The following is a 72,089-nucleotide window of genomic DNA, read 5'->3' as shown; positions in this document are numbered from 1 at the left end:
CGGTAGGAAGAAAGGGAGGCAACTGAGGCCCGATAGCCAAATCCATTATAGGGCATCGATGAAAGGTCACATAACTACCTTTATGCCCACAAGCTAAAAAAGCTGAAGGAGGGCAAGACCAAGTACAACAAGCCGAATGTCAAGGAGGTGGAGAAGAGGATCTTGGAGGTCTTTGTAGCTGAGAAGAGCAGGTCATTCAAACCTCGCATAGAGAGAGACGTACTAACTGAGGTGTTGGGAAACCCTAAGCATCACGGCCACATCCATGGGGTTCCCTTGAGGCAGAGCTAGAAGGATGTGGAGGCCTGGCAATCCAATGCTAACTCTCACTACATGAGGTAGAGGTACAAGGAAGGGCTCGGCCAGAAAGGGCATGATGAGGCAGTCAAGGACATGATCATGGCAAAGATACAAGACGCTTTCATGAGCATCAACCCCAAGATGCTAGAGCTGAGGACGCAGATGTTTCGCTAGGCTAGCATGCTGCCACCACAGGGTCAAGCCACCATACAAGGGCAGATGGTGCCGGAGATCGAACAACTCCCCAGGTACCCAGTCGACAACATCATTGAACCAATGAGCTGCATGCTCCAGATGCCCTTCGATAGGGTGTAGAGGAAGAAGGATGTGACCACGGAGTGGCACTACCACTCGATAGCGGCGCCATGTATGACAGCAAGCCGATCCCGTCTGACTATGCCCGAGTCGACGTGACATGGACCAACAAAGATTTCAATGAGGATGAAATCGACATTCTCACTAAAGAGGGGTATAGGTTCATTGGCGCTACTATCAGCATGCACGTGCTATGGAACAAGAGCGACATTGTCTTGGACATACCAACGCCGGTGTCATAGCCCTCACACCCGTTGTCGTCTCCCCTGGGTGAACCAGGTGACAACGATAATGACGATGGCAGCGATGACAATGACAATGCTGGCTGCCAAGGCAGTAGTCCTCCAAGCAGTCCACCTCCTGGCAATAGCAATCCATAGGGGCAGCATCGGGCGATGTGACACCACCGCTTACAAGTGGTTCGAAGTAGGGCTCAAGTGGGTTCCTTTGTCCTCGATCAGTAGCAGCGTGATGGCAAGTTTGTGACATTTTATCTTCCAAATTTATATGGCAGCTCAAGTGGGTTTGTTACTATGAGTTTAAGTACCTTTGTGTAGGAAACAACTAAACAAGTCTCATCATTTTTGGAGCTCGTTTGGATGTTCAAATTGAATTTCAAAAATAGACCCTCGCACTGTTTTGTCCCTGTTTGGACAATGTCTGAACCCTAAATTTCAGTTTCGGGTACTCCACTTTGGATCCTTGTATCTCTCTAACCAGGCCGAATCAGACTTGGACACTTTAAGAAAAGTTGGAGATCTCGCGTAGCTCTACAACTTTGGTTACTACAGCTTTTGCCAAAACTAAACGGATTAGGAGTTGGAAGAGGGAGAAGAATGCCGTTTCAGTCGGCCTGAAACCAAAATTCAGAGTTCCGTTTTCGAGTATCCTCCTTTGAGGATCCATATCTCCAAATCTAGGCCGAGTTAGCTCTTGATCCTTAAATCAATGTTGTTCACCTCACAAAGATCTACAACTTTGCCTCTTGCGCCATGATCACAGGACAACCGGATCGGGAGATAGAGGATGGGAAAGTTGGCAGTTTCAGTTGTATTTTCACGGTAGTATTAGCTTGATAGTGTTTGAAATGCCATGCATTCATGGCTGACCGCGTGCAGGAGAAACACGCCATGTGGCCCTCGCACTCGCTCGTATGCTCGCCACTGCACCCTGCTCGCCTATTTGGAGAACCGAGCACCCTCCCTTTCTCCCCACTCGCTCTCGCTCTTCGACTGCGGCCGCATCGTGATTGCCATGGCTGAGCAGAGCTGCGCCCATCACCACCGCTCCCTGCCCTGTCCTCCACCCACCCGGCCATTACAGCACCGTTGTCGTAACCTGCTCCGCCACCATCTCCTTGCTCTCGCGCGCCTCCCAGCCGGGCCAAACCAGGCCGGGAGCCTAAGGCCGCCGCTGCTGCTATGCTCGCGCACATGGCCGGGATGCCATGGGCCATCTTTGGCCAAGCCAAGGCCACCCATGAGTGCGCATCGGTCCCCTGATGCTCCTCGCCGCTGTAGGCCCTAGCTGGCCAAAGCCGGCCGACCCTGAGCCCGTCCTCGTCGACTGTTGGTCCGCTGATGCCATGGTTGTGCCACCTAGGGCCACCTCGGGCCAAGCTAAGCTATCCCATAGATGCACGTGGACTCCCTGGTGCTCCCCTGCTCTTTCCACAACGCTGACGATGACCTCACCGGTCAGAAATCGCCTGGCCGACGATCCTCCTCCGCCTCCTCTGTTCTGACCCACGTGAGGGACCTCGTGCAACAATTGGAACAAGTGCATGAGGTTATCTGCAAAGTCTGTGACTCATGTGAATAGTGACTCGAAGGACTGTTTCGCTAGAATCTATTTTCGTGGAAGTTCGGGGTCCTCGGTGCAAATCTATTTTTCTTTTATGGCCAAAACTTTGGAAAATCATAATAAACTGTAGAAAAATCATAAAATAGCAAATGAGGACTTTTTGGAATCCTTGAGAATAGATCTATGTAGTAGAGTCATAATATGATATGTGTTAGTAGAAAGTTTCTGCTGTTTTTATTTATTCTTGCAGAGTGCTTTTAAAAATCCTTTTAAGTTGTTGGATGCATATCTTGAGTTATAGAAGTAAAAAAATGGTAATTCTAGTTGTGTTAATCTTGTGATGATATGATATAGATAATAAAAATATTAAACATGATAGTTGTGTACTATTTTTATAATGTTTTGATTTAATCTTGTTGAATAGGCAATTTTAGCTTGTTTTGCTTGTTATTCTCATATCTAAAGTTGTGGTGCTCCAATTGCTCTAAAAATTTTATGGTAGGCTACTGATGCTATGTGTGTTCTATGGTAAACATTTCATAGTCATTGGATGTAGTATGATTGAGTTATTGATTTAACTGGTTTAATGCTTGATAAATGGTTTTAAATGGCTTATAAATAATTTATATGTGCAAAAATGTGAAATGTGGTTCCTTTGCCCTTGCATGGTGATAATGTGGCCTGAGAAACCCTAATATGGCTATATGTTTATAGAAAATAGAGATCTTTAGATTTATCTTGTTCTCACATGTTTATTAATAATTAAGATTTGTCTTTTTTGTAGCAATTAAATTGTAAACCCTGAGCATGTAAGATTTGTACAGTAATCATGTCTTGTCATCATCTATCTCACATAAAAATTTGAGATCCAAATGAGATGTTTGCAACATCACCTATAATTAATATATAGTTTTTTATATATAGAAAAGCTAATGAAAGTTTGTTAGTAGATGCTTGTGTTTATGCCATGTAATACTTCTAATAATTGGTGCTAGATAATGTGATTTCTTGGTTATAGTTAGGAGTTGCATGGAGCTGCATATATAGCAACAAAATGTTAGTTGTTAACAACATAAATGATAGATGCATATAGTTGTATCTCTGCTGTTATGGCTGCATGTATAGTTTTTGTGGTGATGATATTTTTGTGATGTAAATAATGTTTTATGTAGATATGTTGAATACAAAAGTTGTATATAATTTCCTTATCTTGCTTGTCCTAAAATTTCATGATTTTAGGCCAGCCGGTTTAGGAGTTATAGATTTTACAAGTTTGCTGTCATTTTTTTGCATGTCCTCTAGACAGATCTGAATGATTGTATTGTTTGGATCATTTAAACATGGAATCATGTATTGGTCATAATAGGAGAGTTGTAGTGATTTTCCTAAGCTTTCTAAAATGTCTAAGATCACTACTTTTGGTGGTCTAGAACTCCAGTTATAGCTATTCAAAGTGAAATGATAGATTTTTGTCCAAATCTGGATAGAGATGCCTTCTTGGTATTGTTTGACCTTGTTAGCTTTAGAATCATCTTAAAATGATAATGATAAAGTTATAGATAACTTAATAAGCTTTCCATAAAGTTAAGAATCATGTTTGTTGAATGTCTAGAACTCCAGTTATGCATTTATGAAGTTAATATCAGTTTTCTGTCCTTAGTTGTATAAGCTCTACTTCATGATGTATTTTGACCTTGTTATTTATTAGATCAGCTTTTGGTGTTAATAATAAAGTTTTAGATAACTTCATTAGATTTCCAGAAAGTCTTGAATCACACTTTTTTCATGCCTAGAAGTCTGGGTATGATTAAAACAAATGACTATGGTGTTGCTGTTCAGAATCTATGTTGTACCTAAAATTGTTTGCTTCACCTTGCTTTGCTTTGTGTGTTGCTAAGTGTGGCTCATTATTTTTATGGTGTTAAGTTAATATACCTAAAACCTTGTGAAACTTGTGTCATGCTTGGTGCTCTGTTCCTTGCTAACCTAGCATGATAGGTTGTGGGATGTTTAATTAAGTAACGTGGAGTGCTTATATATGTTCGGTGTAACCTTGTGCTTATCTTGAATACTTTTATGTGAGGCATCTCATATTACCATTCTTCACATTCATGCACTTGCATTGTTGCATCTCATCTAGGTACGCTAGATGCACCATGTGAAGGATGTGATGATGGAGTCGAACCAGAAGACGGTGTTGGTGGACCTATCCCGAAGATGGAAGGACCCCTAGAGTACATGCCTGAACAGGAGATGCTCGCCAAGTGAGTGCCGTCTAACAAACATTAACCTAGTGTTGGATCCTAGGCAAGCCCTGGAGCATTTTAAGTGTCCTATGTTTTTACAAATATCATTTGAGTCCTTTATGTTTGATGCATTAGGTTATAAGAGTTGATTGGAACCACTTGATTCATAGAACTACCTTGTCTAGAAATATACCTTGAACCCTATGTACGTCCATGAAAGAATGTATGCCTAGCAATGCTTAGACCAGTAGAAGTTGGGTGATTTCCTGTCACCTACGAGATATAGGTGGATACCAAAGCACAGTTGGCTATATTTGCTATCATGAAAATAACCATGTGTTGATAAATAAAAGGAGACCGGGCAGGATTGTGATAGAGAAGCAACAAGGCATGGAGGTCTTGGTGCCTATTTATCCCTGTCTGTGTCGGTTAAGGCCGATTCGCTGTACGTCCTCATGTCATGTTGAATGCATGCCTAGCACTTAGTTGGCCGGATAAGTCATTCCGACCGCGAAGCCGAGTAGCTCAACTCAGGCCAGGACTCGGGAAGTAAAAGTGTGCACACTGTAGGAAGTAAGGATGTGCAGGGAGCTAGTGGTGTGAGTCCAAGGGCAGGCCAGGCCTAAACTTCCTGGCAGACTAGTAGTATCCTTGAGGGTGTGGCACTGCTCAGACCCACGACTGTACCTGAGTTGTACCAAAGGTGACCTAAGACTACCTTGGCACAGGTATGTCTGGATTTGTGTTAGGAATAACTCCCCAGCTAGTTGGAATCGATTCGAGTCGTCGTCTCTCCTGGATAGTGAGAACTTGACTGAGCAGCGGCAACGTATCCTTAATTAATGGAATTTGATGAATATGGAAATGTTACACCAGATATGGTTACTAATACTTGTTAGCTTAATCACATGATTGCTCTAGTACAGGTGCTAATCTAGAGAGGAATAGCTATAATTAACTTGGTTACCGAATTATAAAATGTATAGCTCAACTAGTGGCTTTTATGTAAAATTTTGTCAAGCTAGCTCCACCTATAAAGCCTTGCATGATCCTTGGTGTCACTTTATTTCTGGTTTATGACGGATAAGTCTAGCTGAGTATATTCGAGTACTCAGGGTTTATCCCACCATATTGTAGGTGAAGTTCTCGGCCTACTGAAGATGGTGGCTAACCGTAGGTGGGCTCGGTGACTCTATATTTATTTCTCATCTATATGCTTTTATTAGAGGAAGTCACTTATGCTAGCAATGTATTTGAAACTTATATTAACGTAATCATTTGAAAGCTATGTTGTTTTCACTAATCGGTTTTGGAACTCAAACTTGTACTATTATTTGTGAATCCATTTGTAATATTATTTCCGTTGCAACTCTGTGTATGTGATGTGTATTTTCTTAATCATGCGATCTTGGTTATGATGTTGATTTACCGAGGTCCTTCATGACACTTGGCGGACTACCGGGTTTATATAAGTGAAAGTATGCGCATGTCAACGTGTTAACGGGGATAGCTGTACTTGATCTTGTATAAATTAGGCGGTTCTGTCACACTAACATCTCAAGCCCTGGTGTTGTAGGCCAAAAACACCGCCGTTGTTTTGGTCCCGGTCGGATGATTGCCCCGAAAACTACGTGCAAGGGAAATTCATGTTGACCTTGGGCGACCTCCTTGAAGAGAAGTGGGAGATAAGGAGGTTCCATCTATGGTACATGGAAGCAGCGAAAGTGGGCCTAGAAAACTTCATCATCAACATTCCGGCAGAGTAGTTCCACACGCCCACGGATGGTGAAGTCATCGTAGATTTCCACGACATGCATAGACTACTGCGGCGAAAGGACCTTGACATCGCCCAAGTCACCTTATTTGTCCTGTAAGTTACTTCTGACTTTGACACTACTGCATCATTGTAGGTACTTTAGGAACAAACTAATAATGCCATGATGACTTTTTCTTGTAGGATGCAAGCCTATGTAAGCAAGGAATTGGGCAAGGATATTATCTATCTCTCTCCGATGCTTCTTACAGAGAGAACCATCGTGGGTTACGATATACCAGACACTCATGAAAAGCTAGTGAACTTAAACTCGGAGGAGAGAAAGAAATACAGGGAAGATCTGGTAAGCGAATATAAATATCGGGCGGGAATGTACATCTTTGAGGCCATGAAGATGGTCTGGGGAAATGAGTGCATCATGGCCGCCCATCAGTTTGGGTAAGTCCAAAAGATACTTGGAACATATATATATATAGGTACTGGGATCATGACTTCTCATATTTGAATATTTCTAATCTGTATTATGTGAATGGTGCAGCCAGGGCATCATGGGCCACTAGATTGCATTTATAATCTATCCTCCGGACGGAAGGGCCTGTATATTTGACTCTTTGCGGGATACAAACAAAGCAGGGTACAAGCAATTTGAAAGCTATTTGAGATAGCAAGTGACAAAACTTATTCATTTACAGTTAACATACTTATTGAAAATGTCGTTGACACTAGTGGTTTTTTGTACAACGCTTATAAGAGGTACGTGAAAGATCCCGACTGCTATGATCGAAGATCTGATAAGTAGAAGATCAAGAATGACATGAAACGGAAACTCAAGCGTGAGTTCCCGGTAAGTACCAATACTACTACTACTCTACTACTATTGCTGCTCTTCTCCTAATACTACACCTACTACTCTACTCTACTCTAGTACTCCTACTACTACTACTCCTACTCCTACTCTACCCTACTCACTACTACTAGTTCTACTACTACTGATTGTTTATTATATATGCTCTAGTGATTGTGTATTATACATCGTGTAGTGCGCTAAACAACCCTATGGCTCACTTCTATGTGGATTCTACGTTTGCGAGTACCTGAGAATGTGCAGCAGATTCAGCAGCAGCTGGCGGCAGCTCAAGAAAGCACAAGGATGGTGGTGAAGGGAGAAGGTCGACCAAGACTTCATACAAAGAGTAGTAGACATATGTAAGTTTGTCACAGAGAGCGCGCATGAAAGGAATATGTTCTTCAACCAGAAAAGCGAGTTAGCGCAAGATCCGAAGTTCGAGACGATCAGAAACTGGACCACCAAGTTATGAATCTTGGATTACATTCTACCGGACCTCTTTTCCGATAAAAAATGATATGTATGAATGACCTTAGTTGCTGATGTATGAATAATTTGTGTTTGTGAAACAATGATGAAGACATCACTAATGTAATAACTTAATGTCGGTTCGTCGAACGAGAATGAATGCAATATACGTTTGTCATCTATTTTTTGCTTTATGTGTATTTCAATAGCGAAATTTTAAATTCAAATTTAAATTCAAATTTAAAAAAGTATTTTTTAAATCTGGAAATCATTAACCGATGTGGGCTTCTTTATTTAGCCGCCTCGATTAAAATCTTAAGCGAGGTGTGTCACAGAACTGACCAATTTATAAGAGCACAAGTACAAAAACAATCGCCGAAACGATCAAATTCTCGCACTTGAGCCCATATAAACCCGGTAGTCAACTGAAATCTCAAAGGATTTCAAACCAACTTGTATACATCCAAGATCACATTAATTCAACATAACATATCATACATTACAACATTTCACAGACGGTTTGCAAATAGATTACATCACCTCAGAGTCATCGTTATTACAAAACAGGTGTTGTAAAGTACGTGGAAGCAAATAGTTTGACTTACACACCCGAGTTCAAATACAAATACTGGTTTGCTGATCACAACCCGCAAAAGCATTTGGATAAGGGAAACAGAGATCATGCCCATGATCTAGTCTTCGTCACCCGCCGGGTGGAGACAATACTTACAGAATCCCTGATATAGAAGGTCATGTGCAACAAGAGGGAATAAACCCTGAGTACGAGAATGTACTCAGCGAGACTTACCCGTTGGAAACCAAAATAATGACACCAAGGATCATGCATAGCTTAATTTAGTGGATCTGGCTGACACTTTCTTTTTGCAGAAAAGCATGAGTAATAAAGATCAACTCTTAACCTGAACTAGCAGTGACTTTTAGCCATTAACCTGTCATCTATATTAGCACCTGTACTAAGCAATCATTTGTTTAAGATGCAAACATTAATAACCATATTAGGTATAAATCGTGGCAACATTATCATCATCATCCATTTAACCATATCGTTAAATTAATTGAATCTACATTGCCGCTGCTCAGTCAAGTTCTCACTATCTGGGAGAGAAGGCATTTCGAATCAATTCCTATCCAACTGGAGGGGTATTCCTAAACACAAACCCTGCTTCCCCCGTCAGGGTCGCAAATGAGTCACCTTTGGTACGATTCAGGAGTTGTGAGTCCGAACAGATCGACATTCTCAGAGAACCACTCTGCCAAGGTTGTTCAGGACTCTTACTCGCCTTGGACTTATGCCAATGGCTCTCCGCACATCCTTGCTACCTCCAGAATGCACGCCACTGCTCGCGTCCCCGGCCTGAGTCGAGCTACTAGGCTTCACGGTTGGAATGACTTATCTAGCCAGCTAAGTGTTAGGCTGCGTTCAACATGACATAAGGACGTACAGCATATCGGTTCTTAAACGACACATACAGAGTCACTATGTCCAACCTACACAAGACTCCGCCCGGTCTTAATTCATTATTAACATGGTTCTTTTCCACGATAGCAAATATAGCCAACCGTGATCCACCTCATCCTAAAGCTTGCAGGTGATAGGAAATCACCTGACTTCTACCGCACTAAGCATGGCTAAGCATTTAACCTATTCCTGAACTTAAATAGGATTCCAGTGCGATATCTGGACAAGGATGGATATATAATGCAACAATTGGTTCCAACCAATTCCTATACTTAATGCATCATCAACGAATAAAAGGTACTCAAGGTATTTGTAAAAACATGGGAGACTTAATATGCTCCGGGGCTTGCCTTTCAGGAAAGAGGAAGGATGGTGGTCAGGGCACTTGGGCAACTCCTCCTCGACGGCTGCTTCGTCGGTTTCCTGCACCTCGGTCTCCTCCTCCTGGTTGGCTCCCTCGAACTCCAGTAGCGTCACTCCCTCTGGCACACCTATTGCATGAATGCACAAGATAAATCTCATGGATGCACATGAACGAAGTTAGGGATGCTCGGGGAATGCACATGCTCACTGCAGTCCGCATATTCCAACTTAAGCTCTATTCAAATCACTTTAACTTACCAAGTTTATACAACCTAATGTATAATTGCTCATCTTCAGTTAAGGACCTAGCACCTACACCTAAGCATGTTCTCAAGTTAGGCTAGCCCCTAAACAATCAACAAGAACATTGCACAAAGCATACACAAGCATTTGTATTTCAGCAAGATAGGAACTATATAGCGGTACAGTAAACTAGCCATAACTGTAGATTTAGAAATTCAAATGACATGCAACAAGACAATTTGGAAAGCTTATGAAATTGTCTACAATTAATTTTCAGACCTCAAGGCATGATTCTAACCTTTACTAGGTCAAATTCTTTAATCAACAGAAATCTATCTTCACAAGATAGAGAGCAGGCAAAACTGCGATCCAACTTTAAACGACTGTAACTCCTAAACTACTTGGCCAAATGCCACCAGATTTTGACAGGAGCTATATACGTAAGTTATCTACAACTTTTGTATTCACCACATTTCCAGCAAACCAAATTATCATGGGAAACTTTGCAAAGTCCCCAGAACTGTCCCAAAAGACACGATGCAGAAAAATAATTATTAACTTATATTGCAAACACATAAATGGACAAAACCAACTTCACTCACTTATCACACATATCACAAGAACACCAGAAAGTAAGGTGTTCATCACCAAATCATTTATTTTAATACCTTTCTTAAACTACTATAGAAACGATTTTGCGCAGCATTGCACTTTTGCACTCCGTGGCGGGCTCCTATTTGTATCCGCCGCGGTAAATCCCACGATTTACCACGGTGGACATTTTTTATTTACCGTGGTGGGCACTTTTGCCCGCCATGGTAAATCAATTTTCCACAGCGGGCACCTTAAGATGCCCGCCGCGGAAAATCGATTTACCGCAGCGGGCAACGTTAAAAGCCCGCCACGAAAAAAGGCCTGGCCCATCAGGCCCAGCTCGAAGCCCATTACCGGGTTTATATAAAAGGAGAGGAGTTAGGGTTTGAGCCTCACAACACTTAGCTCCCTCACTCAATCGTCCGTGCCTCCCCTCTCTCATGGCTGGGACAGCCCCCACCCACGCAGCGGCACAGATCCACATCGGTGGCGTAGGCCCGGGCGGAGCTCTTCGCTCTCTTGCCCCCGAGGAGGCGACGCGGTGGCCCGGGCGGAGCTCCTGCACGCAACCTCTCCTCTCGTCCATATCTAGGATCGCCATGCTCCCTGACTTGTTACCTCGCGCACCCTCGGTGAGCTACGTTTGTTTCGATTTACCAGAAAATCCCGTTTGCTTCATGTTGCGCAGGCTCAGATCTGATTGCTGGATTCAGCGTCTTATAGCTTGAATCGAGCTGGGAGCGCGTGGATCTGAGCATGGGGGATACAACAAACCCGCGTGCATGAAGCCTTGGATCCGGCACTGGTTAGTCCTTGACCACAAGATTCTTGTTGTTGTGTTGGTGGTCGAGCATCACGTGCGCTGATCTGCAGTGTTGTTGCTGATCTGACGCGTTGTTTTGCTTCGGTTTCCAGATCTGGCAAAATCATGATGTTATTGGTGGTTCCGTTCGGAGCGGGTCTGTGGCGACGAGCTCCGACGGCGGCGAGCTCTGGCACGGTGGATTCGGCCCCGACGCGGGTGGATTCAGCGGCAGCGAGCTCCACCGGGGTCTCCGCAGCGCAGCATCAAGCAAGGTCGCGCGCAATGGCGCAGATCCTGCGAGGATGACCTCCCCGGTGGCAGATCTAGTATTGGGTTGTGAATGGGCTCGTCGGTGGGCTCGAGAATGGGCTCGCCGGCGGGTTCCTAGGTTTTTTTGTTTTTTTGAAACGTTTAACCGCGGCGGGCATCCTAACGTGCCCGCCGCGGGAAATCGATTAACAGCAGCGGGCAAAGCGGCCCACCGCGGGAAGGCCACGATTTATCGTGACCTTTTCACGCTGGCAGACGCGTTTGCCTGCTGTGCAAAAGCAAATTCGCCCGCCGCAGAAAACGTTTCTGTAGTAGTGTTAATTTATTTAATTATTTAAGAGGAATAATAAATATATATGCCAACTGCACCATTTAATCTACAAAAATTCTAGTAGGTTCTACATGCTCTAAGTAGGCTACTATAAAAATTTCACACCATTTGAGCAAGTATAACAGCCTACACAAAAATGATAAGACATAATGGCATAAAATGACATAATTAGGAAACCTTAGTGAAAAGTGTCAAGAAACAGATTTTATATTTTTCCTAGTATCCTTAAGGTACTAGGATACTCCCCACAAAATTTCATGGTCATTGGATTTTTAGATAATTTACAAAAATTCACACAATGATCATTCAAAGATAATAGGAAAATATATAACTCAAAAACCATACATGCAATGACTCTCAAATTTATACCAGAGCTTCTACTATGCAAGAATAGCTTACCCACAAAATTTCATAATTTTTGGAGCAAATAAACTCAAGATATAATTTAAACAAGTTTGCATGCATTTAAAAACACATTTCAAGTTCCTATTTAATTCATCCAAAATTTCCACTTCAAGTGTTCATGTCATATTTTTCCTAAATACTAGACTTCCCTATGATCCTAACAAAATTGGAATCACAACATTTGGATGTACCAATTTGGAGATACAAATTTCACAAAACAGAATTCAAAACTGGAATTATTTGAACTGGCTTCTACTAAGCAATCACTTACACATGGGACCCGCGGGTCAGACGACCCCACCGGTCAGCGAAAGGAAACAGGGGACGGCGCTTGCAACGGTGCGGCACCGGTGAAGCTCCCTGATGGCGGCTTCTCCGGTGACACCGAGGGCACCGGCGTGCTCCCCACAACAATGCGCACCTATCTATGCCCTCACCTCAACCTCTACCGAACTCGAACACTGACGGCGACGTGCATGGCGGACGGCGGAGGAATCCAGCGATGCTCCGGCAACATCCGGTCGTGTAGGGCACAACTAAGCTCGGTACGAGCTTCTAGGGCAAGCGGGGAAATGGAAGGAAGAAAGAAACGAGGATGAGAGGACTCTGGGGGTGGTTGGCCGCGGTGAGCTCCACTCTGGCGAGGTACGGCCATGGCAACGGTGTCGGAAAAATGGCCAAAGGCCCTCACCTACAGCTCGTCTGGCTCAGCTAGAAGGTCAATGAGGTAGAGGAGGACACGGCGGAGCTGTGGGTTAGCTGGAGGCATCGATTTTGCGGCGGCGAGTGAGCTAGGCGACGGCGGCTTGCTCGGCAGCAATGGCGGGCAGTGGCGTCGGGAGAGAGAGCGAGTGGGAGGCAGAGCGCGTGCGGGCGAGCAGAGAGGCAGCAGGCGTCCTCCACTTCACGCCGGTGAGCGCGCAGCACGGTCAGGACCAGCCGGGCGCGTGGCATCCATGCGGCGGCAATGTTCTGCTGCCGGTCGTGACTGTAGCGAATCTGAAACTCCGATTCAGTTACAAGTGAACCGACTGACAGACAATTTTCAGCGCTACATAACTCCTAAACTGTGATGATTCGGCTCATGGCTTAGTTGACAAAGTTGGAGTACTAAGTGAGATCGTCAACTTCACCAATTGGAGCTCGAGCTGGTTCGGCTTGGTTTGGGAGCTACAATGTGAACAAGTCGGGTATATGAAACTGAAATCCAGCCTTTATAGAAAATTTCTAAGTGTCGAATACAACCCCAAAACTGACTTATGGGACCTTTTTGAGCATCTTCTGCACATTTTCATGACTTGGCTTCTATACAAAGTTTCTTCCTTATAAAATTTGCTACAACTTTGCTTTAGGTTGCTCAGACATGCAAACACTCTAAGCTACACTTTTTAAACAGTCAAACTTAGGAGCTCTAGGGGTCCATAATCGTCAAACCACGACTTGGAAACCTAATTAGGCAAAAATGATCAACATGAACATTGTTCCTAATGACCTTCTAAGTATAACTAAGTTGCTTAAGAGGATTATTAGCCACACCACACATTGGTCACACCAAAATCAAGCATCACATGCATTGAAACAAGGAAAAACAAGTGAAATGTTACCTTTGTTTCAAAGTCATGTTTCACATGTTTTGTGATTTTGTTGCATAGTACTAACTAACCATGTTTCCCTAAAGTGAATTGCACATGTTGCACTTGAGTGTTGCACACTATTCATTTCATAAAACAAACGCACATGAAATATAACAATATGTTGCAATGTTTCGAAAACATGTTTCATGCAATATAAGCTCATGAATGGATGAATGATGCTCATGTTCATGAAATGCAAGTGCAAATGTGGAAGCCAAACACCTGGGGTGTTACAGCCCTCCCCCATTATAAAAATCTCGTCCCGAGATTTGACAAGCGTACCATTGTTGATAGAATTCCCTATAATCGTCGCTCAAATAATCTTCTCTTTCCCACGTTGCATCACGTTCACTACCCTGATTACTCCACATGACTTTGTAAAACTTGACCACCCAACTCCTAGTCAATCGCTCACGAGTGTCAATTACTCGGACCAGCTTTTCTTCAAAAGTCAAAATGGATTTTAACTCGATATCCCCCAGTGGAACTCTCTCATTAGGGACGCAAAGACATTTCTTCAATTGGGATACATGAAAGACATTGAAGATAGCACTCACCTCAAGAGGTAATTGGATCTTGTATGCTACCTTACCACTTTGTCCAATGATTTCAAATGGACCAACATATCTTGGCGCAAGCTTTCGCTTCACACCGAAGCGTTGGACACTCTTCATGGGTGAGATTTTCAGATAAACGAAGTCTCCAACTTCGAACTCAATAGGTTTTCTATGTCGATCAGCATAACTTTTCTGCCTAGCTTGAGCTGTGGCCATATGGGTTTGGATAGTACGGACTTGTTCTTCGGCTTCTTGAACAAAATCAATTCCATAATATCTCCTTTCACCGGCTTCTACCCAATTCAACGGGGTTCTACACTTTCGGCCATACAAAGCTTCAAACGGTGCCATCTTGATACTCTCTTGATAACTATTATTGTACGAGAATTCAGCTAGGGGCAATCACTTTTCCCATGAACCCTTAGCCGAGATGACACATGCTCTCAACATAGCTTCTAAGATTTGATTCACTCATTTAGTTTGTCCATTGGTTTGAGGATGATAGGCAGAACTTCTTACTAACTTAGTTCCTAATAATCCGTGTAAATGCTCCCAAAAGTGAGCAGTGAACTGTGGTCCTCTGTCAAAGACAATAGTACGAGGTATCCCATGAAGTCGGACTATCTGATTAAAATACAACTCCACATAGTCAGTTGGATAGAAATCTATGCGGACAGGAATGAAGTGTGCAGACTTGGTTAGATGGTCTACAATCACCCAAATGGAGTTAAAATTCCTCTGAGTAGTAGGGAGTCCAACTATAAAATCCATACTTATCTCCTCCCATTTCCAACCTGGAATAGAGAGTGCATGAAGTAATCCAGCTTTCATGTGCACAGCTTTGACTCGACAACAAGTGTCACACCTAGACACATACATGGCTATCTCTTTCTTCATTTTGGTCCACCAAAAGCGAGGCTTCAAATCATGATACATTTTGCTACTACCAGGATGAATAGATAATTTAGAGGAATGGGCTTCGGATATGATTTCATTTATAAGCTCTCTATCCTTCGGAACCACCAACCTATCCTTGAACCATAACACGTCATTCTCATCTACCTAAAAATGTTTGGTTTCTTGCTCTTTCATCTTGCGCTTGATGTGGAACACACCTGAATCGGTCTTCCGATAATTCGACTCTATAGAGTACAACTGATAGTGATGTTGTAAAGGACTGCAAGATGAAGGAGTTTTGACAAATGGAAGTCATTTTCAATCAAAGAGTGGTAATGAGATTTCCTGCTTAAGGCATCTGCGATGACGTTCGCCTTGCCAGGGTGATAGTGCACTTGGAGGTTATAATCCTTGATCAACTCGAGCCATCTTCTCTGACGCATATTCAACTCTGGTTGAGTGAAGATGTACTTAAGACTTTTATGATCAGTGTAGATGTTGCACACATTGCCAAGCAAATAATGTCTCTAGGCCTTCAAAGCATGAACAACTGCAGCGAGTTCCAAGTCATGCGTCGGATAGTTCACCTCATGCTTCTGAAGTTGGCGAGAGGTATAAGCGATGACTCTACCCTCTTGCATAAGAACACCTCCTAAACCTATACCTGATGCATCGCAGAACACATCGAAAGGTTTCTCGATATCCGGTTGTGCCAAAACCGGAGCCGAAGTTAGAAGAGTTTGCAGGGTGTGGAAAGCCGCATCACACTCAGAAGTCCAGAAAAACTTCATGTCTTTTTGCAGCAACCGAGTCATAGGCTTGGCTATTTTAGAGAAATTCGGGATGAAGCGACGATAATAGCTAGCCAACCCCAGAAAACTCCAAACCTCATGCACCGAGATTGGAGCCTTCCAGTCCAACACTTCTTGCACCTTGGTGGGATCCACTATAATTCCACCATCAGACAACATGTGTCCAAGAAAAGGTACCTCACGAAGCCAGAATTCACACTTGCTGAACTTTACATAAAGTTGATGTTCCCGCAATCTAGTGAGAACCACTCGCAAATGTTCAACATGATCTTCTTCATTCTCAGAATAGACCAAGATATCATCTATAAATACCACCACAAATTTGTCCAACTTGGGCATAAACACCGAATTCATCAGATACATAAAATGTGCAGGGGCATTGGTCAATCCAAAAGACATAACAAGATACTCATACAGACCATATCTTGTAGAGAATGCCGTTTTTGGAACATCCTTAGGCCGAATTTTGATTTGATGATAACCAGACCTCAAATCAATCTTGGAAAAGACTTTTGCTTTAGACAACTGATCAAATAAGATATCTATGCGTGGCAAAGGGTACTTATTCTTGATTGTAACTGCATTCAAAGGTCTATAATCTACACACATGCGTAGTGATTGATCCTTCTTCTTTACAAAGATAGCAGGGCACCCCCACGGAGATGAACTAGGACGGATAAGGCCTTTCTTTAGAAGTTCATTCAACTGGGTCTTAAGTTCGGCTAGTTCATTGGGAGGCATCCTATAAGGTCTTCTAGATATGGGTGCTGTACCAGGAAGCAACTCTATCTTGAACTCTACGTCCCGATCCGGGGGCAATCTAGGGAAATCATCGGGAAAAACATCCGGAAAATCACACACGACAGGGATATCTGCCATAGCCTTTACTTGCACCACATTAGTCGTACAAGAAAGATTGATGTCCCTGGGGAGTTGTACTAGAAAACCCTCCTGATTACAAGGATCTCTGAGCATGACTACTCTAGTCGATGTATCAATAAGCACTCCATGACTGCTCATCCAGTTCATTCCCAATATCACATCGATACCCAGCCCCAGTAAAACTACCAGATCAACCTAATAACTTCGCCCCTCTATCTCAAATTGTACATCCCCAACTACAAGCTTGGTTGGGATAGTACCACTGGTGGCCCTAATATAATAACCCTCACCCTCAACAGTGTATGTTTTCTGCATAAACTTGGATGCAAATGTGGGACTAATAAAAGAATGCGAAGCACCCGAATCAAATAGTACAACTGCGGGGTGTTGATCAACTAGGAACCTGCCGGAATATTAGCAATATTAGTGTGGTTCACCTGTCCCTGATGGCCACCTTGGTAGTTATTCTTCTTAGGGTAAGGGCACTCCTTTGCCCAGTGGCCTGTCTTATTGCAGTTCCAGCATGGCATGTTGCTTGGAGGAGCCTTGGAACTACCTTGACTGGTAGTACCCTTGGGAAGAGCAACTGTAAAGGCCTTGTGAAATCCAGTCCTGCCTGGATTCTTCTTCTGCGGTGGGCAGAATTTAGCAGCTGATGCTGGAGGGCGGAATGGAGCCCTTTGGGTGACTGGAGCCTTGGATTGCGAGGCACCCGCCTCATAGACCCTCTTACGACTTTTTGAAGCAGCATATACAGCATTGTTGTTCTCTTGCGATAAAGCATCACTCACAAACTCATTAAAATGAGCACACTTGCAATTTCCCATGGTCTTCATCAATTTGGGGCTAAGTCCCCGCTTGAAACTAGCGATCTTTTTGGCGTCAGTGTCAACAAACTCAGTAGCATACCTTGCAAGGTCATTGAAAGCCTACAGGTATTCATTCAAGCTCTTGTTCCCCTAGGTCAGCTTCATGAACTCCATATGCTTGATGGCCATTAGACCAGGAAGAATATGTACTCCAGTAACCACAACTAACTCTCCCCTAGACTGACGGTTGGATGGTCATGCTCTCACAACTCACACTTACCTTAGCGTAGAGGCAATTGATCCATACATTACCATTCAAGCGAATGGCACCCATGCAATATCACGCCGCATGGACGACGAAATAGAAACAATCAATTTCCCCCAAGTTAGTAATTATATATAAGCCACCTAGAAGTCCTTAAGTGGGCTACAAGGGATGTGATCACCAGTACACCATAAATTTTTTTGATTTTTGAACACTTATATATAACTATAAGTTGGAAAACCATTTTCACAACAAAAGCTTTTGTTTTAAATAGCCGTATGACATGTTTAGTGTTGAATCTAGGTTTGATACAAGTTGTCACAGAACCGGCCAATTTATAAGAGCACAAGTACAAAAACAATCGCTGAAACGATCAAATTCTCACACTTGAGCCCATATAAACCCGGTAGTCAACTGAAATCTCGAAGGATTTCAAACCAACTTGTATACAACCAAGATCACAGTAATTCAACATAACATATCATACGTTACAACATTTCACAGACGGTTTGCAAATAGATTACATCACCTCAGAGTCATCGTTATTACAAAACAGGTGTTGCAAAGTATGCGGAAGCAAATAGTTTGACTTACACACCCGAGTTCAAATACAAATACTGGTTTGCTGATCACAACCCGCAAAAGCGTTCGGATAAGGGAAACAGAGATCAAGCCCATGATCTAGTCTTCGTCACCCGCTAGGTGGAGACAATACTTACAAAATCCCTGATATAGAAGGTCATGTGCAACAAGAGGGAATAAACCCTGAGTACGAGAATGTACTCAGCGAGACTTACCCATCGGAAACCAAAATAATGACACCAAGGATCATGCATAGCTTAATTTAGTGGATCTGGCTGACACTTTCTTTTTGCGGAAAAGCATGAGTAATAAAGATCAACTCTTAACCTGAACTAGCAGTGACTTTTAGCCATTAACCTGTCATCTATATTAGCACCTGTACTAAGCAATCATTTGTTTAAGATGCAAACATTAATAACCATATCAGGTATAAATCGTGGCAACATTATCATCATCATCCATTTAACCATATCGTTAAATTAATTGAATCTACGTTGCCGCTACTCAGTCAAGTTCTCACTATCCGGGAGAGATGGCGATTCGAATCGATTCCTATCCAGCTGGAGGGGTATTCCTAAACATAAACCCTGCTTCCCCCGTCAGGGTCGCAAACGAGTCACCTTTGGTACGATTCAGGAGTCGCGAGTCCGAACAGATCGACATTCTCAGAGAACCACTCTGCCAAGGTTGTTCAGGACTCTAACCTGCCTTGGACTTATGCCAATGGCTCTCCGCACATCCTTACTACCTCCAGAATGCACGCCACTGCTCGCATCCCCGGCCTGAGTCGAGCTACTAGGCTTCGTGGTCGGAATGACTTATCCGGCCAGCTAAGTGTTAGGCTGCGTTCAACATGACATAAGGATGTACAGCGTATCGGTCCTTAAACGACACATACGGACTCACTATGTCCAACCTACACAAGACTCCGCCCGGTCTTAATTCATTATTAACATGGTTCTTTTCCACGATAGCAAATATAGCCAACCGTGATCCACCTCATCCTAAAGCTCGCGGGTGATAGGAAATCACCTGACTTCTACCGCACTAAGCATGGCTAAGCATTTAACCCGTTCCTGAACTTAAATAGGATTCCAGTGCGATATCTGGACAAGGATGGATATATAATGCAACAATTGGTTCCAACCAATTCCTATACTTAATGCATCATCAACGAATAAAAGGTACTCAAGGTATTTGTAAAAACATGGGAGACTTAATATGCTCCGGGGCTTGCCTTTCAGGAAAGAGGAAGGACGGTGGTCAGGGCACTCGGGCAACTCCTCCTCGGCGGCTGCTTCGTCGGTTTCCTGCACCTCGTGCTCCTCCGCCTGGTTGGCTCCCTTGAACTCTAGCAGCGTCACTCCCTCCGGCACACCTATTGCATGAATGCACAAGATAAATCTCATGGATGCACATGAACGAAGTTAGGGATGCTCGGGGAATGCACATGCTCACTGCAATCCGCATATTCCAACTTAAGCTCTATTCAAATCACTTTAACTTACCAAGTTTATACAACCTAATGTATAATTGCTCATCTTCAGTTAAGGACCTAGCACCTACACCTAAGCATGTTCTCAAGTCAGGCTAGCCCCTAAACAATCAACAAGAACATTGCACAAAGCATACACATAAGCATTTGTATTTCAGCAAGATAGAAACTATATAGCGGTACAGTAAACTGGCCGTAACTATAGATTTAGAAATCCAAATGACATGCAATAAGACAATTTGGAAAGCTTATAAAATTGTCTACAATTCATTTTCAGACCTCAAGGCTTGATTCTAACCTTTACCAGGTCAAATTATTTAATCAACAGAAATCTGTCTTCACAAGACAGAGAGCAGGCAAAACTGTGATCCAACTTTAAACGACTGTAACTCCTAAACTACTAGAACAAATGGCACCAAATTTTGACAGGAGCTAGATACATAAGTTATCTACAATTTTTGTATTCACCACATTTCCAGCAAACCAAATTATCATGGGAAACTTTGCAAAGTCCCCAGAACTGTCCCGAAAGACACGATGCAGAAAAATAATTATTAACTTATGTTGCAAACACATAAATAGACAAAACCAACTTCACTCTCTCATGACACATATCACAAGAACACCAGAAAGTAAGGTGTTCATCACCAAATCATTTCTTTTAATACCTTTCTTAATTTATTTAATTATTTAAGAGGAATAATAAATATATATGCCAACTGCACCATTTACTCAACAAAAATTATAGAAGGTACTACATGCTCTAATTAGGCTACTATAAAAATTTCACACCATTTGAGCAAGTATAACAGCCTACACAAAAATGATAAGACATAATGGCATAAAATGACATAATTAGGAAATCTTAGTGAAAAGTGTCAAGAAACAGATTGTATATTTTTCCTAGCATCCTTAAGATACTAGGATACTCCCCACAAAATTTCATGGTCATTGGATTTCTAGATAATTTACAAAAATTCACACAAGGATCATTCAAAGATAAAAGGAAAATCTATAACTCAAAAACCATACATGCAATGACTCAAATTTTTACCAGAGCTTCTACTATGCAAGAATAGCTTACCCACAAAATTTCATAATTTTTGGAGCACATAAACTCAAGATATAATTTAAACAAGTTTGCATGCATTTAAAAACATATTTTAAGTTCCTATTTAATTCATCCAAAATTTCCACTTCAAGTGTTCATGTCATATTTTTTCTAAATACTAGACTTCCCTATGATCCTAACAAAATTGGAATCACCCCATTTGGATGTACCAATTTCACAAAACAGCATTCAAAACTGGAATTATTTGAATTGGCTTCTACTAAGCAGTCACTGACACGTGGAACCCGCGGGTCAGACGACCCCACCGTGCAGCGAAAGGAAACAGGGGACGGCGCTTGCGACGGCGCGGCACCGGCGATACTCACCGACGGTGGCTTCTCCAGTGACACCGAGGGCACCGACGTGCTCCCCACAACAATGCGCACCTATCTATGCCCTCACCTCAACCTCTACCGAACTCGAACACTGACGGCGACGCGCATGGCAGACGGCGGAGGAATCCGGCGACGCTCCGGCAACGTCCGGCCGTGTAGGGCACGGCTAAGCTCGGTACGAGCTTCTAGGCCACGTGGGGAAACTGAAGGAAGAAAGAAACGAGGACGAGAGGACTCTGGTGGTGATTGGCCACGGTGAGCTCCACTCCGGCGAGGTACGGCCATGGCGACGGCGTCGGAAAAATGGCCAAAGGCCCTCACCTACGGCTCGTCTGGCTCAGCTAGAAGGTCGACAAGGTAGAGGAGGACATGGCGGAGCTGTGGGTTAGCTGGAGGCATCGATTTTGCGGCGGCGAGTGAGCTAGGCGACGGCGGCTTGCTCGGCAGCAATGGCGGGCAGTGGCGTCGGGAGAGATAGCGAGTGGGAGGCAGAGCACGTGCGGGCGAGCAGAGAGGCAGCAGGCGTCCTCCTCTTCACGCTGGCCTGCGCGCAGTGCGGTCATGACCAGCCGGGTGCGTGGCGTCCACGCGGCGGCAAGGTTCTGCTGCCGGTCGTGACTGTAGCGAATCTGAAACTCTGATTCAGTTACAAGTGAACCGACTGACAGGCGATTTTCAATGCTACATAACTCCTAAACCGTGATGATTCGGCTCATGGCTTAGTTGACAAAGTTGGAGTACTAAGTGAGATCTTCAACTTCGCCAATTGGAGCTCGAGCTGGTTCGGCTTGGTTTGGGAGCTACAACGTGAACAAGTCGGGTATATGAAACTGAAATCCAGCCTTTATACTTAGAAAATTTCTAAGTGTCGAATACAACCCCAAAACTGACTTGTGGGACCTTTTTGATCATGTTGTGCACATTTTCATGACTTGGCTTCTAAACAAAGTTTGTTCCTTATAAAATTTGCTACAACTTTGCTTTAGGTTGCTCAAACATGCAAATACTCTAAGCTACACTTTTTAAACAGTCAAACTCAGGAGCTCTAGGGGTCCATAATCGTCAAACCATGACTTGGAAACCTAATTAGACAAAAGTGATCAACATGAACATTGTTCCTAAAGACCTTCTAAGTATAACTAAGTTGCTTAAGAGGATTATTAGCCACACCACACATTGGTCACACCAAAATCAAGCATCACATGCATTGAAACAAGGAAAAACAAGTGAAATGTTACCTTTGTTTCAAAGTCATGTTTCACATGTTTCATGATTTTGTTGCATAGTACTAACTAACCATGTTTACCTAAAGTGAATTGCACATGTTGCACTTGAGTGTTGCACACTATTCATTTCATAAAACAAACACACATGAAATATAACAATATGTTGCAATGTTTCGAAAACATGTTTCATGCAATATAAGCTCATGAATGGATGAATGATGCTCATGTTCATGAATGCAAGTGCAAATGTGGAAGCCAAACACCTGGGGTGTTACAAGGTGGGCGCGTTACGACAACCGCCTCAGTTAATCGGTTAGCTTATGATGCCCGCCACGGTTAATCTATTAACCGAGGCGGTTGGCCAACTGCCTCGGTTAAGGCCACGATTAACCGTGACCTTTGCGTTGAGGCGGTTGGCTTGCCTGCCTCGGTTAAGCAAAAATGCCTGCCTCGGTAAAAATTCTTGTAGCAGTGTACACAGGGTCTTAACATGAACAAACAGTAAAAAATTTTGAACCAGGAGTGATAATATAGGATCACTGTTGCATCGATACAGTCATAGAGAGTAATTTTATCACAGCCTGGTCATATTATGTCCCACAGTGATATCCCGTCTCTTACACAAAACATTTAACTCACCGTATTTAATGAGTCACCACACTCTGCCGTCCTGTTCCTCACTCTTATCATCTTGACGGCGCATCCTCTCCCTCCTTATCATCTCTCCCTGTCCGATCTTGTCTCAGTAAATCTCAATACCGCTGCTCAAGCCAACAAAAGCTGCTTCAAGAGATGACCTTCTGACGGCCTTGGCGTTGAATAATAAGATCTTGTGTGTGTAAGAACTTTCTTTGTTTGTCTGTCTCTACCTTTTTTTTCACAGGTATGCAGGTTTCACATATATTCCAAAAATTAAGTACCAAGCAGGAAGCATATTGTCTAAAGAAATTAGGTTATTGGTTGAAAAATTATGCTAAAATCCTTCCATCTTAGTTTAATTCGATCATAGAAGTTACAGACGTCCCTGGTCATTGTAATATCAAGAGAAGTTGGTGAATATTCAAATATGATAATGACTATGCTATGATTTCACTAAACATGGCGTCCTTACTATCTCATTGCGTACCACTCTTTGAAATAATGAGGGATATTATTATTATTTTCTATTCACATGTTCAACGTTTATATTTCCTCTTTGTCACCCCAAACTCCAAAAGTGTTAAGTAAAAGCAATATCAACTACTACGATGTAGATTTGATTGAGTATTACAACATCAGTATGGGGCATATCTCGTTGTGATCTTGTTCAAAATTTTTAAAAAACTTAGTTTTAAAACCGGTGAACTTTTAAAAAATATTTTGTTACCAAAACAATATCAAATTAAAAGGGTTTCTAGTAGAAATTTTTTATATCTCATCAAGGTCTATAATTTTGATATAAAGTTTGTTTTCTTCGAGGATCATTTGACAACTATGATTTAATTCTATGTTAACTTTTTCCAATGGTGTTCATTTAATAAAATAAGTGTTTGAAAAATCGAGTTTAGCGAGGTGGTGGATTGACACAACTGCCTCATCGTATAGCTTATTGCCACGTGCAATTGCTTAAGGCGAAATGACATTTTTAGAGGCAGTCGCAAAAGCCAGATGCCTTCTACTAGAGGTGAGACATTGCCATATAATAGGGGCTGCCGGTGTGTATAGCTGAGGCGGACGGCGTTTATATATGGACTGCCTATGAACATAAAAGGAGGCAAACCCCTCATTTTCTATTGTTTCCTTCAGACAATAACATTCTCAATCAACATGCTCTGAGATTGGGTTCACTATAAGATGATGGTGTAGGAGGATCCACTTACAAATTGCGCAGAGAGAGAGAGAGAGAGAGAGAGAGAGAGAGAGAGAGAGAGAGAGAGAGATAGTTTTGCTAGCAAAGAGAGAGGGATGACAGACACAGAAGTGGTGCAATAACCACACAAGTTATTGTTGCCTTTCATAGGGCTGGGAAGTGTCAAGAATAGAATGAGCACTGCATTATCAAGTGCCATCGAATCCGTCTCTATTTTCTCTGCCGAGGAACAGGCTATTGCTATATAAGAAGTTCATTCTGGAAAGGTCAGACACCAGTACTACACCAACCACAAAAGTTCATTGAGTTTTACCCTAGCTACCCCACCGACAGGGCTACCAATGACAATGGATCTGGAAAGGTCGGACACTCCGGAGATGTATGTTTCTCATGCAGAAGCAGCTAGTGGTCAGCTGTGGTTTTCTTACCCTCAAACACTTGTGCGGCCTGCAGCTTCAACGCATTATCAGTCATGCTGGGTCAGTGACTTGCATGTCCATGCTCATCACAGATAATCTATTAGTCGTGAAATCTGGACTAGATCCACTGTACTTCCTAAAATTCGAGCTAAAACTGTATATGCTGCATAGAAAAGTGGAAAAACATTCATGCCATGCGAGGGCAACACAATATGCAAATTAGAATAAGTTTTTTGTTTTCTCATATCAAAAAGTGGGCTCTGTTTTGCTGTCAATTAACAGAGTCACAGAGTACAGCAGTGTGCACTCATGAAGGTTTTCCATAATGCTTTAGACACACTCATCCTCTCAATCGCTCACATAGTCACTTGTCACACAGCTAGTTACGTCGTGCGCGCACGCCATTATTGTTCTTCTCACGTCCTATAAACCATGGTCCCTTTATTACGTTTTTTTTTACTGAGGAATAACCTACTTTTATAGAAAGCAAGGTTCCTTTTGTTAGCCCTTGGATCACCGGCACGGGTGAGCCGACGGCTCACCAGTATTGCTGATCACACACTATGGCTAGAGGTAGAAGAAGGGAGGAAGAACAGAGAGCGCGCGCATACAGCAGAAGCACCAGTGTTGGCCGGAGCTCTGCAGAGGAGATGGCAAAACTGAACTCGCTCTCTTTACTGAGTTGCAGTGGGAAACTATATATATAACTCTATCCATCTAATCCTAGTGCACAGACATGTCTAGCTGCTATGCTGCTGCAGTGACTAAATGTGACAGCAGGGCTGACTTTAGCGCCTGCCCCTGCTGTGGCTGTAGTGCAACAGCAGGGAGCCTTTTGGCGCCTGCACTTGCCATGCATTCACGCAGGGGAGCAGCAGATTATTTAACAATTCTTTCCCTAATCCTGCTGCTAACCCTAGAACCCCCTCTATGCCGATCATCTTCTTCAGCTCCGTGAACAGAAGACGGCCGAGCTGCTTGGTGAGGACGTCAGCGAGTTGCCGACTAGTTTCGACTAACTCGATGACGATCTGTCTTCCATCGACATAGTCCCTGAGGAAGTGGAACTTGACATCGATGTGCTTGCTAAGATCGTGGAGAACCAGATTCTTCGCGAGGGCGATGGCGGGCTGGTTGTCCACCATTAGTGTTGGTAGGTGAGCTTCCACAGTAGTCAACTCGTCCAGCAGCCGGCGTAGCCACACAGCTTGGCATGCCGCTGTGGCCGCCGCCACGTACTCTGCTTTGCACGTGGACAACGCCACCACCTTCTGTTTCAGCGACAGCCATGAGATTGAAGCCGACCCGAGGAAAACGAGCACGCCAGAGGTGCTCCACCGTCCATCGATGTCTCCCGCCATGTCTGCATCGCTGAATACAGTGAGCTGCAACCCACTTCCGCCAGTCTTGGGGAAGACGATCCCAGATCCACCGTCCCATTGACGTAGTGCAGCAGCCGCTACACCGCAGCCAAGTGATCCTCTCGGGGATCCTCTATGAAGCGGCTCACATAGCCCACGACGAACGCAATGTCCGGCCTCATGTGGACTAGGTAGCGCAGACCGCCAACGATGCTCCGGTAGAGTGTTGCATCTACCTTCGCCGCGGTACTCCGCTCCTCCATCGGAGTCACGCACGGCTTGCACTCAGCCATGTCGCTCCGCTCCAACAACTTCGAGGCGTACGCGCTCTGACCGAGCGTGAGAGCCTCCTTCCCCTGTCTCACCTCGATGCCGAGGTAGTAGGAGAGCGCACCGAGGTCGCTCATTCGAAAACGAGCCATCATCTCGCGCTTGAAGCTACCGATGTCCTCCGCACGTGCGCCGGTGACGATCAAGTGGTCCACATACACGCCGACGACGAGCTCCTCCTTCCCCGTCGCTGCGTGTAGAGCGCGTGCTCGGTTGCGCACCGCGTGAACCCAAGTTCACCCAACGTGGCGTCTAGCTTGGCGTTCCATGCTCGCGGGGCCTGCCGCAGCCCGTAGAGCGCCTTGCGCAGTCGGAGCACTCTGTGCTCCGCCGCCTTGACGGTGAAACCTGGAGGTTGCCTGACGAAGACTCTCTTCGCCAGCTCACCGTTGATGAAGGCCGATTTTACGTCTAGGTGATGGACGCGCCAATCCTTCGCTGCTACCAAAGCCAGCAGCAATCGGATAGATACCACTTGTTAGCCCCTGGATCACCAGCACGGGTGAGCCGACCATTCACCAATGTTGTCGACTACACACTATGGCTAGAGGTGGAAGAAGGGAGAGAGAACAGAGCGCGCACACACACAGCAGAAGCATCAACGTTGGCCGGAGCTCTGCAGAAGAGATGGCAAAATTGAACTCTCTCTTTACTGAGTTGCAGTGAAAAACTATATATACAACTCTACTCATCTAATCCTAGTGCACAAATATGTTAGGCTGCCATGCTGACTAGATGTGACAGCAGGCCTGACTTTGGCGCCTGCCCCTGCTGTGGCTACAGTGCGGCATGTGAGCCTTTCGGCCCCTGCCCCTACCGTGCGTTCACACAGGGGAGCAGCAGATTACTTAACACCTTTATTACGTTCATGATAGATGTTTATATCAGCTTGTTGAATTCCTTTAAACATGCAATCTGCCATTTCTAATCAATAGAAATATAATCGACAATTATGTTTGAGTCATCCTTTTTGTTTCATTCCTTGTATTTAGTGAGATTCAACGGATCAAAAGCCAAAAAGTGTTCACTTAAAATATGTGAGGAAACATTTTCTATTATGTGTACTCATGTGACCTGCCATGTGGGTGCAGTAAATAATACATTGATCAACAAATAGGTGAACAAGAAGGTTTGCTGCCTAATAAAAAGCTAAAGCATGGGACATATAAATTAGAGACACCCTTATTTGATTGCAAGCATGGCTATAAAAGGGTAGCTTAAAAAGGAAAGGTGACAGCGGAACTGCGGAAGAGCAACTAGTTTGCGTGTGTGTCAGTGTACGCGATGCTTTTTCAAGGACACGGCAACTAAAAAGAAGAGGCAGCTTCTAGAAACGGGAGGCACTAGGAATTGTGAATATGAAACCATGCGGGGACCCTTCGCGTGCGACAATGGGCGAGTCGGCTGCAGTTCAATGCCAGTTGTGGAACAAATCCTTCATGTGCTTCTCTCTTCCGTATCGTTCTTCACGGCAACACACTTTTACTGATAAATGATGACATGATTGACTTTGTCGCAATAAAATGGAAACATTAGAATGCTGGAGTTCATGAAACCAATAACTAATTATCTACTCTTGTCACTGTGAGTAATTCTTCACTATATTGTCCTAGATATTTCTTGAGCCACAGAAATTTGGAAAACTCATTGAAGAAGAATTCCATATGCTAACATTTGTGATCAGATAATTTTGCGCTGTGCAGTAAAATAATATACAGGCAAAGAACAAATTGGTTGCAAAGAAATTAAAAAATAGAAATTTGTTCAAAATGATAAATTGGATTTTACTATGCTACACCTATTTTTAGAGGCTAGCCAAATTGACAATAGCTTCTAAAATATATTTATACAGACGGGTAGAATTTCCTACAGTGTCTAGAAATGCCTCCATTTCTAGTGGCAGCTGGAAACAAAGGAGCCTATAGAAATGGTATTTTTAAAGGCGGTTGGGTACCTCTAAAATTTTTTTAAGTCAATATCCATAATTATGCTTATATTTCCCATATGAAGCTGCATGGTAGTACTGAGGGCCACATTGATCTCACAACAATCAGACACATTATTGAAGCACTTTGATGGTTACAAGGACAAAGAACAATAAAAATACTTAATTTATTTGGCCATGTATACTAAAGAATACCTCAGGTCTTGTGAGTCACAGGATGGTAAAAGTTGGCTATAAATTGGCAGCCCAGCTTCAACAAATTTGTAGGTCAATATCTAAAATTATGCATATCCTTCCTTCAAAAAATGTTGCATCTACATTTCCCTCAAAAAACAGATGCCTATATATAACTAGCCAGCGCCAGCCTGAAAGGTGTGCCCAAACTCATATATCAATGGAACAACTGTGAAAAATTTTAGTCCCCCTTTCTGGAACCACAATGTTGGCAGAAATGGGAGGCATATGGAACGGAGGTGAGGCTTCAGTTGCAATCCAATCCGTTCATGTTTGGAGGGAGCACTCCACTTCTGTAGTGCAACCTTGAAGATCCATGTCTAGCAGACATTCTTGATGTTTCCATGGAGTGTCATAATGTGTCAGTACCGTGCAGTTGTTCATCATCGGTTTCTATGCTGGAATATGTATAGCTGTACATTTCTACTACAGCATACCAGTGATCAAATGCATTTCAAATCCTTACTTAGTTAAAGCTGGTTTTAAACTGACCGTTATTGCTGGTTTTGGGTAGTGAATGGATTGGTTATGTCATGTCACATATCTTCTAAACATTTCAGAATGATGACAGAAGCGGACAAGACACTGAGGATGTGTAAGTTTTCTAGAGTACTTTGATTACGATGTTCTAGACGATATGTCTGCAACATATATTATTTGTGTTTTTGAAGGTCTATTGTGAAATAAGGGATGTAAGTTACCTTTTTTGCCCATCAATATATACAATTGCTGCTTCAGAGTCACTTTGTGAAAAAGAGTGTAACACCCTAAAATTTGCATCAATTTAAAACAGGTAAATTTGATTGAATTATGTATTTTGTGAGCATTTAAATTTAGAAAAATAATAACTCTGTTAAAAATAAAATCAAATATAGGCCTATATACATGTATGTGCATACATGCTGTTGCATATTTTATTTGTGGTGCTTTGATTTGGTCAAAATTTGCAAAAGGATTTAAGGTTGAATTCAAATTGGATTTGAAATGGTGTTTAAGAAAATAGAAAAGGAGTTTATTTTCCTTTTTCCTTCTCGGCTTTCGGCCCGAGCAGCCCGGCTCCCGTTCCCACGCCCCACGGCCCAGCCCAGCGCAAGCCGCGCCGCCCGCAATTTCTCACCTCTCGCTGACGCGTCGAGCCCGCGGGTCAGCCGCACCGTCATCTCCTACCTCCCACTCGTGTCCGATCCAGACACCGAGCTCATCTCCGCCTCCGCTACGCCGTGCCTAGCATGACCCGCAAGCCAGCCCCCCTCATAAATAGCGCCCCTGCATTGTGCTGCCCTCACATAACCCTAAAGCCCCAGCCACCACCCTCGCATTGCTCCAGCCGCCGCAACCCTAAGAGTGTCGTTGTCGCTGTCCACCCCGTGGACCTACACGCCGCCACAGACCCGCCCTCGTCCGCGTAAAGCTCCTAGGTGTGTTCGCCATCATCCCCCCCCTCTCTCTCTCTCTCCTCGTGGTCTTCCCGTGTCCATTGATGGCCGGAATCATCGTATCGATAAACTCCGGCGAGGTCCGGACGAGTCCGGCAATGGTGTCGCCGCCTATCTCGCCGTCGGCGCTCTCTCTCTCCCTCCCGTCCAATCCGAGCCATCCAGATTCAATCGAACACTCCCAAATAGATCATATCGGTTCGGCCGGAATATTTGCAAAAGAGACCCCTCCTATTCCCTAATCTAACCGCAGTCCAAAGCGCGTTTACCAAATATGTCTTCTTTATTTAAAAGCATATTTTCTCTCAGTTTATATTCAAAATACGTTTTCATCTATTTACAGTTTTGCCACTAGCTTCCATAGGCCATAACTTTTACGTTTTAGCTCCGATTTGATCCATTCAAGTTGTGTTAGGTTCGTAACTGAGTAATCTACATGTTCATACAACTATTATGTATATTTTAAACTTTTAAAATTTGAGGTTAGATTGAATCTATTATTTTAATAAAGGAAATCCTGTTTAATTCATAACTTTTTTGTTTTAGCTCCGATTTTCATGATCTTTGCGTCTGTGTGTTCGTAGCAAGACGTAGATTTATTTTACAAACTTTTTATTTTGATTTTATGTTGATTGGTGCACTGTTCTAATCTATAGCCTTTGTTTGCTATGCATGATTGCTTATGGATGTTTGTATGTTGCTGTGGTTATCGAGTATAGACAGTGAGCAATTCATGGGTGATCAAGAATACTACTTTGACGAGTAGGATTAGCAGGAACACTTTGTTCAAGGCAAGTATAGCACGGGATTATCCTTATTTCCTATCAACTTTAATACGTTTAATTCATATTGCAAGTGTCACCTTCATAGGGATTTCCTAGAATTGGATTTTTACCTTGTCTCCTATGGGATATGCATTGGGTAGCTTTGTTAGTGCTCAACTAAATCATGATCTTGTAACTTGACTAATCGTATATGTAATAAACATTAAAACATGACTTTTTAGCAACTTGGAAACAGGGGGGCTGGAGTATTTAGCTACTTTCTAAATATTTCAGATTCCTCTCCCTAAGGACTTATCTGTAAGCGAACATCCGAGACTTACAATACAGCTATGAGAGCTACATAGCCCTGGCTTTAGCTTAGTATAAGGACCTTTTATAGATTGTTAGAGGTTACCTTTATGGAATAAGAATGGCTTACCGAATCGGGTATAGTGCGGTCTCTATCCCCTTGAGTATAGGATGCGCCTCAATGTGCCATCGGGAAAGGGGGCTCTACATCTGTTTGCCAAGTGAATCTAATGGCCCTAATTTGTTAGATGAACCTTTGAAAGGCTTCATAGTGAACCCGGCCTACTCACCTTAGAAGTGTTTTGGGACTAATTAACCCAGGCATATGGGTATCACGACTCACAGTGAAAGTGTACAACCTCTGCAGAGTGTAAAACTGGTATATCAGTCGTGCTCACGGTCACGAGCGGCCTTGGACCCTTATGGAATAGATGATAACTAAGAATTATCCGTTTATGTTATTCATTATTCATGTTTACATTGATAATGCATTTTACTTTGGGATTAAAACAACTTGTTGCTACTCTTATGCTAAAATTGTGACAACTAAAAGCTAAATGCTGTTAAACCCGTGTCAAGCCTTTGAGCCTCATGAACCCCATTTTACACTTGTTGATTATGACACATACTTATGCTTGTTTATTTTCATTATTTGGATAAAAATCCTGGATGGGTAACAAATGGCTATGGTAATGACAACCTTCCTGAGGATTACTAGATTTGTGGTCAACCAGTTGATGTCCTTGTGATATGGAGCTTCTGCGAGAAATTTTTCTTTATACTTCCGCTATATTTATGTGAAGACTTTGTCTTATTGTTCGTGATGTAATAAACACTTGTGATGATACTATTCATAATTTGTCGGCTTATGTGTGTGACTAATCTCTGGGCACACATAAGATTTTGCATCCTATTTTATCCTTAAAATCAGGTGTGACAGATTGGTATCAGAGTCGTGTTGACTGTAGGATGTAAGCCTAGTTAGCAATGGTCGTTTCAGCCTCTTTTGCTTCACTCATTTCATGCTTCCTATCTCACTCTTGTTATTTGTTAAACTTTATGCTTCTTTTGCCTCACTCTGTTATGAAAATATTTGTTTCTAATCTAACGGAATCTAATTCTATAGATGCCTCATGCCAATAAGATCGCTCGCATCAGCATCGGAGGCTACTACCCGCCTCGTGGCTTGTATGAGTCCATGGAGCCACATGAGGAGGAGGAACACCAAGAGCAAGAAGTTGACTCGCCAGCACCTGCACCTACACCCTTGCCATTCTAGGAAGAGCCCAAAGAAAAAGAACCCGAAGAAGTGGAGGTCATTGTATTGTCTGGTGAGGAGGAGGAGGAGGACGTCATTCAAGAAGATCAGCCTACCCCTGCCATAGGATGGACTACAAAGATCTGGTACAAGCCAGGGTGTGAATCCTCCGTTTCACATCGCCGACTTATGGGGATTCTTCAGACCTACTACGTTGATTGGGACGCAGCTGTGGAATATGTCTGCAAAGAACATACGCACCCTCTAGAGGACACTTATTAGAAGACTAGGGCATGCATCTCCATCAGGGATGAAGAGAAGGAAGCATATCAGCTAGACGCAAGCTATTCACATCATGCTCGTCATGCCACCATGGAAGATGCCATAGAAGATGCAGCCGTTGAAGCCTGCATGGGTTTCCGTGGTCGCCGTTTTGAGGATATGAAGGAGGACCAATATCGATTTCTCCCTCGCCAGCACCCTAAATTGGAGTGGGCAATGATGGACCCTTAGGGCACGGATCCAACTACTCAAGTGATGGTACATTTTGGTTGTGAGCTAGTAGGGAAGATTCGGCGATGGGAAGATCAGTTAAAGGCATAGTAGGAGACTATTAAGAGGTACCAATAAGTGATAGATGACCAAAGGGAGTGCCTCAGCCTACCAAGGATTTATGAGAAGCTTCCCCATATACCTCGCCTATAGTTGTTGGAGTTCCTTTCTATGTAATAAGACGTTAGTAGCACGGGTCAAGTTGAGTCAAGTCGAGTCAAGTAGTGTGGTGTGAACTTTCATGTGCCTAGTTGATTTATTATTATGTTTATGTGTGAGTTAGATTTTTGTAATGAGTGTTGGAACTTTGTGGGCATTTCTGCAAGTTCCATAGTTAAGAATATTAAAGTTGGAGTCAATAAATAAATAGTTGGGTTTGGTACATCTTGTTCTCTTGGATCTGTTTTTTGGAGCAGTCTACCCTTATCTCAATGCCAATCTAAATCTACTAAACCAAAAAATATGAAATTTTTATGGGAACAAATAGACTTAAGTATTTTTCTAATGCCTCTAGAATCACCCCTATATCTGATCTAGTTTGTGATATATCGCTGTTGCAAGTTGAAGTTTCTGTGCAGTCTGGAATCTGGAACAGATTCGGTTGTGTCCTGTTTTTGAGTAACTTAACGATAGAATCTGGGCATGTAGTCTGAATAAAAGTGGTAGATAATTTCTTAAGCTTTCCAACCATGTAAAGAACGTCTCTTTTGGATGTCTAGAACGCAAGATATGACTGTTTTACCAATCTGCTGATGTTGGAACTCGTCCAGAAAAATTTTAGAATGTATTCTATATCTCTATAAGTGTTTGTAACTTGGAAATCTCTAAATTTTGAATATTTGTGTTGGATGTTAGATGCCTAGAAGAGGAAGAGGCCGAGGTCATGGAGGTGTTCCCCCACATCCACCACCATCACTGCCACCTACTATTGAGCAGCTTCTGGTAGTGCAGACATAGCTTATGTAAGCTCTGGTGCAGAATCAGCAGAATCATCCAATTGGTGGGGCACCGCATGATAAGCGTGGTGAATTCTTGAAGGGCCGCCCCCCGGTGTTTTATCATGCCACTGATCCACTGGAAGTAGATGATTACCTTCGTGCAGTGGAAAAGCAACTCAACATAGCATAGTGCGATGACCAGCAGAAGGTGTTGTACGCGTCAAGACAACTCTAGGAAGAAGCTCAAGACTGGTGGGAGGCATTTGAATATGGACGTCCCACTAATGCTCCTCCTGTCACCTGGCAGGAATTTAGAGAGAATTTCATATCCTACCACATACCTAAAGGATTGATAGAGCTGAAGCAGGAGGAATTCAGAGCTCTGAAACTGGGATCTATGTCTGTGGCTGAGTATCATGACAAATTCGCTCAGTTATCACGTTATACTCCGAATGAGGTGGCTGATGATGCTGATAAGCAACGCCGCTTTCTCAAGGGCTTGTAGATGGTCTGCAACTCTAGCTTATGTCCAATATATACCCCAATTTCCAGACGCTGGTGAATCGCGCTATTGTGATTGACAATAAGCACAAAGAGATGGAGACTAAGAAGAGGCAGCTTCAGAGATAGGCCTCTAGAACCAAAACTCATCCGCGCACCAATCTTCAACAAGGCTTCCAGCAGAGGTACTAGGGACCACCCAATCAGTGGAATCGTGGTCAGTACCCTCAGCGCAATCAGTTCCAGCAGCTTCAACGGAATCAGCAGCAGAGTGGCCCGTAGAAACCACGCTAGGGAACACCCAGCAACACCCCAATGAAGACCAGTGCCCCTAGCACTCCCAACAAGTGTTTCCATTGTGGTAAAGAGGGTCACCTATCGTATAACTGCCCTGAGAAGCCAAACCAACAGACCCCACAGAGGCAGAATACTCATCAGAAGCTAGCATCCAACACAGGAAAGGTGAATCATGTGTCTATAGAGACGACGCTTGCGGAACCAGAAGTCATTCTCGGTACGTTTGATGTCAATTCCACTCCTACCACTATTCTTTTTTTTATTCTGGAGCTTTGCATTCTTTTATATCACAAGCATTTGTTAGAACGCATAGCATACCCTTATATATTAGTAAACTCACCAGGAGGTAGCATGCAAGCTTCTTATCCTTGTCTTTCGACTAGTCGATACTTAAGGGGGGTAGAGTTCAAAGTGATATAACCAGAATCAGTTGGGTTATCATCAGTTGAAGATTCGTGCAACTGACAAACCCAAGACAGCTTTTACTAGGAGGTATGGTTTGTATGAGTACACCATTATGTCCTTTGATTTGACCAATGCACCTGCATACTTTATGTACTTAATGAATAAGGTATTCATGGAGTTTTTGGATAAGTTTGTGGTAGTATTTATCGATGATATATTGGTATTCTCCAAAACAAAAGAAGAGCACGCTGAACATCTAAGGTTGGTCTTGTAGAAGCTTAGGGAACACAAGTTGTATGCAAAGTTGAGCAAGTGTGAGTTCTGGTTGAAGGAAGTTTCTTTCCTAGGCCATGTTGTCTCTAATGGTGGAATCACAATAGATCCAAGAAAGGTGAGAGATGTGTTGAATTGGAAACCACCAATCGATGTGGGAGAGATTCGAAGTTTCTTGGGATTGGCTGGATATTACAGAAGGTTCATAGAAGGGTTTTCTAAACTTGCCAAGCCTATGACAACTCTATTGGGGAAGAATGCTAAGTTTGTCTGGTCTGAAAAGTGCTAGGCTAATTTTGAAGAATTGAGGAAGAGGTTGACTATAGCCCCAGTATTGGTTTTGCCAGATTTGAGCAAGAACTTTTCTATCTATTGTGATGCATCTCATCAAGGTCTCGGATGTGTTCTTATGCAAGAAGGAAGAGTAGTGGCCTATGCATCCCGACGGTTGAGAAAGCATGAGCTAAACCATCCTACTCATGATTTGGAATTAGCAGCAGTAGTTCATGCTCTGAAAATATGGAGGCACTATCTTATCGGACATAAGAGTGATATCTATACTGATCATAAGAGTCTAAAGTACATTTTCACTCAAACAGATCTAAATTTGAGACAGCATCGATGGTTGGAGTTGATTAAGGATTATGATCTAGAGGTACACTATCATCCTAGAAAGGCGAACGTTGTTGCCGATGCCCTTAGCAGGAAGAGTAATGCCAATGAGGTGGAAGTGATGCCTATGGCAAGTGAGTTGTGTGCTGAACTTAAGCAACTAAACTTGGGTTTCATCACTAATGCAGTATAGTTGGTGATAGAGCCTACATTGGAGCTAGAGATACGTAAGGGTCAGTTACAAGATAAGAGGTTAAAGGAAATCGCGGAGAACATAGTGATTGGTAATGCACCAGGTTTCCGTATGGATGATAATGGAACTCTGTGGTTTGAGAAAATACTATGTGTGCCTGAGAATAAGGCTATACGAGATGTAATTCTTCATGAGGCGCATGAGTCTGCTTACTCTATACATCCCGGGAGTACCAAGATGTATTTGGATCTGAAAGAGAAGTATTGGTGGTATGGACTTAAGAGGGATGTGGCTGAATATGTTGTTTTTTGTGATACATGTCAGAGAGTTAAAGCTGAACATCAAAGACCTGCAGGATTATTACAACCAATGAAGATACCAGAGTGGAAGTGGGAAGAAGTTGGTATGAACTTTATTGTTGGGTTACCACACACTCAGAGAGGTTATGATTCAATATGGGTGATAGTGGATCGGTTAACTAAGGTTGCTCACTTTATACCGATCAAGACTTATTATATATGGAGAGGATAATGTGTCTACATGGAGCCCCCAAGAAAACTGTGTCTGATCAGGGTACTCAATTTACTTCTCATTTTTGGCAGCAAGTACATAGTTTGTTGGGAACAGTTGAATTTTACTACAACATATCATCCTCAGACAGATGGACAAACTGAGAGAACTAATCAGATTTTAGAGGACATGTTGAGAGTTTGTGTGTTGCAGTACGGTACAAGTTGGGATAAGAGTTTGCCTTATGCAGAGATCTCGTATAACAACAGTTATCAGAAGAGTCTCAATATAGCACCTTTCGAAGATTTGTATGGACAAAAGTGTAGAACCCCGTTGTTTTAGAATCAAATGGGAGAAACTCAAGTGTTTGGACTGGATGTTTTAAAAGACGCAGAAGAGCAAGTAAGGATGATTAGAGATAACTTGAGAGTGGGCACAGTCTCGATAGAAGAGTTATGCTGACACTCAGAGAATAGAATTGGTTTTTGAAATAGGGGATTATGTTTACCTAAAAGTGTCACAAATGAGAAGTGTGAGAAGGTTTAACATGAAAGAAAAATTAGCACAAGGTATATTGGGCCTTTTAAAATTAAAGCGAGACGTGGAGAAGTAGCTTATCAGTTGTAATCGCCTAAGAGTTTGTCAGGTGTACATGATGTGTTCCATGTGTCTCAATTAAAGAAGTGTTTGCGTGTACCAGAGGAGTAGATACCATTAGAGGAGCTTACAGTTAAGGAAGATCTTACAAATGAGGAATTTCCGTTAAACATTTTGGAGACAGCAGAAAGGGTTACGAGGAGCCGAGTTATAAGGATGTGTAAGGTTAAGTGGAATCGGTATATAGAAGATGAGGCTACTTGGGAAAGAGAAGATGATTTGAGGAAAACATACCCGCAACTTTTTGAGTAAGCATTGTCTGAATCTCGAGGACAAGATTCATTTTAAGGGGGTAGAATTGTAACACCCTAAAATTTGCAGCAATTTAAAATAGGTAAATTTGATTGAATTATGTATTTTGTGAGCATTTAAATTTAGAAAAATAATAACTTTGTTAAAAATAAAATCAAATATAGGCCTATATACATGTATGTGCATACATGCTGCTGCTTATTTTATTTGTGATGCTTTGATTTGGTCAAAATTTGCAAAAGCATTTAAGGTTGAATTCAAATTGGATTTGAAATGGTGTTTAAGACAATAGAAAAGGAGTTTTTTTCCTTTCTCCTTCTCGGCTTTTGGCCCAAGCAACCCAGCCTAGCGCAAGCCGCGCCGCCCATGATCTCTCGCCTCTCATTGACGCACCGGTCCCGTAGGTCAGCCCCGCTGTCATCTCCTACCTCCCGCTCTTGTCCAAGCCGCACACCGAGCTTGTCTCCGCCTCCGCTACGCCACGCCAGGCGTGACCCGCAAGACAGCCCCGCTCATAAATAGCGCCCCTACGTTGCGCTGCCCTCACCTAACCCTAAAGCTCCAGTCGCCGCTCTCGTATTGCTCCAGCCGCCGCAACCCTAAGAGTGTCACCATCGCTGTCCGCCCCGTTGAGCTGCACACCGCCGCAGACCCGCCCTCATCCGCGTAAAGTTCCTAGGTGAGTTCACCGTCATCCCCTCTCTCTCCTCGTGGTCTTCCTATGTCTGTTGATGGCTGTAATCGTCATATTGATGAACTTCGATGAGGTCTGGACGAGTCCAGCAACGGCACCGCCGCCTATCACGACGCTGGCGCTCTCTCTCCCTCCCGTCCAATCCGAGCCGTCCAGATTCAATCCAACGCTCCCAAATAGATCATACCGGTTCAGCCAGAATATTTACAAAAGAGACCCCCTCCTATTCCCTAATCTAACCGTAGTCCAAAGCACGTTTACCAAATACGTCTTCTTTATTTAAAAGCATATTTTCTTTCGGTTTAGATTCAAAATACGTTTTCATCTATTTACAGTTTTGCCACTAGCTTCCATAGGCCATAACTTTCACGTTTTAGCTCCGATTTGATCCGTTCAAGTTGTGTTAGGTTCGTAATTGAGTAATCTACATGTTCATACTACTGTTAGGTATATTTTCAACTTTTAAAATTTGAGGTTAGATTTAATCTATTATTTTAATAAAGGAAATCTTATTTAATTCATAACTTTTTCGTTTTAGCTCCGATTTTCGTGATCTTCGCGTCTGTGTGTTCGTAGCAAGACGTAGATTTATTTTACAAAATTTTCATTTTGATTTTATGTTGATTGGTATACTGTTCTAATCTATAGCCTTTGTTTGCTATGCATGATTGCTTCTGGATGTTTGTATGTTGTTGTGGTTATCGAGTATAGACGGTGAGCAATTCGTGGGTGATCAAGAGTACTACTTTGATGAGCAGGATTAGCAGGAACACTTTGTTCAAGGCAAGTATAGTATGGGATCATCCTTGTTTTCTATCAACTTTAATACATTTAATTCATATTGCAAGTGTCAGCTTAATAGGGATTTCCTAGAATTGGACTTTTACCTTGTCTCCTATGGGATATGTATTGGGTAGCTTTTTTAGTGCTCAACTAAATCATGATCTTGTAACTTGACTAATCGTATATGCAATAAACATTAAAACATGACTTTTTAGCAACTTGGAAACAGGGGCTAAAGTGTTTAGCTACTTTTCTAAATGCTTCATATTCCTCTCTTTAAGGACTTATCTGTAAGCGAATATCTGGGACTTACAGTATAGCTGTGAGAGCTACATGGCTCTGGCTTTAGCTCAGTATGAAGACCTTTTCTAGCTTGTTAGAGGTTACCTTTATGGCATAAGAATGGCTTGCTGAATCGGGTATAGTGCGGTCTCTATCCCCTTGAGTAGAGGCTGCGCGTCAATGTGCCATCGAGAAGGAGGGATCTACATCTATTTGCCGAGTGAATCTAATAGCCCTAACTTGTTAGATGAACCTTTGAAAGGCTTCATACTGAACCATGCCTGCTCATCTTGAAAGTGTTTTAGGAGTAATTAACCCGGGCATATGGGTATCACGACTCATAGTAAAAGTGTACAACCTTTGCAGAGTGTAAAACTGGTATATCAGCCGTGCTCACGGTCACGAGCGGCCTTGGACCCTTATGGAATAGATGATCACTAAGAATTATCTATTTATGCTATTCATTATTCATGTTTACATTGATCATGCGTTTTACTTTAGGATTAAAATGACTTGTTGCTACTCTTATGCTAAAATTGTGACAACTAAAAGCTAAATGTTGTTAAACCCGTGTCAAGCCTTTGAGCCTCATGAACCCCATGTTACACTTGTTGAGTATGACACGTACTTACGCTTGTTTATTTTTATTATTTGGATAAAAATCTCAGATGGGTAACAGATGGCTATGGTAATGCCGACTTTCCTGAGGATTACTAGACTTGTGGTCAACTAGTTGACGTCCCAGTGATATAGAGCTTCCGCGAGAGATTTTTCTTTATACTTCCGCTACATTTATGTGAAGACTCTATCTTATTATTTGTGATGTAATAAACACTTGTGATGATACTAATCATAATTTGTCGGTTTATGTGTGTGACTGATCTCTAGGCGCATATAAGATTTTGCATCATATTTTATCCTTAAAATCAGATGTGACAAAGAGTCTGGTGTTGAGTGTTTGCTCATGCACGTGTTTCATTAGTGTTGAGATGCTTTTGTTTTAAATACTCGGAGGTTTCTGTGAATGTCAGTACAGGGGGGGGGGGGAAGATATAAAGACATCTGGATTTGAATATTCCACTTCTAGGAAGCACAACAGTGAAGATGTTTGAACGACGAAATGTTTTTCCATGATAGAAGTGGGCGACATCAGGAATTATACCTATCCAAGGGTTGATGTTGCATGATCTTATTTCTAGGTTCCTACTTCGGCATGAATCGATGGTGGCACAAGCTGTATATATACTATCCACATTGCTTGAAGAGGAGGATGACTATTGATCTACCTCTGCTTCATGTATGGTATTGTGGTGGCGACTTCACTGCTGTCTCTAGCTAGAAGCTTCTTTGTTGGCATAGTGTGCATACCAAAAATTTTACTCGTGTCAATGGCTTGGTCAGGTGATTTCCATCCGTCCTTGGAATTCTCCGCTGGCAAAGATCCTCCATCTATGGTCCTGCAAGGGCTTAAGGCTAGAAGCAGAGAAGATGACATGGACGATATGTGCTGCATGTCTATTGTTTTCCGGGCTGGCTCCTTTGTGCACTTCTAGGACATTCAAGTAATATAGTTTTTAACTGTTTGAAGGTTTATACTAAGAAAAGAGGATGCAAATTTGCTTTTTATCACATCAATAATTTAGAAATTCATACTCCTATCTTAATATGACTAATCGGAGGCTCCAAAAAATTAATCTCATGTGACGTGCTAGGAAGAAAAGATCGACCTTAAAAATACTTGGGACAATCTTTATTATCTAGCCATTAACTTGATAAACTCTAAAATCATCTCCAACAGTAGTCACTGGATCTATTCTGCTTTCTTAAAAGAATGCGAACTTCTGACATTACAAAAACATAATATATATATATAATTGCATATTAATTATCAAAACGTATCTCATTATGAATGATATTTTAAGTAATCTCTTAAATCTGCAACTAGACTACCCACGTCTTCCATTATGGTCGATAATTTCATACGTTCCTCCTCAATTTATGTACAAATTACTCACGCCTTCCACTATGAAATACTCCATTCATCCATAAAAGGGTGTAATCGTGGAATTTGAGCAATTCAAGCTAGCTTAACTTTAATCTAGTGTATAGTGAATAGTATTAATATTTAAATCTACAACTAGGTTTATTATGAAAATATATTTCTTATTTTTTTAGTTTTTACTTATTTTGTATGATAAATGTTAGTACTTATTCCATTCTTAGAATTTTGACTGCAAGTTTGGTAGATTTTTGGGGGACATTGGTGCTAGGTAATGTGAGGAGGTAGCATCATCATCAAATTTTTTTAAACCCGTCACGAGCACCTCAAGTCCATGTTTTTGACCAAATTCTCCTTCTTTATGTTTTTTCGAATTTTCTGAAATTCATCTAAAATTCTTAACCTTTGGATGTGGTTTTTGTTTGAGATGGATGCTACTTGATCTTGTGAAGCGGTGTCCAATATCTCAGCTTGATTGGTCTCAATTTGATCAAGGTTGGATTTTCTTGTGACTCTCGAACTTCAGTTTTAGTTCTGTTCCTACAGGCCTTTCTCCAGTGCTTTGCCTTCAGTCTGCTAGCATAGTCACTAATCTTCAGGAGCTTCTTCCGGTGTGGGGTGTTAATGGTAGTACAGACTTTCCAGTGTTTGAAACGCTCAGCTGTGGCACTCTATTCTGCAATGTCCGGCTCTCTAATTTTCAACCACCACCAGAACTTTCCGTGCTCCTTGTTTATGTGTTCATTCAATCATAGCTGCTGCAGTATGCAGTCTTTTCACCAGCATATCTCTTCCTAATGTTGCTGTCAGATTCAAGCAATAGTGTTTAAACTATTCAAAACTTCTATTGCTAATCATATTACTTTATTCCCTATTGCTTGAACTGCTCACGGTAGAACCTTTTTGTTTTTGCTGTTTTCTTTTGAGCTGTCCACAGTTAAATTGCTTATGCGGCTATTTGACATCGTCACTCGGCCTCTGCCAGAATGCGCTGTAGTCAGAAGACCATGGACATATGCGTGATGGTGAAGTGATCCAATTTCTGGAGCAAGTGGTGTGTTCACTGCGCGCAGCTGTTTGTGCCATCAGCAGCAGCCGCGGTATGAGCTTGGTGTCCGAGCTGCTCTCTAGCTCATTGTTTCTGCTGAAGAGGCTGAAGATGTAGTGGATCAGAACGAAGGACTGGAAAGGAATGGGGTTAGGGCACACCACCATTGATATGGGTGAGAAGGTTGCCAGGTGCAGAGGCGAGGCAGAGCGTGCGGGTCGGTGGTATGGGTGAGGCGGTCCAGAGCATGCGGTGGCTGCGTGTCAGGAGCTGGGCCGCTGGATGGGCTCCCAAGCTGGGCTGGGACGGGAGCGGCAGAATAAAGACCAGAGCAGCCATCGGGGAGAGGCATCGAACAGAACTGAACCCGTCATCTTCTTCCTCTGTACTCGTCCAAGAACCTCCCCTGTTGCTGTTCTTGCTCCTCCTCTCCGATTCCTTGCTCCTCCCTGTCTAAACTCCCTCTGATTCTCCGGAAATTGTATCAAGTTACCCTTATAACAGTGATTGGTAGTCAAGGTTTGTAACACCACGGTGCTCTGATTTGTTTTCTGCTGAGTTGCAACTCCGATCATTGAAGGGCAGATAGCACTGATAGAGGAGTGATTGGAGAGGATTGATTTATAGACTGGTCCATCCAAACGAAAAAGAACAGTATCCATTCACGCAGGGAATTGTTGGCGGGCTGAAAATATCGAACCAAACAGTTCCTAGTTTATAGGGCCGATCAATTGACAGGTTAACATCATCAGCACTTGAGGTAGCGCCAAATGCAGAATCTAAGCAACTTAATTACATGAGCATTGGTTTCAAAATTCGTTGTATCCATGTCGAGTGGAGAAGCAAGTTCGATAAGCCTTCAAGACAGGCTGTAACTTGAGCGTGGAGGGTGCTTGTGATAGAGACCCAGCACTGCCAAAACTTCATGCTTGTACAATTGTGGATACATCACACATCCTTAACTCCCATTCCTAAAATTCTTCACAAACGCAGCATCGCAATTTATCTTGTACCCATCTTCAGGTGATGCTTGCCACTTATGATCCTTACTGATGGGCCAAAGATTGTAGAGGGTTCAGATTTGGGACTTAGTATATCATTAATAGATCTTGGAGCTGGTTTATTTCTTTTAGTATTGTTTTATTCCTAGTAGTCGTGCTCAGAGATAAACTTGGTCCTAGTTTCATATTATTATAGTTTAAAAATAAACAAATTATGAATTTTTTAGGTAAGATATCTTTTACTATTTTTTGAAAATAAGAATCCACCTTTGAAACCAATTAGAGGCCGAAATTTGTCTAGTTTCGAGAATCAGAGGGTGGATGTTATCCAGTTTAGTAGTGTGGATGTTATCCAGTTTAGTAGTTAAGGGTGGAAAATTGGACTAACGTGTAAAGGTTGAAAAATGTACTTTACCCTTGTATAAATATAAGTGCAGATATGTATATTTTATCATTAGTGAACTACTGTATAGGAGACCATGAGATAATTATGATCAAATCCATTGAAAACAACCCAATGTGTGAAATTACTGTTACTCGTATTAAAGAAACCAATAGAATCAAGTGAAAAGCTATGAAAGCAATGAAGTAATATGCATTGACTCATTGAGGCGAAAACTCTAGTTCAGCCTTCTGACCAGATTTTTCACTTCCAAAAAAACACTACCCACACATGCTCTCAAAAAACACTATCCACCCAAGCCTTCTATTTTGGTCTACTAAGCTGATCTGAACATTATCCTGGTAATTTATATAGCAACTTACATGGACATTATTTCGAACAATAAATACAGCATTAACAGTTGGGTTGAGGAATTGGGGGGGGGAGGGGGGGGGGGGGGGGGGGGGGGGGGGGGGGGGGGGGGGGGGGGGCGGGGTTGCGATATTTTGCTCCTTTAGAACTTTATGTGCTGACATGATTTCTATCAATTTTCTTTATTTGGAGGAACAGCGTTTTCTTCATACATGTTCAAATAAAATGCAATCTAGAAACAAACAAGGGAACTCGTTGGGGAGATGAAGGAAATGCTAGAGCCTATTGTGTTTATGCTAAGGGACATCCCTATAATAACCAAATTTACATGCACTGCACATAGGATTGATAGGCACCAGGAATAGCTGCTGGTACTTTTGGTCAAAACAATGTTTGCATCCAAACTCAAATCAACACATGCATTGAAGCACTCAAGCTCCTCTTCGTCAAAGCCAAAATTAATCTCCAGATTCGGCACCACGTGAGCGATCGAATAAACAACTTTTGACAAATAGACCATGATGCATGGTCGCTTCTCTGTGTGCATTTGGCCTGACAAGGAGAGACAAGTGTCATGATCCAGTCCTCCGCTAGAACAAAGAGTAGGAAGACTAAGGGCAGTCCCAATGGTGCATTAATGATGGTTTCTATCCTCATTAAATGACTTGCCACGTAGGTAAAATGCTGACATGGCAACGTAATTAATGAAGAAAGAGAGCAAAAATCATAGAAATTGTTTCTTCATGAAGAAACCAGGTCTACTCTTGACCCAATGCACCAAGAAACCATGAAATCGCCATTGGGGAGAAACCACCAGTTTCTAGGGAGCTCGTGACGCACTCCCATTGGAGGAAAAGATAGAGTTGGGAGAGAGAAAGAGAAAATAGTTATTACTCATAGAAACCATGGGTTGGAAAGCAGTACTTTTTTGGTGCGATATCCTATGTTATAGAAACTACTAGTTTCTTTCATTGGGACTGCCCTAATGTCATTCAACAAGGCTGAAAACCTGATCTGGAAGTAGACGTTGAACATTAACCTGTTGCAAGTTGTGAAGGTGAAGGAAATGGTAGTCAACAGGACAAGCAGAACACGAGACCTCCATGGGCCAACAAGCCCAACCCAACATATTTAGAACCGGACCGGAAGAAATATATAGCAAATAGGCCCATATATTACACTCCAACCTGATCTGATATTGTCATTTATTTGCAGTGGCGGGCACCAGCAGTAAACAATATAATGGATTATTGGCAACATCAGACGCGTACAAGAAACATCTGTTGTTCTACGAAAGCATCATGGAAAAGCATCCGTAACTGAAACCTTGTCGTTCTGCGATGTGTGTATGCCACAAGCTGTACTCTTTGCCAGCAGGTAGTATATATTATGAGGGTTTAACGAGTTGTGGACATGGATTTGGTGCTTATTATTTCCCTACATTCACCTTGTGCACTTTCCTTCTCACCAAGAGTCCAAGATAGACAGTAATCAAGCAACTAATCAAATTCAGGAGAGCTTCCTTGCTGCTGTTTGTTACTAAAGCCTGCATGGAGAGAAAATTCAAAACAATGTCTACAAAAATTCTGAAAATATCAAGAAAAATCAGGCGCTCAGATCAGTGTCAGAAGCACAAAACCATGAAAATCACAACAATAAGTCCATCTCCACTATAAGAAATTGTTAAGTAATTAATTGACAACATTATATTCTAAAGTATAAAAAATTTTAGTTCCATATATATGTTTAAGTACTGAACTTAACAAGCATGTTGCATGTATATTTGAAAACATGTTTAAGAGCCATATATGTTCAAGTGAACTTAACAAGTTCAAGTGTCAGATATGTTCAAGTCAACAATTTCAGTGTCAAGTGGATTTAACAAGTTTTGTATTCATGTGTGCATGTGACTATAAAAAGACATAAACAGTTAAACATGCATATGCTATATCTATTGAAGTGAAAACAAGTATACAATGTGGCACTGAGCCAGAAACACTGACGCATCTATGCAAGGATTGCTCTATTACGAAGGAAGTTTGGGAGCTAACAAAACAATGGTTTGGCTTGACTGCTCTGAACACTTTAAACACTTCGGGGTCCTTGCATAATTACTAGCGCAAATGCCGATCCAAGGTGGACGGAGAACAATGAAAAAGTTTTGATGGTATCATGGTCTACTTCTAGCGAAACATTTGGAAAGAACTTTCCAACAAAAGACCTTATAATCAAGACAAGTGGTGTCGATGTGCAAGGATGACATACAACAATTCCAAAAGGCCACAAGTCAAAATGCCATGGTTCACTAATCTCCTATCCTTGTGTCCAGGCAGCAACTGCTTGCTACTCCAGAGCTGGAGTCTGTTTTTTTTTTTCATTTTCATAGCATATATCTTGGTTGTTCTGGGTGGTCGCCCTTGAACTGGTTGTTTTCCTGTGTTCTTAGCGGTGCAGTAGGACGTAGTGGCTGTACTCGATCAGTCCCAGGGTGACCCATTTTTGTACTCTCATTTCTTTTTTATCCGTCTAATATATTGATCCGCAAAGTCTTGCCACCCTTTCTAAAAAAGCAAGTATGCAGTATGTGTGCTTAAGGGTGATATTATGTCTTTAAGTGAACTTATAACAAGTTTTAACTGTCTTATTTATCATATTAGTGAACTTAGACATTTTTAGGTGCCAAACAAGTTGTGTAAACAAAATATTAGGAAGCAGCGCACCAATTTGTGGGGTGACTAGATCATGCATGAGTCGAGCCTTGCACATGCATATATCTTGGTGCCAGGCTTCCGTGGGACAGACTGAGCCTATAAAACATGGTTGTCCCTATCTACTTAGCCTCACTGAGAAGAGATGTTGTTTGGTTGCCTACATGCAAATATGTAGCATGCAGAGCACCAATTGTAATTGATCTTATCTTTTTTGTGTTTCTTTCTTTGTCTCTTGAATGATTCTCCCTTTCACTCCCCTCCTTTCCTGTTAATTTTGGCTACTAACCTTTTTGTGCTTGTTAATAAATTTCAGTAGGGGCTTAAGGCTCCCCTCCTGTTCCCTAAAAGAAATATGTTGGATACGATAAAAACAATAAAAGATTATGACCATAGTTTTTATTTTGTACAAATGTACTCTTAATGAAATTATTTTATCTTATTCTGCCTTATACTTCTTTAAAATGCATTAATATCACTTGATATGTACTAATTATACATAATACTATCATTAGCTAGATAAAGGCCTGCTGCATGCACCTAGCGATCCTAGCTCCATAGAAATGCCTAAAGTCTGCGTGCCTATAGAACCAGGCGAAGATGTTTTTTTTTAATCCCGCGAGCCAGGCCAAGCCAGACAACCATTCAACACGAACTTGCATCATCCCACCAGCCCGCCTAGGTCATATATGCTTCCAACTAATCACAATCTTGGTTTTCTTCCCATTATATGGATATAAATTTCTTATGTCTTGGTCCATTTTGTTGGTGCCAAATGGCATTGGACACATTAGATTATTGAGAATGTCTTTCCTGGAAAGTGAGCCAAATTCAACCTTGCCCACCTCGTCGAGCATTTTTGCTCGCTCACTTCAGAGAGGAAAAGCTAGAAATCACGAGCCCCGTGGCGATACAGGAACGGACTCAAATACGATTTTTTGCTCCAGTTTCTGGCTCGATAAGATCAAGTACGAGATTCACGGACAGAACTAAACGTGACCAACATTTTTAGAGGAACACAACCATTTGATAACAGCAGCAAGGGCTATTTCAAGAATGAATTTGCTCTAGTTATTAATAGAGCAAAGCAAAGCACCAACCAACTATTTTTGAATGGCTATAGGCCATTGTTACTCACTTGCATCTTGTTTGTTTTGTTTTTAATTTTTAAGTTCCACCTGAGTCATGACAAAACAGGAAAAAGAACAAACCATTAATTTTGTAGACTACAATATGGATATGAATTAATGATATAGAATTATCTATAATTTGTCACAACCAAATAGTGATTACATAGTATTTTGTTCATGTTGTAGTATTAGGAAATAAACAAAGAGAGAGTGCAACCATAAGTATTTACTTACAGGCTTGTAATAATATACAATGTGTCTCCTCAGATTCTAGCCCATGCAAAAACATGGGTTTATGTTATAGGAATATAAATGATCCTCTTTAGTGATCAATTAAGATTAGTCATATTAAAGAAATAAAAAATGATGAAAGTAATCTTTCAACGAGTTGCAAAGTCCAAATTAGCCTTGTGTATTTTAGTCATTCAAACTGATTTTGCCTCACTATCCGCCCTATCCTTGTCACCTCTAAAAACAGTTTGATTTACGGACCTAGCCCAAGCCTTCTAGCTAGTTATATGGGAAGTATTTGAGTGACCTAAGCATGTCACTCCAAACATTGAATACGACATTAAGTAACGGGTTAGGTGAGCAATATTTTGTGTGCATACATGACTTGATTGGTCGATAGAGAATTTTTACAGTTTTGCTTGTTTGGAGGGACCACATGTTTACATACATATATATGTTCTAATAAATGGAAGCCAGAAGCAAACGAGTTGCGGAGATGAACGGATCTACTAGTGTTTACATCCCCATTGTAGATAGGACTGGTAGGCATCAGGAATAACCCATGCAGCACCGAGCATTTCTGCCAGGGAACCACACGGCATCTCCGCGAGGGCACCAGTGACTGAAAATTAAGAATCTGTTAGTAGAGCCAAACAAACGTGTAGACAGTCACTACTAGAGAACAGACTTTAGAACGATGTCCCAATTTGGCATTAGCCTCGGCATTTTTTTGCCCCCGGGACTAAAGGTTCATTTAGTCCCGGTTGGTAATACCAATCGGGACTAAAGGTTCCTTTACTCCCGATTGGAGCCACCAACCGGGACTAAAAGTCCTCCAACCTTTAGTCCCGGTTGGTAATACCAACCAGGATTAAAGGTAGACCCTTTAGTCCCGGTTGGTAACACCAACCCGGACTAAAGGACCCTTTAGTCCCGGTTGGTCCCGATGGGCTAGTTCAAAAGGAAAGCATCCCATCCATTGTTAGATGTGTTTTGTAGGTGGGGTGGTAAGCTCCGCGCGAGGCAGGGCATGAGGTCTTGAGTTCGAATCTCACAGGACGCAGCGGTGGGAGGCATTATTTTTTTTAAAGCTGGGAGGATCTTTAGTCCCGGTTGTGGCAAACCGGGACTAAAGAACACCACCTTTAGTCCCGGAATGCTAGTCCCGGTTAGAAACCGGGACTAAAACCAATTTCCAGCTGGGACTAGATGTCAGTTCTGTAGTAGTGAGTTCTCCTTTTTGAGATGTGCTGGAAGGATTATCGGACTGCTGGGCTCCTCTTCCGTTCGTCGCAAATTAAGCATCGGTTAGTGTTTACATGCGTGTCATCTCCATGAACTTCATGCACATTATTACTAGTTTGTTGGGCTATTAGATAGGACGCATGCTTTGCAATGTACAGTATTTGGTGAGTCGAGAACAATTCAATGTGGCAAAGCATATTTTCTCATCAGTTCTATAAATTCGTCAAATTTGATTGTAGCAGAGAACATGGCACATGATATTGAAGCCACATATTCTTTACGGGTGTCTGATTATTAATTGTCAGAAGGTTTTGAAACGCCTGAATATTAAACTGAAATGGCCTAGAAAATGTTTAACTGCTACTCTGGTCCTCCAAAAGTACTGCAGAAACTTATATGTGTGAATTCATGACAAATAACCACGACATTATTATCACACTTCGATCATTAGGACACAGAACACTAAACTTCTGCTTAACGGCTTTGCTAATGTAACTTGAAGAATTGCCTCGTGTTTATAAGGCCCCGTTTAGTTCCCTCCAAAACCCAAAAAATTTTGCGCAGTACCCGTCACATCGAATCCTGCAGCACATGCATGGAGTACTAAATGTAGACGAAAAAAAAATTAATTGCACAGTTGGGTGAGAAATCGCGAGACGAAACTTTCGAACCTAATTAGTCCATAATTAGACAATAATTACCAAATACAAACGAAAGTGCTACAGTACCCAAACCCCAAAAATTTTCAGATCTAAACGGGGCCTAAGTTAAGTGATGGTGCATGGCTCAGTCGTCTGAACTGGTCTGTTGAAGGCCGGAATCTAAAAGGTTGGCTATAAATCTAGCGCAGTCTGAAAGCTGTGCTGAAGGCTGAAGCTTGAGTGATATGCTGGAACGACAGTGGAACAGTTTGGTCCTTCATTCAGGAACCAAGTTAACATTTTCGTGAGCAGTAAGTAACGGCCACAGAAATAGAAATAGGAGGCATAGGGAATTGAAACTTTGTATTGCCCAGGAACTCCATGCCTATATTGTTCGAGTTTGCAGGTCAGACTCTATCAACTCGGTCTGATCGATGTGTAGAGGGAGTGTAACAATGGTGTCAGGACACTCACGTCAGTAATGTTCATGACAATTCCCTCGGTGCCAATAAAACTTTATTTGGTTCCTTTGTAGCCCCTAAAATGGTTCTATTTCATTCAAAGCCATGACTTCAAAATTGTGTCCCTTAATAGTCACCAACGTTAAATTCTGTGTTTTTTCGGGTACCATTAATGCAAGACACATTGGCTTCATGGAAAATGGCATTTGTGCTCCTATTACACTGACCTAAGGTGCCCACTACTCACATTTATCCCTCATCTGGCTTCTCCTCTCCTCTCTCCATCTGGCTTTTCCCCCAAATCTAATAGGATTATTGTACAACTAGCGTCTTATCTAATTATAGCTAGCGTATTGTACACACTATACTTGTACATGGCTCTATTAGAAGTACGAGGCCGCGCCGTCTAGGCGGTCTCCCAATGTATCCACGTAGACTTTATTTCCATAGCTGTTGGATGAAATTCGGACTGTCGTGGTTCAATCCTCATAGCTTTCCGAGCCTTCCTATCTCATTCATCATCCATTATTACACCGCCTGCACTCAGAGACCTGGAGCTGACATACGTAACATACTAATTTAGTGCAGGCGCTAGCCACTCATGCAAGCTGCAAGTTGCTTACTCATGCACGTGGTGCATTAATGCAGCACCAGCTCTAGGCGCTTGTGCATGCAACATTTATTTACTCCACTCGAGCGTCTACATGCAGTTAATGAGATGGGACTTGATATATATATATATATATATATATATATATATATATATATATATATATATATATATATATATATATATATATGTGTGTGTGTGGATAGTGCACGTGTGAGCTTGTTGTTTGCTCTGAGCTCCCTCTTCCTGATGCCTGCATGCTAGAGCCTGGTTAGTCTAGCGATTGATGCATACACCGATGTGAGCCATGGCAAGTGCCTGCCTCAGTCTTGGCCCTCACTTGATGTGTCAGCACGCAGCAGCAGCCTGTTCGGGAGGCCGTATCGTATCGTGGATTATTTACTGCTGGCTGGTTTGGTGTGAGAGAAAAACACTGTTCCTGGCTGGAAATTTACGATCGTTTACGAGCAAGCGAACAGGCTGCAGAACTGTGTCCCTGTTGATCCATAATTATTACTACAAATAGTTAATGAGAGGAGACTGGATAGACAGACGTCTTCCTTGTTTAGCACGTGTAGTTGTCTGCTCTGAGCTCCGTCTCCTTATTCACTCAAGGTAGGGTGCCTCCGTCTTAGATCCTACTTGAATTGATGTGCCTTGATGCCTGCATGCTAGAGCCTGGTTAGTTCAGCGATTGATGCATGCACCGATGTCAGCCATGGCAAGTGCCTGCCTCAGTCTTGGCCCTCACTTGATGTGTCAGCACGCAGCAGAACTGTGTCCCTATTGATCCATAGTTATTACTACAAATAGTTAATGAGAGGAGACTGGATAGACTGACGTCTTCCTTGTTTAGCACGTGTAGTTGTCTGCTCTGAGCTCCGTCTCCTTGTTCACTCCAAGGTAGGGTGCCTCCGTCTTAGATCCTACTTGAATTGATGTGCCAACACCTAAAAAATTGTATACTTGTTGGGCCATGATTTATTCACTTTTTCTTTTTCTTGCCTTTTTACCTCTACTGGACCACATGATGTGATGTATCTTGATGTGGTGAAGCCTCGTAATTAAAGCTCTTTGTCTTGTCCCTGTGCTACCATCTATGCACTACTCCCTTGGTCCCATTAAAAGTCACATCTTTTATTTTTGGATACCATGTTTGACTATTCGTTTTATTTAACCTTTTTTTATAAAGTATAAAATAAATAGATCATTATTAAAGTATTTCCAATGATAAAATAAATCATAACAAAATAAATAATATTTATACAAAAGTTTTGAATAAGACGAACAATCAAACAAGATGGCACGGAGTCCAAAACGATACTTTTAATGGTACGGAGGGAGTACTTAGTACTTACTCTGTTGTTCAGGGTTGCACTGTTTACTGTGCATGTCCCTCACTATTTATAAAGGACTCCAAGGCCATCGTTCATCACCACCTCGGCTAGCCACATCGCCATTGCACATACACCAGCACTAGGCTATTCGTTGCGTATTGAGAGACTACAATTATCTGGTTGTGAAGGCCTTGTTGCCTAGCGTGTGGTAACTAACACATCATGGTGCGCAAGTGATTATTTGATGTGCAATGCTATGTCTTCGAACGATTGGAATTCTACTAGAACATCTCGTTTTTCTTTCAGAGTACATTTTTAAAATCATTTTTTTAACTTCCACGTGTACTGTGGAGAGTAAATGTGAAGGGAGGGATTTTTCCTTTAAAAATAGCCTATGAAAGTATGAATAGAAGCCATGAGAAAATGATGAATTAAAATATTTATTTTTTATACCTGTTGTATGGTACTGTATGTACAGGTATAGACATGGTCAATGGAAAGGGTGCCTTCTTCTAGCCGGGCTGGAAAGAGGCGGTGTGGCAAGGGAGCGGCTGCAGCACCAGGTGCCCTTACCTAGCCTCGCGTTATTTTTCGTGTTGTGTCTACCATCCTGTGGTTTTATAATTTAAAAATAATTTCATGCTGCACTAAATCTGTATCGTTGGATCATATTTGAGTGCTACTCGACGTTATTACTTTTTTTAAACTTCTCGGACGTTATATTTGCTTCACAAGCAGCTAATGTTCCTTATTAAGAGTCAATTTTAGACTTGGATCTTGTTAGCCATTCGATTAGTGTTATACGAACCCTGATTAACATTTTTGAAGCATAAGGGTTTGGGAGAAAGTGATTAGATATTTGTTTTTGAGAAGAATCCATGGTTGGCGTACGTGTTGCCTGTCCCTCTGTCCGGAACAAAAAGGCCCCCCCTGCATCCCTAGGCTTCCATTAGGCAATTGCTGATGGGCCAGGAGCCCAGTACTCGCACTGACCAAAATTCCCAGCTCGAACTCGAACCCCAGCTCGAATCCTCCTTCCCGTCTCTCGCCAGCCTGGCTCCAGGCTTCTATCCTCTCGGTGTAGGCGAGGGGATCGGTCGCAGTAGCGGCGTCGCCGGCGAGATCTGCCCGCCGGCAGCCGCAATGGCCGCCTATCTCACGACAGGGCCGAGTCATGGTAGTAGGAGGCGGCGCGCCGGGTCTGGACCTACACCGTGCCGCTCCAGGTCCACCTCCACAGCGCCGGCTGCCAGCCGCCCCGCCAAACGAGTCCACGATATGGTCGGAGGAGGAGGCGCGCCGGGTGTGTGCCAGTGTCGTGCTGCTCTAGGTCCACCTCTACAGTGCCGGCGTCCTCCCATTTCCCCCGTCGCCACCCTTCCTGGTATGCGTTCGTATACCCCCCCCCTCCCCTCTGGAGAGGGGATCTATCCTCAATGGCTATCTATCGCCTCCTGCCCTTGATCCATTAGTGTGGGTTCCCTGTTATTCCTGCTGCGAACTCCATCCCAATAGATGCGACACCGCCATCCAAATTGCGTGATGCTGCTTTGCTCCCAGCTCCTTGTCTCGCTTGGCTGCTAATCAAATGCTAAATAATATCATATTCATAGCTGCTTACTTTCTAGTGTTATACTGTACCGTGATGAACGAACAGATTGCCGTGTCGAGTTGGAACTGTTTCCAGAGGGATTCAATTTGCCGCTTGGAGTTGTATCTGTTTCCAGAAAGATTAATAAACGTAAAATGTTTTCCGTTGGATCAAACATAAATCTGTTTTTTTTTCACTGGATGGAATGTTAGTCGAGCTAGGCATTGGCATGCATGGACAGGGTATTATTATATGGAGCCCCCGGGACCCCAAGCGTAGATAGAGAGCATCACATACACAAATAGATTTGTATGGCTGTATTGTGCCTCCTCTCTCATATTATACAAATATTGTCTTTACGTCTCATGGATATAATGGATATTGTTTTTTGTTTTCAGTCCTACCTGTAGCTGGACTGACAATACGTGAGCGACAGACACTTTGTAGATCCATAAGGGAGGCAAAGAAGAAAGGTGCCCTGTTTGCTTCCCCTTACTCATAAATATAGTAAGTTTTATCCAGGGGTTCAAGTATGTGCCTGTCCCTGACATGTGAGATGTATTTCTTGCATAGGACCCTACGCTGGGCAGCAAAGCAGTCCAGGTCAGTGTAAGATGTGTTGGGGCTAGAGGGCTGGTGTAGGCCAATACTCCAGGTGATTAATATGGTTTCTTGTCCCTCCTGCAGTATCCTCTGCGGAACAGACTTCGTACTATGGCCCTCCTGCGCATGAGTGCCAGCACTGTGGTGCACAGTTCTAGTATCAGGAACGTGTTAAAAGGACATATCCAGGTGAAGTGGGTAGTGTTCGGTTTCATCTTTGCTGCAGGGGAGGTAAGGTCAGCTTGCCATTCCAGGAAAGCCCCCCTCCTTTCCTGGATAAACTATTGGACCCAGGGGGTGATGTTTTATCTAAGTACTTTATCAGGTCTATTTGTTCTTATAATTCAATGTTTGCTTTTACATCACTGGGAGCCAAAATTGATACAGGCATAAACAGGGGCCCTGGGCCATATGTATTCAAAATTAATGGGCAGGTTCATCATCGAATTGGGTCTTTGTTGCCAGATGAGGGTAGACCTCCAGTGTACGCGCAGCTGTACATTTATGATACTGAAAACGAAGTCCAGAATCGAATATCAATTTTTGATAGAGATAGAGAATGTGATAGCGATAGCCAAGTTGACAGATCAATTGTGGAGGGCCTGGTAAGGATGTTTGATGAGTCTAACGGGTTGGTCAAATCATTTAGGGTGGCTAGAGACCTTTTGGGACATGGGCAGTGCCAATCTTTACGGCTTAGGCTGTTGCACGATAGGTCTAGGGTCGCACCCCAATATAGTGTGCCAACAGGAACAGAGATAGCTGCTTTGATAGTGGGGGATTTCTTGGAGGAGAAGAAGACCCTCGATGTAATCATTCAAGATAGAGGAGGTGGGCTTAGAAGAATTAGCAACCTACATGCCAACTATATGGCACTGCAATACCCAATTTTGTTCTCTCGTGGGGAGCAGGGGTTCAAGTTAGGAATTAAATATAGCCGATCAGGAACCTTGCCCGTTAGGACTAGAGATGAGGTTACTATGCTTGAGTATTATGCTTTTCGATTACAACAGCGTAGATGTGAGGCAACAACACTGATACATGGCGATAGGCTATTCCAGCAATACATTGTTGATGCCTTTGCCTCCATAGAGGAGAACAGACTCAGGTTTATAGTAAAGAACAATAAAAACTTGCGGTCCGAGGTGTACAAGGGCATTAAAGATGCACTACATAAGGGTGATGTGGATGGAAATAGCATTGGCAAAAGGGTTACTTTGCCCGCTAGCTTTACGGGGAGTAAAAGATACATGGTACAGAACTACCAGGATGCCATGGCCATCTGTCGATTCTATGGTCCTCCGGACCTGTTTATTACTTTTACATGTAATCCAAAGTGGTAGGAAATAGCTGATGCTCTTGCATTTGTTCCAGGGCAGAGGTCTGACGCTAGACCTGACATAGTTAGCCGAGTCTTCAAGCTAAAGGTGAACGAACTTGTTTCTGAGCTGAAGAAAGGGACTTATTTTGGGAAAACACGAGCAGGTACACTTCCTTTTTTTATGCCAGGGTTGCCCCTCGGCTTTGAAAAACTAGTTGTTTCTATGCACGTCTGGTTCTAATGATGTTATTTGTAATTTTTCCAGTCCTCTATACTGTTGAATTCCAAAAATGTGGTCTACCCCACGTCCATATCTTGGTTTGGCTTCAAGGTAACACTAGAGACCCACGTCCCTCTTTTATTGACTAATCATATGTGTAGAGGTACCAGATAAACAATCGGATCTTCTCGGCTATAACCTTGTTGATGAATTTATGGTGCATGGTCCTTGTGGCGAGATTAACCAAAAATGTCCATGTATGAAAAATAGCAAGTGTTCTAAATTCTTTCCAAAAGACTACCAGACAAACACACTTGTCAGTGAGGATGGGTTTGTGCGGTATAGGCGTCGTCCTGATACTGGGCATTTTGTGGAGCGGTATGGGGTTAGACTTGACAATAGGTGGGTTGTTCCATACAATTTGGCACTTTTAAAGCGATTTGTGGCACACATAAATGTAGAGTGGTGCAATAAAACACACCTCATCAAGTACCTATTTAAGTATATTGCCAAGGGCCTAGATCGCGCTAGAGCGGTGATTGAATCATTTGGCACCCAAGTCCCCGATGGCGATTCACATGATGTTCCCATTGGTACCACCAATGGTTCCTAGCCGTTGGAGTCACTAGATGCCTAGAGGCAGCCTGTAGATGTGGATGAGGTTAAAGAATACATTGACTGCCGTTACCTATCCTCCCATGAAGCCATATGGCGTATGTTTGAATTTGATATACACTATAGAACCCCTGCAGTGGAGAGGTTAGCTGTGCATCTCCCTTGGATGAATACTGTCGTGTATCTAGCTAGGAAACCATTGGCTGACATTGTGGATGACCCTCGTCACATGCGGACAACATTGACTGAGTGGTTTTCTACTAACAGGACATTCCCATGCGCCCGAGAGCTAACATACATAGAATTCCCCACGAAATGGGTTTGGAATAGGAAGGACAAGGCATGGCATCCACGCAAGGGACCTATGAAAATCGGTAGAGCCATATACATCAACCCTAGCTATGGTGAACTTTGCTACCTCTGTATGCTTTTGAATGTTGTCAAGGGCGCTACATCATATGAAGATCTTAGGACGATTAGTGGTGTCCTGTATCCTACATTCAAGGATGCCTGCTAGGCTATGGGCCTCCTTGGCGATGATAGTGAGTGGCGTGAGGCTCTAAGGGAAGCATCCATGTGGGGTTCAGCCGCTCAGATGCGACAGCTTCTTGTTACTATAATTCTTTTTTGCTCTGTTTGCGATGCAGCATCTCTATTCCATGAGTTCTACACATATTTCACTGATGATATAGAGTATAAAATAAAGAAACTGATGTAGTTGCCTTACTACAGAGTTCCTGACCATCATCTAAAGAATCAGGTCCTGATTGAGCTTGATAGCCTATTCGTCAAAAATGGTGCTTCAATGACAAATCATGGTTTACCTAAACCTGACCTTAGCACTAGCAATAAGATGAAAAATAGATTACTAGCTGAGGAGCTAGCTTATGACTCTGCAAATCTCCGACACATGCATGATACCCTTGCTAACCAGTTGACCTCTCAGCAAAGACATATATATGATGTTGTGCTGCAGTCAGTCTATGAAAATTCAGGGCATTGTTTCTTTGTGTATGGGTATGGTGGAACTGGGAAGACATTTCTCTGGAATGTGCTGATTTCACGTTTGCGCTCAGAAAAGCATATTGTCCTAGCTGTAGCATCTTCTGGTGTCGCTTCACTCTTGCTCCCTAGAGGCCGTACTGCGCATTCTCATTTTAAAATTCCTATAGTTATTGATGAGTCATCCATGTGTGATATTAAAAGGGGTTCTTTTCTTGCTGACTTAATTGTTCAGAGCTCTTTGATTATATGGGATGAGGCCCCCATGACTCACCAGCATTGTTTTGAATCCTTAGACCGTAGCATGCGTGACATCCTTGGACAAATAGACTCTTCCATCTTCCATAGGGTGTTTGGTGGGAAAACTGTGTTACTTGGTGGAGATTTCCGCCAAGTGATGTCTGTAGTTGAGGGTGGTACTAGATTAGATATGGTTGATGCATCCATTACTAACTCCTACCTATGGAGCCATGTTAGGATCCTGAGGCTTATAATCAATATGCGTCTGCTTGGGATGGCGAGTGCTGGGTTACCAACTGAACAAATCAAATCATTCAATGATTGGGTGTTGAGCATTGGTGATGGAACTGCAAAAGGTACTGCCCATAATGAGGATGAAGGTTCTGACCTTATCAAGATACCACGCGATATACTAATTCCAAGGATTGGTTCTGCTGTTGATGACATTGTGAGATCTACTTACCCTAACCTAGAGACCTCATATTCTGACCCAGTATATCTAAGATTGAAGAAATTAATACCCATGTGCTTTCCTTAATCCCAGGCCATGAAAGGATATACCTCAGCTCGGATAGTTTGGTTGATTCGTCAAAGGATCATGGTAACTTAGACCTGCTCTATCCCATTGAGTTCCTAAATTCTCTGCAATTCAAAGGAATCCCCCCATAAGCTTAGTCTAAAGATTGGTTCCCCTGTAATGCTTCTGCGCAATTTAAACTAGAGTGCTGGCCTATGTAATGGTACACATCTTATAATAACATAGCTAGGAGATCGTGTGTTGGAAGCTCATATAATAACTAGTTCGCATATTGGTGATAAGGTCCTCCTTCCTCGAATTTCCTTGCACGTATCTAGCACTAAATGGCCATTTGTACTTAGCAGACGCCAATTCCCAGTGCGCCTGTGTTATGCAATGACTATAAATGAGAGCCAGGGACAGACTTTGCATAGTGTTGGCCTATACCTGCCCCGTCCAGTGTTTTCTCATGGACGGCTCTATGTTGCTATATCGCGTGTCACATCTAGAGATGGACTTAGGGTTCTGATTGATGATGACATCGATCTAGACTCCAACAATACTAAGAACATTATTTATAGAGAAATCCTCCAAGCCCTATGGTAATGTTTCCTCTACTACCATATGTGTTCCATACCTGTCCAAATTGTTATGGCATCTTCCATGTCACCCATACACCCCTACAATTGTTTGTTGTATTTTCCTTGTTTTTTTGTGTTTCATTTGACTCCTGTTCCCCTTCCATGCTCCTCTGTTGCCAGATGGAGTACAACTTGCTATCCCATATTAATCCAACAAGGCACAATTGGTGCATCAAGGTTAGAGTTGCTAGGATGTGGCACTCATCTAGGACTTCTAAGGGAAATGGTGCTACTGCCATGGAACTTGCTCTGGTTGACGAACAGGTGACTGCCTGACACATGTGCCTATATTGTTTTACTCCATGGTTAGTATGGACTTTTGAATCTCTGTGCATCAGGGTGTAGGCATCATAGCCTGCATTGCCCAGAAGAACGTCAACAAGTTCGCTGATGCTCTAGTGGAAGGGCATTCATACATGATAAAAAAGTTTCAAGTTAGCAAGCAAGGAAGGAAGTACAATGCTGTGCTCAGCACACACATGATCTTTTTTACCCCATGGACTGTTGTTGAGGATGTCCCTGCAGAGCTATCCAGCAATCTTCCACTCTATGTTTTTAATTTCGTGGACTTTGAGGACTTGGATCGCAGGGCAAGAGACAAGCATGGTGGCCATGGTTTAGTGGGTACGTGCTGAGCCTCATGGTCCAGATTTCCATAGCCTCTTTGGCGATGTAATGTTGATACCATGTTATGTTGATGGAATTTTCAATAGATGTTATTGGATAGCTTACTGTCATCCATCCAGTCATACAGTCTAGTGGTCTAAATGGGACGACTGTCAGGCGTTTGGTGGACCTACGCGATTTAAGGTTGGTTTCCGTATTTGCTTATGCATTTGTTGGCAATTATTATTATTTTCCTAATCTTTCACCATGCTGCAGTGACCGGCTTTTGCAAGTAACCTTGTGGGCTGAGCATGCCACAACCTTTGAGGATGAGTTCCTAGCTGAAACTGCCGGTAAAGATGAACCAGTTATAATAGTTTTTGCTGGGATGCATGTGAGGCAATACTTGGGTGAGTGTTAGCATCATGTTCCTCAATGCTAAATACTATGCCCATCTTGCATCCTGATCTACCCGTTTAAATACTAACCTACGTAATGCAACATGTGGGAGTGGTGATGCAACAAAATGGTACATGAACATTGACATACCTAAGGTCAATGCATTCTGTGCTAGGTAACCTATTACACAACCTTTTTTCTTGTTAAGTTATGCACATGCCAGTGTGGGTGTGCTCATGTAGTTTGTCCTGTCCTCAGCCTACAGGGGAGAGGTTCTGAGGCCATGCCCCTACCAGGAGATGGTGCATCTGAAGCTGATACTATGGACGACCCAGGTTCTAATAGGAAGACTATGTTAGAGCTCCTCTCATTGGATCCTCATGAGATTAATGTACTTCTATGGCAGAACCTCCTGAGAAATCAGGTCCACGTGCACCTATCGTTGTCTTGATAGACCTCGGATAGCATACAATAGTTCCCAACAACTCAATAGGTCTGTCGGGTGTCCTCGGGAAACCCGAATCATCCATGATTCTCTTTTCAAACAGGATCCCAATCACAGACATTGTAGATTACAATAGTTTATTCAAATATATACATCAGAGTAAAAGATAGCGGAAGTCTTAAGATAATATAGTTTACAAACCAGTTGTTTTCAAACTTACAATACCATAATTGTCATACAACCATAGTAGCGGGATAATATTACATTAACATTATTTATCATACATACTAGTGCCTTGTCCAAAGGCCATTCATCATTCCTCATCGTCATTGACTTCAAACACAGACATGCAGCAGGGACCAAAACAAGCCAGTGCATGCGACTCACCTGCAACAAGGGTTAACAAACCCTGAGTACAGAAGTACTCAACAAGACTGACCCAATGTAAAAGAGGGTGAAAGACTTTAGAGATGCAGGTGTTGGGTCAAGGTAAGGATGTAGCAAGATCCAAAAGTTCTTTGCCAAAAGCTTACTATTCTTGATTCTATTCTCAAGTTTTACCCCTAAGTCCTTTTAGTTCATTATCTCAAACTAAGTGTTCATATCTCATGTTCCCAATCCTTCTCATTCCATTCCTATTCTCAAGTTTTAGTAATTCACCAGTCCTGCATTGCTTCTGTAATGAATCGAGTCTCCATATCTGCGGAGCACCGATAATTCGAATTGATTCAAGTCCCCGCTGGGGATTCCTTATCACACGACATATGTAGAACTTAATCTTGCATATATCAACCTCGCTACCGGATCCTCCTATACTAAGCCGTCTCCATGCCACCCGAGAGCATAGCACGCCTCAAATTCGGCCACATTCCAGCCATGAGGGTACACGCTACTCCCGCCATCTCTCCACTCCCAGTGCGTGGGCATTCGTCTTAGCATCGGATTAGCCGAAGTAGGCTTACCAGAGTATGTGACCAGTACTACAAAGTGTCTCGTTCAGAAGATCCATAATGAGTGGCCTTTAAGCGATATAGTCGGCAACATTACCCAACATTCAAGATAAGTCACCCGACTAGCCTCTAGTTCATTCTATCTTCTTTCTTTCTTTGGCCAGAATGCCATCTTTGATTGTATCGAAACTTTTACTTTGAAAGCCTACCATAAAGCATACTAAGCATTCTACGCCTTTGTAAATGAAATCATCTTCAAGGATGATAAACAATTTTTTTCAAGCATTCTACGTCATTTGGAATAGGTTCATTTTTTTGGGCTTATTTCCAACTTAATGCAATAAGTAACATAGGTGATAAACTTTTCAAAGTAAACAAGGTAATGGTTTAATGCATAAACCGAGGCTTGCCTTCATTGATGAGCTCAGGTTCCGGATCAGTACCACAATTATCAAATCCCGTGACAACCGGGGATTCTTGCAGAACTTGCTCAACTTGAATCATTTCACTCTTTGATTCTACAAGAAATGATAACATATGCTTTAACATGATGATAATGTAAACATGATGCTATCATGGTACACGAAATATAACAACACTTCGAATACAACTATTTTTCACGGTACAGTTGCAAGCAAACAAAACCAACTTGCAATTCTACCATCAAGGACCACACATGTGACTCGACCAAACTGATCTTAAAACCCTACTAGTCACAAAACATGATCAAAACAAGATCAAACACTAATCAAACACTTAGGGTTTGCTTTTATTTATTTTTGAATTAATTTGGAAATAAGCCCAAAAAATGAACTTGTTCCAAATGACCTCAAAATTTTATGTAAGCTTCCTCATGACAAATTAGTTAACCAAAACCAATTTCATAATTTTTTAAATTATACAGTGGCCTACAAAAATCATGGAAATTGCATTTATCAATTAATGGACTAAATTTTTGAACATTAAAAATTTATTCAAATCTCAAGTTTCATATTTTTAAACCATACTAGAATATGTACAGAAGTTACACACAAATTTTCAGAATTTTTGGAGCTATTATTATTTTCCTATAAATTCCCAAAGTTTAGCACTATTCAAAATCCAGAAAATATCAAAATTCACTATTCTCTCTTCTCTCTCACTGACAGCCGGCCCCCACATGTCATCCCTAACCTCCGACCTTGACCGTGGCAACGACGGCGCTGACCGGTGCTAACTTGCCGACGGTGAGCCCAACAGCGACGGACAAAGTACCAACACGTTCACAAGAACTAGGCGCATCGATCTGTGGTATTTCAGAGGTTGGTTACGACACAGAATAAGGCTGACACCGGCCATGGCAGACGCGGTGGCACAGCAGCGTTATGCCGGTGAAACAAGGCCGGTAACGGTGAAACAAAGAGTTCAGGAAGCATCAGTGGCTCACCCCGAATACGTTGAAGCAATGAGCGAGACCGGAGAAGCTATGGTGACACGTTTCGACGGTGACAGCGATCACGGCGGAGCGGACCTCGTCGACGATGGTGTTCCGGCGACTGCAGTGGGCAAAATGACCAAGCAAGAGTGGATTAAGCACTACAGCATCGAGATGAAGCTGTAGAGATAACAAGCAAGGGCAACAGCTCACCGGATGATGCTGGCCACGGTGAATCAGAGTTTCGGTCAAGGTCGCCGGCCGCGTGGAAGAAGAACATGGACAACGAGCTCTCAGCGAAATCAAGCGGTAGCAATAGGTCGGTCAGATGCACAAGGAGCAGGCGGAACCGGAACACTGCTTTTTCAGGGCTATCTTGTGCTGAGGAGCCGAGGGGAGCTCGCTGGAGTCGAGACGGCGGCGTCGGGAAAACAGAGAGAAGGAAGAAAAGCAAACGACGACGTCTGGGCTTTATAGCGTGGCCAAGAGCGCGCGGGATCGACACGCAGCGTGCACCCCATGCTAGTGCAAAGCTGAGGGCGGCCACGGTCGCACCTGGAAGGCCAGAGAAAGGATGCCGGCGGTAGGGCGGTGGCGTCCTGTTGCCAACTTGATTTTTGAAATATTTATAGAATTGCCACTGCGTTTATTTTACAAATTACTCACAAATTTTCTAAAGAAGTTGAAAATCTCCAAAAATCAAAGTTGCTCAACTTTTCAAACTCTACAACTTTGCTTCAAGGAATATTTTCAAATTCTGCCTCCATTTTGAAATTTAAATTTGGGGTACATTTGAGCATTTGAATCATTTCAAAATTACTCCAAATTTTATATGCAGACTTGAAAAACTTTGAATACCAAAGTTGATCCTTATAAAATAATCTTCAACTTTGCTTTTTGCCACAACCCCAAATTCCAAATGGATTTTGAATTAGTCAAAAGGGGCAAAAAGGACTTTTATGATTTGAATTTGAATTCAAATTTGATTTGTTTACCTTTTTACTTTAATTTTGATTTTTGACCAGTAACATGGCCCATTAGGGTTATTTGAGTCAAACGACACATGGCCTCACATGATCACATGAAATTTGACCCTTGTGGTCATGATCTTTATTTAAAGTTTGAATCACATCACACATAAAATAACAACTTATGAAATAAAGCTTATTTAGTGAATGCATTCAAAATTTTCTACTTTATGAATGCTTTGCAATGCCTTTGATGACATGTCAAGTTTTAGTGCTAGGTCAAAACACCAGAGGTGTTACAACCCTTCCCCCTTAAAGAAATCTTGTCCCGAGATTTAAAACCTAAGGCTAAGTAATGGAAAAGGAAATGTGTCAAGCTAACATATCATAACTTTATTCAAAAGGCTAGTGAGGGGGTTTTCCATTCTATTGACAAACGAGACAAGTTACAATATAGACAAGGTATTGCAACTAGATAGAAGCGAAGAAGTCAAGAAAGTTTTCTTCTAAGTAATCATCGGACTCCCAAGTAGCTTCATCTTTAGTGTGTTGATTCCATTGTACTTTGTAGAACTTGATTGTACATCTTCGAGTGACTCGATCTTTCTGATCTAAGACTCTAATGGGGTACTCAGCATAAGCAAGTCAGGTTCTAGTTCTACATCACCACAGTCGATCACTTGGTCAGGTATGTGAAGACACTTCTTTAACTGAGATACATGGAAGATATCATGCATAGCTGACATGTGATCTAGTAGCTTGACGCGATAGGCGACTGGTCCACATCATTGTTGAATTTTAAAAGGACCAACATAACGGGGCACCAACTTTCCCCGAATCCCAAAACGATGAACTCCTTTCATCGGCGAAACCTTGAGGTAGACATGATCTCCCACTTTAAATTCTAGCGGTCGTCTCCTCTTATCAGCATAGCTTTTCTATTAGGATTGAGCTACCTTCATATTAGCTTGTATGAGTTTAACTTTCCCTTCAGCTTCCTTGACCACATCTGGTCCAAAGAACCAACGTTCTCCAGCTTCTGACCAATTTAAAGGTGTCTGACATCTACGGCCATACAATGCTTCGAATGGTGCCATTTTAATGCTCTCTTGATGGCTATTGTTATATGAGAATTCAGCTAAGGGAAGGCATTCATCCCATTTAGTACCATAGGAAAGGACGCATGCTCTTAACATATCTTCAAGAATTTGATTTACCCTCTTAGTCTATCCATCTATTTGCGGATGATAAGCAGAACTACGGATAAGTTTAGTTCCCAAAGACTCATGTAGACTTTTCCAAAACTAGGATACGAACAATGACCCTCTATCAGAGACAATGGTCTTGGGTGCCCCATGCAGACTGAAGATTCTATCAAGATAAAGCTTTGCATACTATTCCGCTCAATATTTATCTCTGACTGGTAAGAAATAAGCTATCTTAGTTAGGCGATCAACAATAACCCATATTGAATTGTAGCCTGCAGATGTCCTGGGCAATCCCACGATGAAGTCCATACAGATATCTTCCCACTTCCAAGATGGAACTGGCAATGAATGTAATGGACCTGCAGTCTTCATATGAACTGCTTTGACTCTGACAAATATCACACTTGGCTACATATTGAGCTATTTCTATTTTCATTTTAGTCCACCAATATCTCTTTCTCAGATCATGATACATTTTTTGCTACCCGGATGAATGGAGTATCTTGTAGAATGAGCTTCATCAAGAATCTACTTTCACAGCTCTAGATTTTTGGGTACTACCAATCTATCCTTGAACCATACAACATCTGATTCATCCATCTTGAAACATGTTGGTTTTCCAGATCTGACTTTATCCTTGATATGGGCTATACCCTTACTTTTCCATTGAGCAGCAATGATCTGATCTTTGATAGTGGACTCAACTGCAATATTGGACAGGGAACCTTGTTCTATGATTTGTAAATTCAGATGCTCCATCTCTTGACACAATGTTCATTGCATAGGTTCTACAGTCAGACAATGGCAATGACTCTTGCGACTCAGGGCATCGGCAACCACATTAGCCTTGCTCGGATGATAATGCACTTCTAAGTCATAATCTTTGATAAGTTCTAACCATCTTCTTTGCCTCATATTCAACTCTGACTGAGTGAAGATGTATTTCAAACTTTTGTGATCCATATAGATATGACAGATATTGCCCAATAAATAATGTCGCCAAACCTTGAGTGCATGAACAACAACAGCTAATTCAAGGTCATGGGTGGGATAATGTTCTTCATGCTTCTTGAGTTGTCTAGAAGCTTACGCTATGACTCTGCCTTCTTGCATAAGAACACAACCAATACCAATTCCAGATGCATCACAATAGATATCAAATGGCCTCTCAATATCAGGTTGTGCTAATACTGGTGCAGTTGTCAGCAACTTCTTCAATGTCTGAAAGGCCTTCTCACATTTTGTTGACCATACAAACTTAGTTTGATTTTTCAGCAGTCCTGTAATTGGTTTCGCAATTTTGGAGAAGTCAGGGATGAACCGACGATAATACCCTGCCAACTCCAGAAAACTATGAACTTGATGAACAGTTATAGGTGCTTTCCAGTTAAGGACTTCTTCTACCTTACTCGGATCAATAGCTATACCTTTAGCAGATAACACATGACCCAGAAATTGTACTTCCTCTAACCAGAATGCACATTTACTAAATTTGGCATATAGTTGGTGATCTCTTAATTGTTGCAGAATAATGCGGAGATATTCCACATGTTCCTCTTTGCTCTTAGAATAGATAAGAATGTCATCAATGAACACCACTACAAACTTATCCAACTCAGGCATGAAAATTGAGTTCATCAGGTACATGAAATGAGCCGGGGCATTAGTTAGCCCAAAAGACATGACTAGATACTCATATAGACCATATCAGGTAGTAAACGCTGTCTTCAGCACATCTTCTCGTTTGATCTTAATCTGGTGATAGCCTAATCTCAAGTCTATCTTCGAGAACACCTTAGCTCCCGCAAGTTGATCAAAAAGCAAATCAATTCGGGGTAAGGGGTATTTGTTCTTTATCGTGACTTCATTTAACGGCTGATAGTCAACACATAACCTTAAGGTTTGGTCCTTCTTCACGAAGATAGCAGGGCATCCCCAAGGTGATGAATTGGGTTGAATGAAACCCTTGTCTAACAACTCTTGCAGTTGCATTTTTAATTCTGCTAGTTCTTTAGGTGGCATCCTATATGCTCTTCTGGACACTGGTGCTATTCCTGGTTTTAGATCAATTCTAAACTCTACATCTCGGTCTGGTGGTAGACCAGGCAGATCGTCGGGAAAGACATCCGTAAATTCACATACCCCTGGGATTTTCTCGGCTTCTTCAACAGTAGTTGCACAGACTATTTCCACTATACTCTTAGGAAAGGGAAGTTGGATGAGAAGTTGGGTTTTGCTGTCAGGTGCATTTAACCTTATGGTTCTACGTAGGACATCTATGATAGCCCCGTGTTGGGTTAACCAGTTCATACCAAGGATCACATCTATATCCTGATCCTTTAATATCAGCATATTGGTAGGGAACTCATAACCTCCCAAATTAATAGGTACATGCTGAACTACGTCCCTTGTACAGATTCGTCCCCCGGGCGACTGTATATGATATGGTTCTTTCATTTCCCCAATAGCTATTCCATGCTTCACAACAAATATACGATTGATGAATGTATAGGATGCACTAGAATCAAATAAGGTAATTGCAGGATGCTTAGCAATGGGAAACATACCCATCATTACTAGTTCTCCTTCTGGAATAGATTCCACCTGAGTATAGAAGACCCTTCCAGTTTTCTTCTCAGCCTAACCCTTCTGACTATTCTGAGCATTGCCCTTGTACTGATTCCGAGCTTGAGTAACAAGGGCTTTGGGTGCATTAGGATTATTTTTCCTAGGATACAAACATTCTTGGGAAAAGTGTCTGGGTTTACCACAATTATAGCATGGATAATTGTGATTCTGGGGAGTAGCATTGCGGTTTGCATTATTTGTATTATTTTGCTGCTGCGGTGCCTGATGAGGATAAGGCGTATTAGTTGCAGGGCGAATAAAGATTTGCTGCCTGCCTTGGCCTTGTTGTGGGTGGAATGGTGCATGGCTATGATTCTAAGGATGGTAGACTATCTTTTGATGCTTTCCACTCGATGATCCAGAAGCAGATATTCTCTTTTTCTTCGCCTCCTTATGTCGGCAGTAATTCTCCTCCGAAGTGATAGCAATGTTGATTGTCTCATGATAAGTTGCGTTACCACAAGTTGCCATCATGGTCTGAAGTTTAGTGTTCAGACCTCTAAGAAAAATGATTCTTCTTCTTCCTGTCAGTATTCACATACTATATAGCATACTGCGACAGGTGATTGAAGCGCCCAACATAGTGCATCACCGGGTGCTCCCCTTGCTTAAGAGCCAAAAACTCTTCTAACTTCATGGTCATCACACCATCTAGAATATAATGTGCCCTGAAGGCATCCTTAAACTCCCTCCAGGTGATTTGGTGACCAGCGGGCTGTACTGCTACCAAATTTTCCCACTAGGCACTAGCAGCTCCTCGGAGTTGCTGTGCCGCAAACCTTGGTTTCTATATCTCGGTACAGTGAATCAGCTCAAACTTTTGCTCTATTGTCCTAAGCCAATCGTCAGCTTCTAAAGGCTCTTCTGCCTTAGAGAACACAGGCGGACGTGTGTCAGTAAAATCAACATAGGTTGACTCGTCATTTCCATTATTACGACGGCCATGATTAGGGTATGGTGCCTGTTGGTTCTGCGCCAATTCCCTTAACAACCTAGCATTCTCTGCCGTTGCATTGTCGAGTGCGGCTATGGCATCTGCCATAGTCGAAGGCATTGGTGGAGGATTTGGGTACTCATCATCGTCATGTGAGCCACTAGCACCAGCTCAGGTGATAGGATGAGGCATCTGTTAGAGAAACACGTTTACTTACATTATTCTTTATTGAAAGCATTTAAAAGGTTTCATGCTACAAAGGGTTACTTATTTAAATTACATGTCTTGTATCCCACAAGACAACCCTAGTTTACTAGGAAAGCAGTAAAGGAACTATTACTACTCTGAGCTCTCAGTCATCGACGTCCATGCCTCATCTTCATCTGAGAAGTACACTAACTCCTCAGGGTCCTCCTCCTCTTCTTTATTCTCGACTTCTCCTGGATCTACAATCATTTCCTCATCTGTAACTTCACCATCCCCATGAGGAGGATGAAGTTGAGCATACAGCATGTGGACATTCTCATGAAGAATGGCATTGTCCATCTCTAGGTCTTCTACGTAGAACTCCAACTCATGGACACATTCATTGGCCGCATCCTCTTGTGTCTAGGCTTCATTCCGTAGCTCCATGGTCATGGTGATGCCCCTTTGCATTTTTGCCAGCTCCTCTTGATCTTTGGCATGAGCTCGACGAAGAGTGTTGAGCTCCTTGGTAAGGTTCACGATGTTGGTGGGGTTGCTTGAAGATCCTTCATCTCCTAGGTTCTTGGAACTTCCTTCACCAAGCTATGGTTTCATGGTGCCAACTGGTGACGAGGGACTCCATGAGGTCCCATGGACTTGCGTGCGGTTACCTTGGTCTTTGCCATAGCCTGTAGAATTTAGGGTAGGGCTATAAGAATAGCTTGAGGATAATGGAGGTTAGCAAGAATGTGATTAACATTACTTACCCAACCACTTCTTAAGGGGAATTATTATGCAAGGTGTTCAAGCATGATGCATGAATCGATCTTACGAATCTAGGTACAAAAGATGTATATAATCATAAGTACTAGATTTTTAATACATAGGACAAACCTAATCATATTATCCACCACAAACTTTCAAATAAGATAGGATTGAGTCTAGATCAAAAGGTAAGAAGAAAGAAATTTGAACTTTAAAATATCAAGTTTATTTTCTTTGATCCAAATCAATTTGAAGGTTTTCCAAAGTAACCTACAATGATCTTAGATAGGAACCTAGCTCTAATACTAGCTGTGGCAGAACCTCCTAAGAAATTGGGCCCACATGCACCTATCATTGTCTTGATAGACCTTGGATAGCGTACAATAGTTCCCAACAACTCAATAGGTCTGTCGGGTGTCCTCGGGAAACCCGAATCATCCACGATTCTCTTTTCAAACAGGATCCCAATCACAGACATTGTAGATTACAATAGTTTATTCAAATATATATATCAGAGTAAAAGATAGCGGAAGTCTTAAGATAATATAGTTTAGAAACCAGTTGTTTTCAAACTTACAATACCATAATTGTCATACAACCATAGTAGCGGGATAATATTACATTAACATTATTTATCATACAAACTAGTGCCTTATCCAAAGGCCATTCATCATTCCTCATCGTCATTGACTTCAAACACAGACATGCAGCAGGGACCAAAACAAGCCTACGCATGCGACTGACCTGCAACAAGGGTTAACAAACCCTGAGTACAGAAGTACTCAACAAGACTGACCCGATGTAAAAGAGGGTGAAGGACTTTGCAGGTGTTGGGTCAAGGTAAGGATGTAGCAAGATTCAAAAGTTCTTTGCCAAAAGCTTACTATTCTTGATTCTATTCTCAAGTTTTACCCCTAAGTCCTTTTAGTTCATTATCTCAAACTAAGTGTTCATATCTCATGTTCCCAATCCTTCTCATTCCATTCCTATTCTCAAGTTTTAGTAATTCACCAGTCCTGCATTGCTTCTGTAATGAATCGAGTCTCCATATCCACGGAGCACCGGCAATTCAAAATGATTCAAGTCCTAGCTGGGGATTCCTTATCACACAACATATGTAGAACTTAATCTTGCATATATCAACCTCGCTACCAGATCCTCCTATACTAAGCCGTCTCCATGCCATCCGACAGCACAGCACACCTCAAATCCGGCCACATTCTAGCCACGAGGGTACATGCTACTCCCACCATCTCTCCACTCCTAGTGCGTGGGCATTCGTCTTAGCATCGGATTAGCCAAAGTAGGCTTACTGGAGTATGTGACCAGTACTACAAAGTGTCTCGTTCAGAAGATCCACAATGAGTGGCCTTTAAGCGATATAGTCGGCAACATTACCCAACATTCAAGATAAGTCACCCGACTAGCCTCTAGTTCATTCTACCTTCTTTCTTTCTTTGGCCAGAATGCCATCTTTGATTGTATCAAAACTTTTACTTTGAAAGCCTACCATAAAGCATACTAAGCATTCTACGCCTTTGTAAATGAAATCATCTTCAAGGATGGTAAACAATTAACAAGGTAGGCAATGCATCAAGTAGGTAACATTTGAATTAAGCAACTTAATGCAATAAGTAACATAGGTGATAAACTTTTCAAAGTAAACAAGGTAATGGTTTAATGCATAAACCGGGGCTTGCCTTTGTTGACGAGCTCAGGTTCCGCATCAGTACCACAATTATCGAATCCCGTGACAACCGGGGATTCTTCTAGAACTTGCTCAACTAGAATCGTTTCACTCTCGGATTCTACATGAAATGATAACATATGCTTTAACATGATGATAATATAAACATGATGCTGTCATGGTACATGAAATATAACAACACTTCGAATATAACTGTTTTTCACGGTACAGTTGCAAGCCAACAAAACCAACTTGCAATTCTACCGTCAAGGACCACACAT

At 42.3% G+C, this 72,089-nt stretch overlaps 1 long non-coding RNA gene and 1 pseudogene across 1 annotated transcript; both read left to right on the top strand.

Moving 5' to 3' along the window:
* The first annotated feature begins 54,042 nt into the window (after nt 1-54,042).
* On the top strand, nt 54,043-57,735 carry LOC136503481 (uncharacterized; annotated as a pseudogene).
* A 2,407-nt stretch (nt 57,736-60,142) lies between these two features.
* Nucleotides 60,143-60,617, top strand: LOC136505876 (uncharacterized). Its single transcript, XR_010771342.1, has 3 exons — nt 60,143-60,242; nt 60,332-60,428; nt 60,501-60,617. It is a non-coding gene; the product is annotated as an uncharacterized lncRNA (long non-coding RNA).
* The last annotated feature ends 11,472 nt before the right edge of the window (nt 60,618-72,089 follow it).

The sequence above is a fragment of the Miscanthus floridulus genome, chromosome 14, assembly GCF_019320115.1.
Source record: "Miscanthus floridulus cultivar M001 chromosome 14, ASM1932011v1, whole genome shotgun sequence".
Taxonomy (NCBI): domain Eukaryota; kingdom Viridiplantae; phylum Streptophyta; class Magnoliopsida; order Poales; family Poaceae; genus Miscanthus; species Miscanthus floridulus.
Note: the sequence above shows the minus strand (reverse complement) of the source record. Positions and strands in the feature narration are given on the sequence as shown.